This window comes from Salmo trutta, chromosome 7 (assembly GCF_901001165.1).
Source record: "Salmo trutta chromosome 7, fSalTru1.1, whole genome shotgun sequence".
NCBI classification, from domain to species: domain Eukaryota; kingdom Metazoa; phylum Chordata; class Actinopteri; order Salmoniformes; family Salmonidae; genus Salmo; species Salmo trutta.
In genome coordinates, this window is record NC_042963.1 from 34,268,873 (window position 1) to 34,340,961 (window position 72,089).

Here is a 72,089-nt window from a genome sequence, read left to right on the forward strand (position 1 = left end):
GATAGAAATGAGGTAAAACTGATTTAAGTTTCCCTGCGTTAAAGTCCCCGGCCACTAGGAGTTCCGCCTCTGGATGAACGTTTTCCTGTTTGCTCATGGAGGAATACAGCTCATTGAGTGCAGTTTTGGTGCCAGCATCGTTCTGTGGTGGTATGTAGACAGCTACAAAAAATACAGATGAAAACACTCTAGTAAGATACTGTGGTCTACAGCTTATCATGAGATACTCTACCTCAGGTGAGCAAGACCTTGAAACCTTGAGACTTCCTTAGATATCGTGGACCAGCTGTTGTTTATATATATATATATGCATAGGCATATTAGCTACTCGTCGCCTGATCCTCACAAGGCACCCTGATCTTTTTCTGCGAAATCTCAGTTTCCTTTTCCAGCGAATCATTGGGATCTGGGCCTGGTCGGGTGTCTGTAGTATATCCCTCCCATCCGACTCATTGAAGAAAAACTCTTTGTCTAATCTGAGGTGAGTAATCGCAGTTCTGATGTCCAAAAACTATTTTTGGTCATAAGAGACGGTAGCCACAACATTATGTACAAAACAGGTTATGAACAACGCGAAAAAAACAAACAAAATAACATGGTCGGTTAAGAGCCGATAAATAAAGGATGTGGATAAATCTGATAAACGGTCGCACATTCATAGCACTGTCTATGAATTTGAGAGTGCTTACATTTCTCCAGCCCCATCCCTCAGCTTTTTACAGAAACATTTTCCTTAGTATACATTTTGATTGAACACATTCGTTCATAAAGGCTAGTCTACTAGCCTATATGCTTATATGACCATTAAACACAGTTTAGTTTAACTTGAATGGTTAAAGAGCAGGTGTTCCAAACTGGATACGTCTCTGTGGCTAAGTGTTATTGGCAGAGAAATAATTGTATCATAAGTACAGTAGGAAAATAGTCTTTATAGGTCAATGTGTCTATATCACATGTAGGCTTGTCTGTTGTTTAGGTCCAAGCCAATAATGAATCATATTGACAGAGTGATTGCACAACATGTAATGGGGTAGCCTAGGCAGATCAGACCTGGCTTCAAATACTATTTCAGGTATTTCAATTACTTTTCAATACATTTCAAAACAAGTATTCAGATTGCCTTTTTATGAAAAAACAAGTAGTTGAATATTGGAATGTATTTGGGAATACACTTGGAAAGTATTTGAAAATAATCAAAAACATTGATTCAAATACACTCCCATGCATTTAACCCTGCCATTTGAAAATAGTATTTGAAATAAGTATTTACAAGTAACTATTCAAATAATCATATAAAAGTAGGCCTACTTGTTTGGGGCTCTTTATTTGAAAATACTCAAATACACAGAAAAAAAGTATTTAAATAACTAATACTCAAATACACACGTATTTGAACCCGCAGGCCTGAGGCAGGTATATAATTAAATAGTCGTATTTTTTAATTATAAAATAGGCTGCTTTTTGGCCTATTGGTAAACTCGGGGATGCTGTATTCAGAGGACAATACTCCACGTCCACATTATTATTAATGCATATGGCCCGCTTGCACATCTCCCCGCAATGTTCTGTGCACAGCCCGACCCTGTAGCGCGACGCCCTAATGTCAGGTGCGCTCTGCTCAGCATCCCTCCACCAGACGCCAAATCCACCGCGCCACACGAATCATTCGCGATGGGACAGACTCATAATGAAGACGTGAAATATTTATTCACATCCTTTTATTCCTGTTTCAGTCTTTGGGGTCTCTAATTTCAACTTTTGTGGAGTTTAATTTGGCTGTCCTATAGCTACGGCTTCCTGGTTTGGGGGATTGAGCTGAGTTAGTTAGGTTAGGCTGGACAGGCTGTTTCTATTACATAATGTATGGTTTGGACAATGGGTGCGCGTGGATGGATTTCAGCGCGACTTTAGAGTCTGAAATCCAAACCGAAGATCAGATGAAAGGATGAGGTCTCTTTTTCCACCCAGGTCTCTCTGTACGTCTATCTAATTATCAACAGCAGGTCAGTGGGAGAAGAGGGGAGTATAGGAGGTGCTCACCTGTTGGCCTATATATTGAGATGTGAGCCGCAATGTACAGTTCAAGCGGGACTTTTCAGGGACAGAGCGCCATTTCAGGGAATATGGTTATGGAGGGAGACAGCCACACTCGATGGACGGCACAGGTTGTATAAAATAAAATGTCTCTGAGCTGAAATGGCTTGGTTAAAAAGGAAAGCATTAAGCTTTTGCTTGGCTTAATGAAAGGTTTTGTGTTGATTTGACTTGTTGATTATTAGACATAACCTTTTAGACTAACTAGGCTAGGCTTATTTTAAAACTGGAAAAGGCAAACGCGTGCTTGGCACGGGTTACGCTGGAGATATCTCCTCATCCTGGAGCTACCGCCATCCGGGGAACGTCCTTCCATCCTGGGGCAGTGTGTTAGCGCGACCTGCACGCGCACTCAACAATAAGCAATATGTCAAGCCATCAAAAACTTTAGAAATATATGCGAAAGCTTTAAAGCCTAATGCGATTGTTTATGTAGTAGGCTATAAATAACTTTAATGCTCGTATCAGTATAGCCAATAGGCTTAAAAAAACGTAATAGAATCTAAAATGATTAGTGTTGTCACCATCAGCAATCTTAATATGTTCGCCAAATCCTTCAAGTGGCACCCAGCACGGGACTGCTGTGCATCTCCACGCACTAAAGAGGTCTGTTGACACTGACGAACTGCGCAAGACGTTGATTAGCAGCAGGAGGAGAGGGAGGATGGCAGCATGGAGTAATCCCTCTCCACTGGGTTAAGATGCTTACCAACGAGTTACCTTTCCACCTGAAAATCTCCGGCTAGGCAGCCCAAACAGACGGAGCGCCGGGAGAGATGGAGAGATAGAGGGACCGGGACGCCGGCGGCGGAGAGAAGAGAGCATGGGGTGTTTGTCTGTTTTTCAGGTCAGGATGAGGATGCTGTCATTTAGGTGATGTGGCCTTCGTTCAGGTATGTAGCTATTCCTCGAAGAGCGAAGGAGGGAAGGAGTAGAGGGGAGAAAACAGTCCTTGAGTATAAAGATGTATGACCCTTCTACAGTGTATTATTTTTGCGTGCGTAAAGTACGCTTGGATAATTTTATTTCATTTCGCAGTTTGCATTCGCATTAGGGCATGTCATTTTATTAACAGAAGTCCCCGCATCTTAAAAGAGAAAACTATATTTTTTCATTACACATAGAATAAACCTTTTACAATTTACGTGTTGTATGCTGTGATACTTCAAACATTTGATTCGTAATACAATTTGAATTAAAAGTGGTCGCCTAGTCTTTTGAAAATTGTATTTTAATATAATTGTAATTGTAGGCTATGCAATCTATATCAGAAAAGCTAGATCACTTCTCGAAAAATATGAGCGAGGCCTACAATTCAGTTTGATCAAATAAAATGACACAGCATTCTAAGTAGCCTAGGCTATAGTTAATTATTTTAAGTTGGCTTCTCGTGCTTTACAGATCAATTATTTATAGGCCTACAAAAACCATATAATCACTTTTTAGTCCATATTTAGGCTATAAAGCGGCGACTGACTGATTAAACTATATTTGTAAAAAATGATCAAGGTCGTTCGTGGACGACTATAGGCCTACAGTAAACTACCCTCTTGGCGAACCCTCTCGTGCCCTCCTTCCAGGGTTAGTATTTCCAAATCGTTCTTAAAATAACAGGAGGTGGAGGAGAGTAGACTGCGTCATCATCAGACAAATGCGATTACCTCCAGCATCGAGTGCATTCTAAAGAAAGGTGAACTCAGCCGCTCCCCTAGACACGCAGCTAGGCCTGCGGATACTCTTCATAGCCTATACCTGGATTTGGGGGGGGAATTGGGCCTAAAGCCTACTGAATAATAATAAAATGTATCTGATTGTTTAATGTAGAAATAATATTTATTTATATTTATTCGTTAAATGTAGGCATTTGATTAGCCTATACCCGATGTGAAACGGCTCGAGTTAACTGTTAGGCCTACAGTGTTATAAATTAACATGTTATTTTTCTAATCGAAATATGCCTATAATACGAGTGAAACGTCTGTACTCGCCTAATAAAAATTGCTAACCAATTTCAGGGGCATTCTTCTAACCATTGCAAAGAGCTCACTCAACTCGCATAATGTCAGTCTCTTTCTCGCTCTGTCTCTTCTCTCTATCTCTCACTCAAAAAACTTTGCTCTTTAGCACTATTGATTTTTCCCGGAAGCTGGAAGACGAGCTCTGCTCTGGGACCCATTTGGAGCGTCTCAAAAATCACTTAGCACATCATTCCACACAGCCGGGATCAATCCTGGAGCTGGGCAGTGGATCGGCACCGCACGGGGCTGAATGCCTGCGTCTCTCTAGGTGTCCCAGGGATGGATGTTTGTTCTAACCCGGCAGAAGGGACACAAGAGGATAGCAGATGGTCCAAGCGGATTAAAACCCGGCCGGTGCGCGGTGCAGTGCATGAGGAGGGAGAGAGAAAATGGTTGCAAGAGGACATGGATATAAGAAACTGAAACATGGGTCAGCGCCTTAAATAGACCAACATTTTGCTCCATAGTGTCTCATTACTTAACACATTCATACTGTGGCATATTGTGGGCTGATTTGAAGTAGTAGCCCAGTGTATTGAATGCATGGTTTACACTGTGTTGGATGATGTGTTTTAGGTCTATGTTGGAACACATAGATAGAGCAGAATTGTTTTCTGTGTGGTGGGGGATACGTTCTGGTGTTGGAGAGAGTTCTCTAGTCATGCATTTCAAGTTCTGCCTTTCCGCTCCCCCTTGTTCAGTCCCCTTCACAGAGCTGAGAAAATTCTCTCAACCATCCAATCAGATCTGTGAAGGGGAATAAACAAGGACAGAAGGTGGGGAACAAGTTCCTGGATTGAAACACAGCCTTCCATGTGTTCTGTCCTGTCCTGCCCTGCATGGATGTAGTAGGCTACCCATGCAGCACGCCCTGGTGCTGGGCTGATGACTCCTCCTGTTCTGTGTATGGCACTGGTAGAATTCACTGTGACGGCACACTATCAGTGAATTACCATAGGGCCATAAACAGAGTAGAGAAAGAACCACATTACCCAACATGCATTGCTGACACTGTGTCCTACCCTCTTTACATTCTATACACCAACTGCGTAGAATTCAGTGTTGATGAAGGTTTATGACCATGCTTGGGTTTCAATGTCCGTGGACAGACAAACAACTTGCTATTTATCCAACTATTACATGTACATTTTTACATTTTTTTTTTTTACATGACTACATGTAGTCTTCCTCAGGCTGGTGCTGTCAGTTAAGACATGGCCTCCACTCGTCTTCTTTGCCCATTTTGGCACTAGCACATTTTTGCTTCTGTATATATCTGTTTGAGCAATCATGTGTAGTGCCAATATAGGAGGAGACAGACACTCAACTCTTGTCTTGTTGGTTTGTTTTCTGAGTGGACGGAGGTTGTGTAGAACGTGGAGTAGTGATATGTAGGTGATAGATCCTGTCACAGATGTGCATTGTCACTGACTTGACGGAAAACCTGAGGGTGGGACCAATGACTTTGTCTCTTTTAGATTCATAAATACTTAATGATCCCATTTCTTTCTCTTTCCTACGGACAAAGAGACAGACATAAAGAGGTGAGCTCTAGAGAGAAAGAGAGACCGCAGAGGATGATCTATAGATCTGATCAATGGTCTGGGTCCTCTCCAATATCTTGCTTGCTATGGAGGTCTATACTCTGTTCCAGATGCCCTGAATCCTGGAACCTGAGCTGTAGCCTCGGGCCTCATGACTCACATAGAGCCTGATGATGCTCTCAGACTAAATGTATTCAAACCATTCCACAGCAGCCAAGTTCTAGTGCCTCCCTAGGATGATCATTATTCTCCTTGGTGACTCCTGGGCAATACTACTGGCCAATCGAGAGCTTGGGGCTATAAGGTTCTATCTGTAAAAAGATGAGTCTGAGATAAATGCCTTTAAAGTTTCGAACCCTCATTGGTTTGAATGTTGTCAGCAATTTTATCTTGTATTCTTTTGAACTTGACATTAATTGGTGTATTAAGAGTACTATATAGGTAGATAGAATTTAACAGAACAAGGCTATGTCAATAACTACTTTTTGACAAAAATTAGGTTGAACCTTATAGTCCCAAGTTCTCACCATAACAATCCAGAGAATGTTCAGGAGTTGAAACCAAACTGACCAATTGAGGTGCTCCACCGATGTGTTTCTGATTCCCCTGTTCTCCCTCGGTGTTTGGCAATGGTAGAACTCACACTGGTGGGCTAGTTGGATCCGGTGGTTCTAGACTTGCCAACAACTGACTGAGAGCTTCCCAGCCAGCCAGATCCACATGGTAAACACCCCCTTCAGACCACATGTTGATGGAATTAAAAGGCACTAATGAAAACCAGCAGGCAATACAGCCTTTATTTGTTTCTGCCTATCACTTGGTGACCAAATGATGGGCAGAAGAACAAGCATCCCCCTTCCACTTGCTCTGACTCCTCTCTTCAACCCCCTCACTCCCTCCATCTCTCTCTCTTCCTCTTTCCCCCAGGTCCCAGGGCTAAGGCTCTCAGTAGCTGTGTGTCATCCCCCTGGGGGCGTCTGTGCTACAATTAGCTGATTATGACATACACTCCCAGAGTAACCATACACTTCAGAGAGGAGTGTGTAACACACTCAGCCTCAGGGGTTGTAACAGAGATCCATTCCATACTCATCCCCGTTAACCATTATCCTCACTGGAAAGAGAAGTGCATCCTATAGAGATTTGCCCCAATCAGCTAATCAATAAATCAATTTGATTGATTTATATGCTTTCCCTGTCGTAGGGACGGGTTTGGCTGGGGCTGGAGTATAGTGCTGGGTTGGGGCTGGGGCTGGAATATGGGGCTGGGATTGGAGTCAAACCAAATCAAAGTTTATTTGTCACGTGCGCTGAATACAACAGGTGTAGACCTTACAGTGAAATGCTTACTTACAGGCTCTAACCAATAGTGCAAAAAAGGTATTAGGTGAACAATAGGTAGGTAAAGAAATAAAAAAGACAGTAAAAAGACAGCTGAAAATAACAGTAGCGAGGCTATATACAGACACCGGTTAGTCAGGCTGATTGAGGTAGTATGTACATGTAGATATGGTTAAAGTGACTATGCATATATGATGAACAGAGAGTAGCGTAAAAGAGGGGTTGGCGGGTGGTGGGTAGTGGGACACAATGCAGATAGCCCGGTTAGCCATTTGATTACCTGTTCAGGAGTCTTATGGCTTTGGGGTAAAAACTGTTGAAGCCTTTTTGTATAGGGCTGGGATTGGAATATAGGGCTTGGGCTGGAATATGGGTCTGGGATTGGAGTATAGGGCTGGGATTGGAATATGGGGCTGGGGATGGAATATAGGGCTGGGATTGGAATATGGGGCTGGGATTGTAGTATAGGGCTCGGGCTGAGATTGGAGTATAGGGCTGGGGCTGGAATATGGGGCTGGGATTGTAGTATAGGGCTGGGGCTGGAATATGGGGCTGGGATTGGAATATAGGTCTAGGGATGGAATATAGGGCTGGGATTGGAGTATAGGGCTGGGATTGGAATATAGGGCTGGGGATGGGATTGGAGTATAAGGCTGGGGATGGGATTGGAGTATAGGGCTGGGGCTGGAATATGGGACTGGGATTGGAATATAGGGCTGGGGCTGGGGCTGGAATATGGGGCTGGAATTGGAGTATAGGGCTGGGGCTAGAATATGGGGTTGGGGCTAGAATATGGGGCTGGGATTGGAGTATAGGGCTGGGATTGGAATATAGGGCTAAGGATGGAATATAGGGCTGGAGATTGGAGTATAGGGCTGGGAATGGGATTGGAATATAGGGCTGGGGCTGGAATATGGGGCTGGGATTGTAGTATAGGGCTGGGGCTGGAATATGGTGCTGGGATTAGAATATAGGTCTGGGGATGAAATATGGGGCTGGGATTGGAGTATAGGGCTGGGATTGGAAAATGGGGCTGGGAATAGAATATGGGGCTGGGATTGGAGTATAGAGCTGGGATTGGAATATAGGGCTGGGGCTGCTATATGGGGCTGGGGAAGGCAGGTAGCCTAGTGGTTAAAGCGTTGGGCCAGTAACTGAAAGGTTGCTAGCTCGAATCCCCGTGCTGACAAGGTAAAAATCTGTTGTTCTGCTCCTGAACAAGACAGTTAACCCACTGTTCCTAACCACTAGCTGTCATTGTATATAATAATTTGTTCTTAACTGACTTGCCTAGTTAAATAAAGGTTAAATTAAAACAAATATATGGGGCTGGGTTGGGTAGTGTGTGAGTGGATTTAGCACTGTAACACTGATGTGCAGTAGATTAGAGCCTATGTTGTCCCTGCAACAGCAGAAGGGCCTGCTGTAAATCCTGGGCTTTAGAGTTAGCCACAGCCACCGCAGTGTATGATAAAACCAGCTCCCTCTCTCTGGCACCATCGGTGGGGGGTGAGAGGAGGGAAGTAGGTCTTGATGATGTCCATTTTTGAAGTATTGTGCACACTAATCAGCTTTAAAACATTGCAGTTCATCGGGTTCAACATGAAATTGGGAGGTTTTTCGTTCACACACACGCACAGTTCCTCTAGGGTGTTGCACAGCTCAGAGCCAGCACCTGAGGGCATTACGTTGTTATAGAAATAGTCTAAACAGAGAAGACTACTGTAGGTCCAATTTAGCACAGGGTTAAACTGATGTCTATGGACAGTGGGCAGTGTGCTGCTGACAGCTGGTGGTGGTGATTAGACCATGTAGTCATGATGGAGGGGATCAAAGCTGTTTAGAGAGAGGGGGAGACACACACACTCTGACCTATATGGTGTCCCAAAGCAGACCCCTGGAGGGAGACCAGAGGAGGTTTATAGGGAGGTAGGAAGTGTGCATGTGTGTTGTGCTAAAACCCGCCCTGCCCGCCACTCATGGGTTATATGGAAGCAGGGCAAGAGGAGGATAAATGGGCTTGGGAGTGGGAGAGGGTGAAAGGGGGGAGAAAGAGGGTGGATTATGGGTTGGAGTGTAAATGGATCCCATTATCAGCCACTCAGTGATGGTAGTACATAGAAGTGCAGGGGAAATGACTGTACAGCTGATCACACTGTATTCATGTCTTAATGCTGAATGAATGTCGTTCTATGCTGCATGTAGGCCTATGGTAAGTGGAGGTTTTAGGTGCTCTAGTGATGCCTTCTAAATTGTCTCAAAGTGGATTAATAAAGATGTATTCAATTAAATTGTATTGTTGTATATTACAATATACTGTATAGTACCAACTGAACATAGAGCCTACAGAGTGACAGGTGGTTGGCAGGTGAGAAAGAAGGTAAGGTGGGGTCTGAAAGATGAAGTGTGGGGGGTGACAGATAAAAATAACAGGTTACACATTGTAACACACACACACACACACACACACACACACACACACACACACACACACACACACACACACACACACACACACCACCACCACCTGCACAATCACCACCTCTTCATCCTGGATGCGATCAATTTAGCCTGATTTAAATAACCACAATGCACTGGGGTTTCGGAGGAAGGGTTCCACCCGGAGGTCTTTATCCTAGACCTGTCTCAGTGAGTGTGTGCGCACACACACACACACGCAGGATTACTGTAATCCAGGGACATAGGGTATTTTTAGGTCTGTGCGGCCAGAGATCTACACTCATGATAGGCATGGAACACCGATCTAGGAAAACATGCACCAATGTTGTAAAAGTCAGTTAGTTGGGCCTTGGATTGCTTTTGTGGTTGAACTGAATAAACGTGTGTGCACTGTTGCTTTTCATACAGAATACAGTGTCCAGGTAACACTGTATAACACTCTGAAGCTTCTAAAGCACTGCTCTCAAATGGAAGTCACACAGCTTACTCACTGCCTCTACTTTCAACATTAGCCCATACACACTTTAACCTGTTCTAAAGGAACATTCTATGATGGAGAGGAGAGAGTGGAGGGAGGAGAGACAGGGGAAGGGGCAGACCTGATTAGTGAGCAGACAAACTCTCAGATCTGATGGGGGGGGGGAAGAGTGGGGGGGGGGGGTACTGAGTGTGGATGTGCCGACTGCTCTTCAAAAAGCCCCCCCCACCACACGCACGCACACACACCAACTTGTTGAGTGCCATGGTAACAGTAATTGTTGCAGCATCTCCTGGGAAGGCCCCGCGCCAGAACGAATCAGTTGGAAGGGCCTTTGATTTCCATGACGGGCCTGTTTTGGATTTTCAGGGAGGTGCCAACAGTCTTCTTTATTAAGATGTAAAAATACAATTTATACAACGGGTGGGGTTGGAATTTTAATTCCCATTGTTATAGAGCATTCCAAAAACATAATAAAAGGCACAACATAGGCCTACATACTCCTGGCCATGTTTCACGTGCTGATTTGGCCTGTTGGTGATCTGTAGGTTTCCTCATTAACTCCCTCATTAATGGTACATTGATCTCTAACTTAAGCACTATGGACAGCTCCGTATATGTGTATTATGCATGGTTTAACTAAATAAAATGGCGAAATACAGTAAGATTTCAATGAAATGTAAATTATTTTACTAACAACACTCCTCTTAGCTGTTCATATCGACATATCCTTTATAATAGGCTAATGCAAATATTTGATTGCATGTGCAAACCAAGGCAAGAATCATTCCGACAGTAATTTAATAGATTGGGAAGCATCACAAAAGATTTGCCTCTATATAACTACCTAGTTCACAGAGGAATTTCCGTATGCTGCATGTAAAAAACAGCTACATTTTTACCACATCTTGCCGGCATAAGTCTTTTATACCTCCCATGCGCTAATGCCGGCACCATAATTGACGAGTGGGAGTGTGGGACGTGGGTGGGCCTCTTTTTTAATAAATCCATTTAATATACACCATCACAAAGAAACCCATTATTAATTCGTCCTAAGAAACATTATAATACTAATAAAATGAACTCTGTGGGCTAGCCACATTGTCGTGATCGCCAGCAACCGTAGCAGTGGTTTCGACGAGTGGAATTTCAGCGGCACTTGCTGCAGGAGATGATGCATTATTTTTAAACCAATTCCTAATATCTATTTTGAAGGTAACCAGGCCTACCGATCACTGAGGCACACTGTTGTGTTTAACTAACGCTCCACCCACTACTAATTCGAAATGGCGGTAAAAAAGAGACGTGACTTCATGATACACATGATAGGTGTACAACCCTGTCAGTCATAATTACTTGAGCCATATTTAAGACTATTATTTTTTTTAGGTAATTTAAAACTTTAAATGGCCTTAATGTCATACATAAATCAGTGTTATAGCAAACAAAAAGTAAAAAAAAAAGTTGAATTCAACTATGTATTTTATTAGGACGGGCCAGGAGGTATGGTAAGGCAGGACAGGCCCTCTCTCTAAGGCCCGCCCATAACATCGGCCCTGTTATCACCTCTCCCATCCAGAAGGGCACTTACAGTAAAGTAATGACTTGATCAGTTTACCTCCTCACCCCACATATTATCTACAGGTCAGGAGGGAAGACCTAAACAAACACACAGGTCCATCTACCACTGTATCCTGTGTGTGTGTGTGTGTCACTAAACTCCAGAAACATCCACAGAACATCACTTCTTTGACTAGCTTCATTGCACCACCTAGTGGGCATAGTTAGAACTACAGTTAGAACTACAGTTAGAACTACAGTTAGAACTACAGTTAGAACTACAGTTAGAACTACAGAGACAGACACACGCTGTATGAGGAGAGCAGAGTTAATGAGACTGACTAGCAGGTGGGTCACAACTTTATCTTTGGAAAAGACGCGAGAAAAAAATATGGTAAAATGTAACATTTTATTAATCTTTAACCTATTTGTTATTACTTATCTGCTTTGTTTACATTCAGAAAGTTTAAACATTATTTAAATATCTTTGGGAAGATTGAAAGTAAGATTTATTTTTATTAGATAATCTGTGCTCCTCTATTACAACTTGATATTATATGTACGATTCTGCTAAATAACATACACCTCCTCCAAACCCCGCCACTTCAGACAACAGATAAAAATCATGGAAAATAGAAAACTCAAACCCGGCAACTGAGTCTGGCCTTGGGATATGAATCTGGTGGGAAATTATCATTTCTGCTTCTGTTCACAATAATACAGTATGTACATAAAAAAAGAGCTTCTCAGCATATCAATTCTCTCAGACCAACGACGGCCCTCCAGTGAGGTCAGATGGCTCAGCAGAGGTCAGAGGTTAAAGGTCAGTCAGACATCATGGTTGTGGTGTTTCCCATCACTGCTGGGCTATAGTTCCCCCACAAACACAAATCTGAGCCAGGTCTCCTGGTCCTCCCTCCCTCTGAGCCACATATGTCTTTGGGATGGTATGGTACATCTTTGGTCTTCACTACCATAGATTAGTATCTGCAATGAACACACTCACTGTCACTTACAGGAACATACTGTAACACCAAATTACTTTACTGTTTATGTTCATTGTTGATTTTAGTGTGTATATGTGTATTATATGCGTGAGAGTATGCAAATGCAGATGTGAGTGTATGTGTGTGAGAGTTTCCCCACCTGTAGTAGTTAGGTTTAAAGGGTCCGGTCTTGCTGAGGCCCAGGTATTTTCCCTGCTCATCAGTCAGCTCTGTGAGGTGGGCATCAAACGTTGGCAGGTGGAGACTGGCCACAAACTCATCTGAAAACACACACACACACACACCCACACCCACACAGTCACAGTACACCCTGTCAAAACCTATGTAACAAAGCAGTAGGCAGGTGAGGTGGTGTGTCTTACCCATCTTTTTGGGCAGAAGGTAGACGTCTCGTTTGTATCGTCCCTCTGGGGCATTATAAAGCTCTATCAGAGCCAGTGCCTGAGTGCATTACATTACGTTATACAAATAGTATACATAGAAACAATTTAAATTACAAAGAGACTGTGGATACAAAGGCCTGTCCCTTTTCATAACGCATACATGTAGCACTCCACAAAACAGCAGTACAGCTTGTGTGTTTGCTGCGACCATGAGTTCCCCTGCTGTGTGAGACAGACAGACCTGTGTGGTGGCGGTGATGGAGAGGACGAAGGTGGGCACCGTGGAGCAGCTCAGATTCAACAGACGACCCTGAGAAAACACACACATACACATACCAGTGATCACACACCTGACACACACTCAGGCAACAAGCATACACACACACAGACACTCACTTCAGCCAGTAAGATTATTCTCTTGCCATCAGGCCAGATGACATGGTCCACCTGTGATCTCACTTTCTCCCAGGTCAACTCTGGGGTCCGCAGACTCACCTTACAGAGGAAAAACACAGTCTATCAACCTCAAACACACACAGACATAAATGCAGACACATACATATGTAGGATGTTAATTTGAGCCAGTTTTCTACAGCAGGAAAAGTATCCTGCAGCAACAGGAAATGTGAATTATTAGATGGATTATAATTCATTGACATTTTTGTAGGGGTTGATACATTTTCCTTAGGGGCAAATGAAGTCTGATATTTACAAAGTTTAGAAGCCTTTTTTTCCTTGAATAATGCTGTGCAGGAAAATCCTCAGCAACAAGAGTGATCAAATTAAGATCCTACATCCACACACACACACACACACACACACACACACACACACACACACACACACACACACACACACACACACACACACACACACACACACACACACACACACACACACACACACACACAGACACACACACACACACCTCACCACGTCTATCTCAGTGTTGGAGTGTCCCATGTTACAGACGATGCAGCCGTTCTTCATCCTGTCCAGGTACTCTCTTGCTACCACATTCTTGTTGCCTGAAGACAAACACTGAGGCTTTCATAGTCTGTCATAAACTGTCATAGCCTGTTATAACCTAACATAGCCTATCATAATGTAGCTAGCCTTCATTGTAAATAAGAATTAGTTCTTATTGACATGCCTGGTAAAATAAAGGTAAGAAAAAAAAACTGTCATCATAGCTGGTTTATTGTAAATTATTATATAGGGGTTAGGATTAGGGTTGGAGATGGCGTTAGGGTTGGAACTAGGGTTAGGGCTAGTTTCTGAACCCTAACCATAACTCTAATCTTGGCATAACTCTAACCCTAGTTTCATGTCCACATTCAGGTTCTACCCTAACACCAACCTCAACCCTAACCCCAACCCTAACCCTAACCATAGCTTCATGTCCACATTCAGTTCTACCCTAACCGGAGCCTCAACCCTAATCCTAACCCCTACAGCCTGATTTATACCCTACGTAGGCATGGAAGAACTACAAGTAGCTATAGAAAACCGCATTGCAATGCAGTCAATTCATAACTCGCAGAATCACCATTTTGCTTAGCATTGTTGCATTGCGTACATAAGGTATAAGGCTAAACCCTGATTCCAGTTTAGTGTCCTTTTATCACATTTTAAGTTCTTCTTTTTATTTTTCACTTTCCTCTTTGAACCAGTAAAGTTCTGGCTCTCCCTTTGACCCGTTCCGGGAAGCTCCGGCTCAATTTAACCACTCCTACTGGAGAGTATATACTTACAGGTATATATTTGACATTAAAAGGACTGTAATGTAATTCTATAGCTAACTCTTCAGAGCTGTAGTGTGTGTGAGAGTAAAGGCTTTCCCAGCCTACCGTCTCTTTACTGGACCATTCACATGACCTCTGTGGGTGATGACATCATGTCTTACCTGTGCAGGTAATGACCAGGTCCACCTGTCTGATGACCTCATTGAGCTTGACCAGTCTGAAGCCATCCATGCTGGGGCAGGGAGAGGAGACATATACACAAATAGTTCAAGACCTGCTTCTGATACCTACATGTCTTACTCCAATTTCCACACACACACACACACACACACACACACACACACACACACACACACACACACACACACACACACACACACACACACACACGTCATACCAGGCCTGCAGGGCACATATGGGGTCCACCTCTGTGACGTACACTACTGAGCCCATGGCCTTCAGAGCGGCAGAGCAACCTTTACCAACCTGGCCAGAGGGAGAGAGGGGAGGGGAAAACATACGTACACACAGATGGAATAAATACATAGAGAGAACACTTTACACCTTGGTGTTTAATAGGTGCTAATAAAATACTGACCTCTCCATAGCCACACACCACCACCTGCTTTCCCCCGAACATCACATCTGTAGAGCGTTTCAACCTGGGGGAGGGATGGGAGGCCAAAGGTTACACACTCAAAAGTTCAAAGGTCACACACACAAACACGCATGTTGATTCTGTGCCTGTGTGTTTTCATATACGTACCCATCCAGTATGGACTCCCTGCAGCAGTAGAGGTTGTCAAACTTCTGTTTAGTAATGGAGTCATTGACGTTTATAGCAGGGATACACAGTCTCCCTGCCTTGGACAGCTGGTACAGCCTTCGGAAGAAGGGGAACACTGCTACCTTAGCACTACACATAGGCTGTGTCCCAAATGTCCCCTTTTACCTATGTAGCGCACTACTTTTCACCAGGGTCCTTAAGGGAATATTGTGTAAATTGGGATACAGACAAAGTATACCAGTCTAATGATGTCACAAGTGCTTCTTTCATTCCATTTATATTGCCACATGCTTTAATGAGCTGTCCTTATTCACACAGGTGACTCACATGAGTCACACAAGTTGTAATGACTAAGGCAAACAATAGGCTTATCATACCTGAAATATCCATTGTTTTAGATAAGAGTGTCTTGTAATCTAAAAGGTATTTCACAACAATCAGAGACACGTATGCTCCAATCCCACCTGTGAACCCCTGTGACACTCTCTTCCACGATCCCCTTGATCATCTTGAACATGTTGGGGTATTTCTTAAAGATCCAGTGGGTCAGGTCTCCCCCGTCATCCAGGATCTGAGAAAAACAGAAACTACCCATGACTTTATCCATCCGGATCATAGCTGTCTAATGTGAGAGCTAGGCCTGTACTGTACCACATTAAGAGAGAGACAGGTAGGCCTATACTGTACTGTACCACATTAAGAGAGATACAGGTAGGCCTATACTGTACTGTACCACATTAAGAGAGAGACAGGTAGGCCTATACTGTACTGTACCACATTAAGAGAGAGACAGGTAGGCCTATACTGTACTGTACCACATTAAGAGAGAGACAGGTAGGCCTATACTGTACTGTACCACATTAAGAGAGAGACAGGTAGGCCTATACTGTACTGTATCACATTAAGAGAGAGACAGGTAGGCCTATACTGTACTGTACCATGTTGGGCTGCCAGGCCTCCAGGCTGACACAGCGGTCAATACACCACCAGAAGTCATCCTCCGACTCCCCCTTCCATGCAAACACAGAGAAGCCTGAGAGAGACAGAGAGAGAATATATGAGAGAGAGAGAGAGAGAGATAGAGATAGAGAGAGAGAGAGAGAATATATGAGAGAGAATATATGAGAGAGAGAGAGAAAGAATATATGAGAGAGAGAGAGAGAGAGATATATGATATTGAGAGAGAGAGAATATATGAGAGAGAGAGAGAATATATGAGAGAGAGAGAGAGAGAGATATATGATATTGAGAGAGAGAGAATATATGAGAGAGAATATATGAGAGAGAGAGAGAGAGAATATATGAGAGAGAGAGAGAGAGAGAGAGAGAGAGAGAGAATATATGAGAGAGAGAGAGAGAGAGAGAGATAGAGATAGAGAGAGAGAGAATATATGAGAGAGAGAGAGAGAGAGATAGATATTGAGAGAGAGAGAATATATGAGAGAGAGAGAGAGATAGAGATAGAGAGAGAGAATATATGAGAGAGAATATATGAGAGAGAGAGAGAGAGAATATATGAGAGAGAGAGAGAGAATATATGATATTGAGAGAGAGAGATAGAGAGAGAGAGAGAGAGAATATATGAGAGAGAATATATGAGAGAGAGAGAGAAAGAATATATGAGAGAGAGAGAGAGAGAGAGAGAGAGAGAGAGAGAGAGAGAGAGAGAGAGCATAATACTGCGTGTCTCTCACCTCCCTCAGCCAGAGCTGCAGCCACAGCGTTCTGGGTGGAGTAGATGTTACAGGCTGCCCAGCGACACTGAGCCCCCAACGCAGAGAGTCTCCATCAAGACCTACAGGTATGCACATGCACACACACACACACACACACACACACACACACACACACACACACACACACACACACACACACACACACACACACACACACACACACACACACACACACACACACACACACACACCAATTCAGTTTGGGTGTGTGTATGTGTGTGATTCAGTGTCTGTGTTTTCTTGCATACTCACAGCGGTCTGAGCAGTGATGTGAGTGCAGCCCACTACTTTAGCTCCAACCAGCGGTTTCTCTCCCCCTGATCTCTTTCTCAGGGCCATCAGAGCAGGCATCTCTACACAGACAGAGAAGGGAGAAGGAGGAATAGGAGGAAGGGGGGAAAGAGAGAGTGAGAGACAGAGAGAAAGAGGGAGAGAACTCGACACAGCTTGAGTCATGTTCCCAACCTCTTTCTTACCTTACTCTTTACCACGCACGCACGCACGCACGCACGCATGCACACACACACACACAGGGGCGGAAATCCCGGGGGGGACACGACCCCCCCCAGCCTGGGAAAAATATGATTTGTCCCCCCCAATATATCACTGAAACATAACTATGTAATTTAAATAATATTAATAATACGCAATGAAAGCAATTGTGCTGATTATAGACACTTAATAGCGCGTTTTTAAGTTTCAAAAGATTGCAACCCCCCCACTCTTTGCCTCACAATGGTTTGATCCACTGCCAGTTCCTTAGCTTGCTAGGTAACAGAGAGGTCGTATCTACTGTCTGAAAGGCACTCAATGCACGTAACTGACGTGAGGTTAATCCAGTCAATCGCGCACACACACTAGCTGAATATGCAGAGCTAGCGCGCAAATATGAACTATTAAGCTAGCTAGTACCTATTCCATTTATGTGGCGTCGTCAAAGATGGAATCAGCATGCAGATGATGTAAGTTAGTGCTTCAAAGTCCCTGTGATAAGGTTAGCGATAAACTGAAATCCAAACTGAACAGAACTACACTCTCTTCTACCATTGTCTTAAATATATTTAATGGTCTCGTTGCAAAAGCTAAATTGTCGCAAGTGAACTTTTATTTATTTATTTTATTTCACCTTTATTTAACCCGGGTAGCAAAGATTATAGCAAACACCACTGAAACTGAATTGGTGCTCGCTAGCTTTGCAAATTCAGCTATTGTTGGAAGCCAGCCAATATGAAACAAACTATTTTAATTACAAAAGGTTGCAGCATATGTTGTGTAAATGGTGAACTCATACAGCTGTCAACTCTTGTCATTTTAATCCGTTTCACATTTGCTAGCTACCTTTTAGATCGAAGCCCAAATAGAATGATTGAAGATGATAGAAGCCCATCTCCTACTGTAAATAACCTACACACTGTGTGTGTGTGTAGCCAGCCAGGTAGAAAAATGGCAGAAAAATAAAAGACGAACATCAGAGTATTTTTCAATACACCAAAACGCATAGTAAGAACCCTAGTAGCCTAATATCTCAAAGACTAGTTGATAAAATGTTCATAAGAAAGAAATTAAATTCTAATGGAAATGTTTCACAATGATGTCATTAGGCAACAGATGGCACACAGACAGCAGAGTTGGGGACAGATATGCAGGGACAGACTGGCAGAGACAGGGAGTCTCAGGTAAGTTTGTTGAGTCTTTGTTTGGCAACATTATGAAAGGTTCTACATTTTTTTGACTTGTAAAATAGGAACATAATTGGAAAATGGCATGGATACCCCCACTCTCAACTTAAACTGGTGACTGAACTAAGATTTGTTAAAGGCAATGGTATTGCTGTTGTGATTAGTTGTGTAGTTTTGGGTACCGGTAGTTAGGAGTACGGCAAACACCTTATTTCTTTGGTTCCTCAATATACATTTACCATATTACAATGTAGGCTATGTGTTACAGCACTACTTTTGGTGTCCCCCTCAGGAATTGCTCTTGAGAAAATTTCATGTAATTGTCCCCTCCAAAGTTGATATCAGATTTTCGCCCCTGCACACACACCCTCCATTCCCTCTCACCTTGTTCAGCAATCTCGATCTCCCTGCGTCCGAAGTTGGCCTGTTTGATGTTCTTGATGCAGAAGTCTTGATGTCCCTTAGAGCTCCTCTGCTGCCTGTCTCTAGGAGACATCTCATCCTCTGAACTGTCTGTGTACGACGCAGCTTAGGGTTTGTGTGTGAGGGGAGGTAAGGGGGTGACAGAGTAATCAACATCAAGCACAATGAAACAGTATGAATGAGATAAATCATCTAGGGCTCACTGAAAGCTCTCATTTTACCAAATAGTCAAAAGTTAACAGCTGTGTGATTTTTCAGGTCTGAGGTTTAACAACATGCTACGTACAGTCTGGATTACTGCTCCCCCCCCAACCCCATCCCTATCACTCGCTCTCTCTCTCTCGCTCCCTCCTCTCTCTCTCCTCTGAAGTGTGTAGGCTGTAGGGCACCCCACCCAGGCAGAGATCAGAAGGGCTGAGAACAGCCCAGGGGACAGATTAGGAGTAAATGAAAAATGGTAATTCCTCTGAAGACTTTATCTCCTAAGGAGAAAGGCCTTGGACTAATCTATATGTAACCAGCCCTCTGTTCCCCAGCCGCTGTGACCACAGCCAGCTACATGGGTCGGCTATACACTGAGAGACAAAACACACCATGCTGAAGAAGGGTTAAAAGCAGTGGGTGCATGTGTGGATACCTGAGCTGTAGCTGTCTGTGGAGGAATGGGAGAGGGAGCGGGACAGGGAGTGACGACCGGTCTTAGTGAGACGTTTGTTAAACTCTTGTTTCTGATCAGCAAACTGGATTTGCTGCAGAGAGAGAAAGAGCGAGAGAGGGAGAGAGTTACTTTTGAGGCAAGAGAAACAAACAAGTTCAGAAGGAAGCCAGAGTTATATCCACCACATTGTCCAAGGCATTATATAAACCTCCTTTTTTTACTCAACTTAAGGAACAAAACACACAAAAGGAGGCACAGATGATTCAGGAGGTTCAAGAGGTTCAAGAGGTTCACATAGTTCTCTCACTCTCTCACCATAGCTCACACACACACACCTTCCCTCTTTCCCTAACACACTCTTCATAACACGCTCACCGTCTCTCACTCACCCACTTTCATTCTCTTTCCCTTATCCACGTCTCTCTCTTTTCATAGCCCCCTCTCACCATCCAGTGTGGTGGTTGGAAGGCCGGGCTGGTGGAGGGATCCCACTTAGCCATGCCTGCTGTCTGCTCCCTCTGACAGTCTATGCTTCTTTTACCCACTCAGCCTAGTTCAGTTAAACCAGGTTCAGTCCAGTCTGCCCCAGTCTCTGCCTCTTATTCCCACTCGGTACAGCCTAGATCATTCCAGTCCAATCTCGTCCAGCCTGGTAGCATAGTCTGGTTAGGTTAGGTCATTCCAGTCCAATCTCGTCCAGCCTGGTAGCATAGTCTGGTTAGGTTAGGTCATTCCAGTCCAATCTCGTCCAGCCTGGTAGCATAGTCTGGTTAGGTTAGGTCATTCCAGTCCAATCTCGTCCAGCCTGGTAGCATAGTCTGGTTAGGTTAGGTCATTCCAGTCCAATCTCGTCCAGCCTGGTAGCATAGTCTGGTTAGGTTAGGTGCTAGGACTGTTCTTTTTAAAGTCGTGCACCACTCTCCTTAAAACTCCCCACCCACCGGGCTCTGTTCTACCTAATACTCCATTCCAAAGTGACACACACACACATCAGCCTGGTCTCATATACTAGACGTAACATAGTACATGTCATTCTGGGATACTCAAATGAGTATGATATGTTATGTTTGGTATGGTTACATAAAACAGATGGTTACTTAAGGAAAAAATGAAAGTAGGGTGGTTGGTCTGGTGTATAATGCAAACGTCTAGCAACGCATCATGGACAACATTTTAACTAATTAGCACTTTTCAACTACTTGCTACTTTGCAGCTACTTAGCATGTTAGCTAACCCTTCCCCTAACCATAACTCAAACCTTAACCCTTTTAGCTAACCTTTTAGCTAACTTCCCCTAACCCTATCCTTAACCCTTTTAGCTAACCCTTCCCTTAACCTTAAACCTTTAACCTAACTCCTAAACTTAACCCTAACTCCTAACCCTAGCCTAGCGAATGTTAGCCAGCTAGCTAACATTAGCCACCTAGCTAGAATTCGTAACATATCATACGTTTTGCAAATTCATAACATATTGTACGTTTTTCAAATTTGTAACATATAACATGAATTGTAATTCGTGACATATCATACAAAATGGATGATGGACATCCACAAGTTAATACATACCATATGAAACATGTCATACTAAATTGAGTGTCTCGGATTTACATACAGAATAATACAAAATGCTCTGAGACCTGGGTTGCACTCACACTCACACACACACACACACACACACACACACACACACACACACACACACACACACACACACACACACACACACACACACACACACACACCCCTTTACAGTCTAATACTCTCAGAATAGTTTTCTGGCTTGACCCCCCTCACACATGCACACCCACACACTCGTGTGAGGCCGTGGGTACACCCCTTGTCTCATGCGGTCCGAGTGGAGCTGAGTTGGCAGCTCTTAATAGGATTAGCTGATAAGGGTCGTAGGTCAGTCAGAAGTCTGTGGAGCTGAATTCCTGACTTCAGATCCCCCACAACGGGCCACATTCCATTTCTACAACGATGCTGACTTCAGATCCCCCACTCAAGGACACATTCCATTTTTACCGTTAGTCCCCTTCCCCTAGCCCAGGGCTATTCAAACCTTGAGGTTTGCAGCACTGCTGGTTTTCATCCTTCCCATCTAATCTAGGTCTGTTTCTGATTTGTTGACACTTTCCATTTCTACCCATAGACCCTTTCCCTTCACCAGAATGTATCATTTGGTGAGGGCTGCACAATACTACTTATTTTTTAAATCAGAAACGTACCCTGCCTGTATCACCCTCAATCACCCTCCAATGGTTAACGGGTTGATCATAAGACTCGTAAAGGCCATATGTGCTGCTCAGGATCAAACTGTCCACTTACTACCTCGTTAAGAGCTGCCTCGTTAAGAGCTGCCTCATTAAGGGTAATTAACCTCACAGTGTTTCTAATGGTTTATAATGAGGGTCAATATGGCTACGTTTACACAGGCAGCCCAATTCTTTTTTTTCGACAAATTGGTCTTTTGACCAATCACATCAGAACTTTTCACATCAGATCTTTTTCAGAGCTGACCTGATTGGTCAAAAGACCAATTCATAAAAAAAATATCAGAATTGGGATGCCTGTGTAAACGCAGGCTAAGAAGCAGTTTCTCATGGCTAAGTTTCTCATGTTAAATTACTGTACTTCCTCAAGAGAGATTCTCACATGAATAGCTCACATTTCTGTCCTGTCCTATTCCTTGCTCATGGTGAGCACTCAGAGAGAGATGCACATAGAGAGTTACAGAATGTCAAACAAGCCCAATGTGTAACTCTAATCAGAGATATTTCAGTTATAAACCATTTGTATGGTATTTACTGTATTGTTGCCTACATGTATTTGTACTGTATTGCTGCCCTGTCTGAGCAGCTGAACTGAGCCATGGGATGGTTCCTCTGGGCTGCCACAGGAGGCCAGTGTTTCTAAAGAGTTCATTTGTCCACAAACAAACTCACACAGGGCACCATCTTCCCATGAACCTTCTCCTATTTCCCTTCAGGAGACTGAAAAGATTTGGCATGGGTCCTCAGATCCTCAAAAGGTTCTACAGCTGCAACATTGAGAGCATCCTGACTGGTTGCATCACTGCCTGGTATGGCAACTGCTCGGCCTCCGACCGCAAGGCACTACAGAGGGTAGTGCGTACGGCCCAGTACATCACTGGAGCTAAGCTGCCTGCCATCCAGGACCTCTACACCAGGCGGTGTCAGAGAAAGGCCCTAAAAATTGTCAATGACCCCAGCCACCCCAGTCATAAACTGTTCTCTCTGCTGCCACATGGCAAGCGGTACCGGAGCGCCAAGTCTAGGTCCAAAAGGCTTCTTAACAGCTTTTACCCCCAAGCCATACAACTCCTGAACAGGTAATCAAATGGCTACCCAGACTATTTGCATTGTGTCACGCCGCAGTGACGCGTGCTGCTACACTCTGTTTATCATCTATGCATAATCACTTTAACTATACCTACATGTACATATTACCTCAATTAGCCCGACTAACCGGTGCCCCCGCACATTGAGTCTGTACTGGTACCCCCCAATGTAGCCTCGCTACTGTTATTTTCCTTTTTTCTTTTTTTTCTCTACTTATCTATTGTTTATCTATTACCTACATTTTACTTAAAGATTACACTGTTGGTTAGGGCTTGTAAGTAAGCATTTCACTGTAAGGTCTACACCTGTTGTATTCAGTGCATGTGACAAATAAACTTTGATTTGATGACAAAACAGCCCTGACCCTGAACCGCCCCTATTCCCTTCCACTAGACCCCTACAGCTGTGGAGGAATCTGCCCTATCTGATCACTTCAGGTGTGAATACAACAGGAAGGTAGAGCCTTGGGGAAGGGGCTGGGGGTTGTTTCTGCTCAGCCTGTGGTGTAAACATAGAAACCTGTGAGACCCCATAGTAACCAATAATAATAACAGCAATAGCATGATAAGAACACAAACCATACAGGATGAGTTAACATTGCTGGGGAAAGTGAGGGGATGGATATCGGAGGTAGAACTCTGTACAAACTGTAGAAAGACTGTAGAACTCACTGATCCTATGTACTAACCAGACACATAAGGCTCTCTTCCTATGTAGATACTGCGGCTTGTTGAAGCAGAATACACTCACTCACTGACTTGTTGACATCGAACAGAAAGGTAAATACTGCCTGCACTTAAATGAGCTGACCTGATTCAAAGGACTACATCAACCCGACGCATTTTTCTAACACTAGTAGCCTTTCCCCTGAGAAACAGTGCAGGGCAATGCTGAGTATACTCAGAACTCAAACTGCTGCTTGATCTTTCACACACAAGGAAGGATACCGAACTGAATGGCCTCAAATCATAAGAGAGCACGAGTTAATGACGACAGTCCCCAGAGAGGGATAATCTGAGCCACTGTGATTAAAGATGAACGGACAGATAAATGTTATTTAATTAAAGGCTCTGATTTAAAGGTGTAGTTCACCGCAAATTATGAAATTACTTATGCGTGCCCTTACCTTGAATGTACTCTATGGGCCAGGAGAAATTCGGATCCACACTCTGGGTGCAACTAATCCACTCTCAAATAACTAAATCACATACAGCAGAGCTATTGGTACCTTCCCCACAGAGAGGAAGAAGTAATTCAACCTGGGGAGGATACAAAGATACCTTGATACAGATTGACTGAACTAGAGATACCAGAGACTAGAACAGAGAGATCCTTGATGAAAACCTGCTCCAGAGCGCCCAGGACTTCAAACTGGGCCGATGGTTCACCTTCCAACAGGACAACGACCTTAAGCACCCAGCAAAGACAATGCAGGAGTGGCTTCGGGACAAGTCTCTGAATGTCCTTGAGTGGCACAGTCAGAGCCCGGACATGAACCTGATCGAACATCTCTGGAGAGACCTGAAAATAGCTGTGCAGCGACGCTCCCCATCCAACCTAACAGAGCTTAAGAGAATCTACGGGGAAGAATGGTAGAAACTCCCCTAATACAGGTTTGCCAAGCTTGTAGCGTCATGCCAAAGAAGACTCGAGGCTGTAATCGCTGCCAAAGGTGCTTCATCAAAGTACTGATTAAAGGGTCTGAATACTTATGTAAATGTGATATTTCAGTTTTTTTTTGTTTTTATACATTTGCAAAAAAATCTAAAAAACAGTTTTTTCATTGTCATTATGGGGTATTGTGTGTAGATTGATGAGGGGGAAAATTATTTAATAAATTTTAGAATAAGGCTGTAACGTAACAAAATGTGGAAAAGGCCAGGTGTCTGAATACGTTCCGAATGCACTGTATATACAAAAGTATGTGGACACCCCTTCAAATTAGTGGATTCGGCTATTTCAGCCACAGCTGTTGCTGACAGGTGTATAACATCAAGCCCACAGCCATGCAATCTCCATAGACAAACATTGACAGTAGAATGGCCTTACTGGAGAGCTCAGTGACTTTCAACGTGGCACCATCATAGCATGTCACCTTTCCAACAAGTCAGTTCATCAAATTTCTGCCCTGCTAGAGCTGCCCAGGTCAACTGTAAGTGCTGTTGTTGTGAAGTGGAAAGTCTTGGAGCAACAACGGCTCAGCCACGAGGTGGTAGGCCACACAAGCTCATAGAACGGAACTAACGAGTGCTGAAGCCCATAGCGCGTAATAATCGTCTGAAAACACTCACTATCGAGTTCCAAACTGCCTCTGGAAGCAACTTCAGCACAATAACTGTTCTTTGGGAGCTTAATGAAAGGGGTTTCCATGGCCGAGCAGCTGCACACAAGCCTAAGATCAACATGCGCAATGCCAAGTGTCGGATGGAGTGGTGTAAAGCTCACCACCATTGGACTCTGGAGCAGTGGAAACGCGTTCTCTGTAGTGATGAATCACACTTCACCATCTGGCAGTCCGACAGACGAATCTGGGATTGGCAAATGCCAGGAGAACGCTACCTGCCACAATGTAAAGTGCCAACTGTAAAGATTGGTGGAGGAGGAATAATGGTCTGGGGCTGTTTTTTATGGTTCTGGCTAGGCCCCTTAGTTCCAGTGAAGGGAAATCTTAATGCTACAGTATACAATGACATTCTAGATGATTCTGTGCTTCCAACTTTGTGGCAACAGTTTGGTGAAAGCCCTTTCCTGTTTCAGCATGACAATGCCCCCGTACCCAAAGCAAGGTCCATACAGAAATGGTTTGTTGAGATCGGTGTGGAAGAACTTGACTGGCCTGCACAGAGCCCTGACCTCAACCCCATCGAACACCTGTGGGATGAATTGGAACGCCGACTGCAAGCCAGTCCTAATCGCCCAACATCAGTGCCCAACCTCACTAATACTCTTGTGGCTGAGGCGAAGCAAGTTCCTGCAGCAATGTTCCAACATCTAGTGGTAAGCCTTCCCAGAAGAGGGGAGGCTGTTATAGCAGCAAAGGGTGGACCAACTCCATATTAATGCCCATGATTTTGGAATGAGATGTTCGACAAGTAGGTGTCCACATACTTGTGCTCGTTTAGTGTGCCTTGATACAGATTGACTGTAATAAAGAGACCAGCGACAGAGTCTAGAACAGAGATACCTTGATAAAGATTGATAGAACTACAGATACTATAGACTACAACAGAGATACCTTGATACAGATGGACTGAACTGCCTTCTGTTCCTTGGTTTTGTTCAAATTGACCAGGCTGTACACCTTCTTCATGCTGTCAGAACAAACGCTTTCCACCACACAAAGACTGTATTTAACCGTGGACTGACCGTGCTCGACTGTGACCTGATCGTGTTTGATGAGAAGGTTCAGGGATAAAGGCTTGCTAAGCTAACACACTGAGAGGCACTATACCCTATGCTCTCAGGCCCAGGTTATTGGTACATACAGTATGTAGGATCTTAATTTGAGCCAGTTTGCTACAGCAGGAAAATAATCCTGCAGCAACAGGAAATGTGAATTATTATGAGGATTATAATTAATGGACATTTGTTTTGTAGGGGTTGATACATTTTTCATTAGGGAAAATCAAGTCCATCTTTTGTTCTGAAAAAGTGGAAATTACAAACTTAAAAAGCCTTTCTAAACTGTGAATACACTGAATACACTACAAGTTTGCATTTCCTGCTGTGCAGGGAAATTCTCAAATTAAGATTCTACATCTGTTAGAGGAGGCAGGTGAGAGGAGAGACAGAAGAGAGAAAAAGGAGTGGGCCAAAGAAAAAAAGAGCCTTTGTGAGCTGAGAAGACGTAAGGAGCGGTTCCAGGATGGAGGGCTGGGAAAGAAAGAGGGAGAGAAGGAGGGGAGGTATGGAGGCAGGGAGAGAGTTCATACAGGATCACTTGAAGCCTGTAATGAACATGAATAATGTTTGGAGTGTTCTCTGATTCCCAAGCATAAACATAAAAAACACAGAAGTGTGTGTGCATGTGAGTTTGTGTGTGTCTCTGAGTGTATCAGAATTCCCAGCTAGCAGATTTAGTTCCTTGGAATTTGTGAGAACGCATGTTTTTGGTTTCATATTGGTTGTTGGAACGAAGCCATATGTTTCCTGACCAGTAAAACTGAACGTTTTTTAAACGTTCTGAGAACAGAAGTGAAAATATAGCCTTTTCTGTGAACCTTTATTTTTAAGTTGCAGGGAAGTTCTGAGAATGTTTTACTCTGATTCCTTGTAACGATATGAGAATAGAAATTATAGGTTATTTGGAGGTTTTTTAATAACCTCCTTAAAACTTTCACAGAATTGTTCAATAATAACACTGCTATCTTATTTTGGGGTAGGACACATGGAAATGATTTTCCTTAGGAATTAATCATGCAAATACATTTATTTTGTATTGTGACATGGCATCAGTGACATTCTAAATTATAGTCTTAGGTTGTCTATCCATGGAAATAGTTCACTGCACCACCAGGATGGAGCTAGCATGTGTAACACGCGGTATATGAACCCAGGTCTCCCACAGGAACAACCAACATCTTAAACCATTAGACCAAGACAAAATTCCCTCTTGGGTGGAGGGCAGACACTGGTTTTGAAGTTCTCAGGTGGGACTACCACATCACGTGACCATGACTGACTCATGTCCTCTACACATGCCTTGTTTTTTTACGCATACAAAGCTGTTCATTTTAGTCTATTCAAACAGACCCCATTTCAAAGGAAATAAGCATTCATTAAGATCCAGTGTGACCAATTAGTGGGTGCGGACAACACACCTGAACACACTTAACAAGCGGGAGGATAGAGATAGTTTTGTTGATGCTGAGAACAGAATGTATATGTTTTTAAATAACATTCTTTGATGATCTCTGAAAGTTACTAAAGCTGTCTTGTGCTTTTTTATGGAAAGTTTTCTTAAGGTTCTCTGAACAATTTGAGAACATGACTTTAAATAGAACCATGAGAAAACCTGTGGGAAACGTTATGCTGAAGTACTGAAATTCCTCAGAAGAATGTTGTTTCTTAACATTTTCTGAACTATTTGAGAACATTCCCAATGTCAAACCAGTTGGAGAATGTTCCTAGAACATTATAATTTGTCAAATTAAATGTATCCATGCTTGAACTTTTCGGAAACGTTCTGTTAAAGTAATGAAATACCATACTATTTTTGTTGTTGTTGACCATTTCCTAAGATTTTCTCAGAATGTTCCAAAGCCAAGCAACTATCCTGCACCATTCCCAGAAGAAAACTATCCTGCACCATTCCCAGAAGAAAACTATCCTGCACCATTCCCAGAAGAAAACTATCCTGCACCATTCACAGAAGATAAAGAAACATAGGACAACCACGCTCTTACCAAGCTCAAAATATGGTTCTCAGAACATTATGTTCTACCTGGGTTGTGTCTGTGTGTGTCTAAAGGAAAGGTGTGGAAAAACAAACATAAGAATGTACAAACACAAAAACCATGGACAATTACACACACACAAACTGTGAGAGCGCACTTGTCCCGGTGACTACTCTTATTCTTGCTAGTAGTGGAAAGGGAGCACTCTTTCTCTCTCTCTCTCTCTCTCTCTGCATGCTGGGAGTGTTTGGTGCATGCTGGGAATTGTATGAGCGAGTGCAAGTGGTGTCTGGAGTTAGTTTTCTTGCACCCTATCACTCGTACCGGGCATCTCCTCCACTGCCTGGGAAACTAGCCCCACCTGAACCCCCTCCTGTACCTCATTGCTCATAATGGAGAGGGATGTGGCAGAGGGGAGTCAGGGGTCTGTGGCCTCAGTTGAGAAGGATCAGGAGAAGGATATGGACATTTCTGATATCCCTGCTGATATGATAGAAGCTGGCAACGACTCAATTTACAATCTAGATGAGGTAAATGGGTTCCTGGACCAGGCTTTTGTGAAATTTGTTAAATTGGCAGATTTTTTGTTGTTGTTGATAAGTTTGTGAGGTCAGCTGTGGTGTTACAGAAGACAGTGGGGTTAGACCAGTTGAGTGTGAAGAAGCATTTCCACTTGAGGGAATTTGTTACTGCTCACGGCAACAAAAGGTAGTGGGAAATGTGGTAAGGTTAAGAGAAACTTAAAACAATGATAATTATCATGCCTCATAGTGTGCTTATTTCTCTTTGTCTGGTTTCTCTGTGGTTTCTCCGTTTTTCCTTTCTCTTTTCTATATGGAGGTACTAAGGGTAGGTTCTCTTTTCTATATGGAGGTACAAAGGGTAGGTTCTCTTTTCTATATGGAGGTACTAAGGGTAGGTTCTCTTTTCTATATGGAGGTACTAAGGGTAGGTTCTCTTTTCTATATGGAGGTACAAAGGGTAGGTTCTCTTTTCTATATGGAGGTACTAAGGGTAGGTTCTCTTTTCTATATGGAGGTACTAAGGGTAGGTTCTCTTTTCTATATGGAGGTACTAAGGGTAGGTTCTCTTTTCTATATGGAGGTACTAAGGGTAGGTTCTCTTTTCTATATGGAGGTACAAAGGGTAGGTTCTCTTTTCTATATGGAGGTACTAAGGGTAGGTTCTCTTTTCTATATGGAGGTACTAAGGGTAGGTTCTCTTTTCTATATGGAGGTACAAAGGGTAGGTTCTCTTTTCTATATGGAGGTACTAAGGGTAGGTTCTCTTTTCTATATGGAGGTACTAAGGGTAGGTTCTCTTTTCTATATGGAGGTACTAAGGGTAGGTTCTCTTTTCTATATGGAGGTACTAAGGGTAGGTTCTCTTTTCTATATGGAGGTACTAAGGGTAGGTTCTCTTTTCTATATGGAGGTACTAAGGGTAGGTTCTCTTTTCTATATGGAGGTACTAAGGGTAGGTTCTCTTTTCTATATGGAGGTACTAAGGGTAGGTTCTCTCAATATTAATGGTGGAAGGGACAGAAATAAGAGGGCTTGGGTATTAGAAGTAATAAAACAGAAAAGGCTTAATGTAGTTTTTCTACAGGAGATACATAGTGATGAGGCTAATGAGGTTGACTGGGGTATGCGGTGGGAGGGGCAACATATACTCAGTTATGGTACAAATTTCATTGCTGGGGTGGCAATTTTGTTTTCCTCAGGTTTAGGGGTGACTGGTATCTACAACAGAGATTTTTCATATGTTTTATGTTTATGCTCCTAATGAGGGTACAGAGCGTATTGCTGTATTTGATCAAATAAAGGAAACCTTAAGACAGTGTGACCAAGAGGGGTGTATGGTTTTAGGGGGGGACTGGAACTGTACGGTGGATTTTACTGTTGATCACACCGCTGAAGAACCTCACCTGCGGTCAGCCACTTGTCTGTCTGGTCTATTAACTGAGTTTGAGCTTTCTGATGTGTGGAGAGTCAGGAATGCAAAAGTTAGGCAGTACACATGGCTAAAAGTTAATGAAGGTCGTGTCAGTGCAGCAAGGTTAGACAGGTGGTATGTATCTGAGCACTACTGTAGTAGGGTTGGAAGGTTAAACAGGTTGTATGTATCTGATCACTACTGTAGTAGGGTTGGAAGGTTAGACAGGTTGTATGTATCTGATCACTACTGTAGTAGGGTTGGAAGGTTAGACAGGTTGTATGTATCTGATCACTACTGTGGTAGGGTTGGAAGGTTAGACAGGTTGTATGTATCTGATCACTACTGTAGTAGGGTTGGAAGGTTAGACAGGTTGTATGTATCTGATCACTACTGTAGTAGGGTTGGAAGGTTAGACAGGTTGTATGTATCTGATCACTACTGTAGTAGGGTTGGAAGGTTAGACAGGTTGTATGTATCTGATCACTACTGTAGTAGGGTTGGAAGGTTAGACAGGTTGTATGTATCTGAGCACTACTGTAGTAGGGTTGGAAGGTTAGACAGGTTGTATGTATCTGAGCACTACTGTAGTAGGGTTGGAAGGTTAGACAGGTTGTATGTATCTGATCACTACTGTGGTAGGGTTGTAGTTAGACAGGTTGTATGTATCTGATCACTACTGTAGTAGGGTTGGAAGGTTAGACAGGTTGTATGTATCTGAGCACTACTGTAGTAGGGTTGGAAGGTTAGACAGGTTGTATGTATCTGATCACTACTGTGGTAGGGTTGTAAGGTTAGACAGGTTGTATGTATCTGAGCACTACTGTAGTAGGGTTGGAAGGTTAGACAGGTTGTATGTATCTGATCACTACTGTAGTAGGGTTGGAAGGTTAGACAGGTTGTATGTATCTGAGCACTACTGTAGTAGGGTTGGAAGGTTAGACAGGTTGTATGTATCTGAGCACTACTGTAGTAGGGTTGGAAGGTTAGACAGGTTGTATGTATCTGATCACTACTGTGGTAGGGTTGTAAGGTTAGACAGGTTGTATGTATCTGATCACTACTGTAGTAGGGTTGGAAGGTTAGACAGGTTGTATGTATCTGATCACTACTGTAGTAGGGTTGGAAGGTTAGACAGGTTGTATGTATCTGAGCACTACTGTAGTAGGGTTGGAAGGTTAGACAGGTTGTATGTATCTGATCACTACTGTAGTAGGGTTGGAAGGTTAGACAGGTTGTATGTATCTGAGCACTACTGTAGTAGGGTTGGAAGGTTAGACAGGTTGTATGTATCTGATCACTACTGTAGTAGGGTTGGAAGGTTAGACAGGTTGTATGTATCTGATCACTACTGTGGTAGGGTTGGAAGGTTAGACAGGTTGTATGTATCTGATCACTACTGTAGTAGGGTTGGAAGGTTAGACAGGTTGTATGTATCTGATCACTACTGTAGTAGGGTTGGAAGGTTAGACAGGTTGTCTGTATCTGATCACTACTGTAGTAGGGTTGGAATGTTAGACAGGTTGTATGTATCTGAGCACTACTGTAGTAGGGTTGGAAGGTTAGACAGGTTGTATGTATCTGAGCACTACTGTGGTAGGGTTGGAAGGTTAGACAGGTTGTATGTATCTGATCACTACTGTAGTAGGGTTGGAAGGTTAGACAGGTTGTATGTATCTGATCACTACTGTAGTAGGGTTGGAAGGTTAGACAGGTTGTATGTATCTGATCACTACTGTAGTAGGGTTGGAAGGTTAGACAGGTTGTATGTATCTGAGCACTACTGTAGTAGGGTTGGAAGGTTAGACAGGTTGTATGTATCTGAGCACTACTGTAGTAGGGTTGGAATGTTAGACAGGTTGTATGTATCTGATCACTATTGTAGTAGGGTTGGAAGGTTAGACAGGTTGTATGTATCTGAGCACTACTGTAGTAGGGTTGGAAGGTTAGACAGGTTGTATGTATCTGATCACTACTGTAGTAGGGTTGGAAGGTTAGACAGGTTGTATGTATCTGATCACTACTGTAGTAGGGTTGGAAGGTTAGACAGGTTGTATGTATCTGATCACTACTGTAGTAGGGTTGGAAGGTTAGACAGGTTGTATGTATCTGAGCACTACTGTAGTAGGGTTGGAAGGTTAGACAGGTTGTATGTATCTGATCACTACTGTAGTAGGGTTGGAAGGTTAGACAGGTTGTATGTATCTGATCACTACTGTAGTAGGGTTGGAAGGTTAGACAGGTTGTATGTATCTGAGCACTACTGTAGTAGGGTTGGAAGGTTAGACAGGTTGTATGTATCTGATCACTACTGTAGTAGGGTTGGAAGGTTAGACAGGTTGTATGTATCTGATCACTACTGTAGTAGGGTTGGAAGGTTAGACAGGTTGTATGTATCTGATCACTACTGTGGTAGGGTTGTAGTTAGACAGGTTGTATGTATCTGATCACTACTGTAGTAGGGTTGGAAGGTTAGACAGGTTGTATGTATCTGATCACTACTGTAGTAGGGTTGGAAGGTTAGACAGGTTGTATGTATCTGATCACTACTGTAGTAGGGTTGGAAGGTTAGACAGGTTGTATGTATCTGATCACTACTGTAGTAGGGTTGGAAGGTTAGACAGGTTGTATGTATCTGATCACTACTGTGGTAGGGTTGTAAGGTTAGACAGGTTGTATGTATCTGATCACTACTGTAGTAGGGTTGGAAGGTTAGACAGGTTGTATGTATCTGAGCACTACTGTAGTAGGGTTGGAAGGTTAGACAGGTTGTATGTATCTGATCACTACTGTAGTAGGGTTGGAAGGTTAGACAGGTTGTATGTATCTGATCACTACTGTAGTAGGGTTGGAAGGTTAGACAGGTTGTATGTATCTGATCACTACTGTAGTAGGGTTGGAAGGTTAGACAGGTTGTATGTATCTGATCACTACTGTGGTAGGGTTGTAGTTAGACAGGTTGTATGTATCTGATCACTACTGTAGTAGGGTTGGAAGGTTAGACAGGTTGTATGTATCTGATCACTACTGTAGTAGGGTTGGAAGGTTAGACAGGTTGTATGTATCTGATCACTACTGTAGTAGGGTTGGAAGGTTAGACAGGTTGTATGTATCTGATCACTACTGTAGTAGGGTTGGAAGGTTAGACAGGTTGTATGTATCTGATCACTACTGTGGTAGGGTTGTAAGGTTAGACAGGTTGTATGTATCTGATCACTACTGTAGTAGGGTTGGAAGGTTAGACAGGTTGTATGTATCTGATCACTACTGTAGTAGGGTTGGAAGGTTAGACAGGTTGTATGTATCTGATCACTACTGTAGTAGGGTTGGAAGGTTAGACAGGTTGTATGTATCTGATCACTACTGTAGTAGGGTTGGAAGGTTAGACAGGTTGTATGTATCTGAGCACTACTGTGGTATGGTTGGAAGGTTAGACAGGTTGTATGTATCTGAGCACTACTGTGGTAGGGTTGTAAGGTGTGACATTACTCCTGTGGGTTTTTTTGATCACCATATTGTTACTGTTGATATTGTCCTGTCCACGAAGGTCATCACCTTATTGGTATTTTCATGTTAAGTTATTACATGATGCCAAGTCTTGTGAAAAGTGTTTGTTGTTTTGGGAAAAATGGAGGGTTATTATATTGAATTTTGAGTCCTTGAGATTGTCTAGTATTGAAGTTAAAGAGACTATCAGGGCCCTGGAACAGGACATAAAATCTATTGAATTGAAGTTGCTCACTCAGAATGGACTAGTCATGAACTTACAGGACAAGAGACATGAACTGAGGTAGTTTTTACATGAAAGAGTGAAGGGTGTCTTGATTAGGTCTCGCTTTGCTACCCTCAAGGATATGGATGCTGCTAGAACTTTTCTTTTAACCACTAGGACAGTTGACATTGCAACGCAAACAGATGGTGCTATCCCCATCCAAAGGGATATTAGGCAGAGATGCCCAATTTCAGGACAGTTATATTGGCTGGCAATTGAACCAATGATTCGTTTTTTAAGAGCAAGGCTTACTGGTTTCTCTGTGCCAGGGGTTATGAAGGGTCCCACGATAGCACTGTCTGCGTATGCCGATGACATGACCGTTTTTATTACAGATGGTGAGGATTTTAAGGTTCTCTCAAACGCTTTAAAGGTGTATGAGGGGGCCTCCTCATCTAGAGTTAATTGAGAAAAGAGTGAATTACTGTGGGCAGGTCAGTTTCAGATAGGGTCTGCTCCACGGTTAGCCGGGGGGGCTTCAGTGGGGCAGAGATGGGATAAAGACTTTTTTTTCTTTCTAGGCTCTGATGTCTTTCAAAAAAAGAACTGGAAGGGTGTGGTGAAGGTGTGTGCCATATTGTCTGGGTGGAAATGAGTGCTACCCCAGCTGTCTTATAGGGGAAGGGTGCTGGCATCCAATAACCTAGCTGCCTCTACCCTATGGCACAGACTAATGATTTTACAGCCACTGGGGGGTCTGATACAAGAGCTTCAGAGGACCCTTGTCATTTTTTTCTGGTCTGGACAACATTTGATTAAAGCTGCAGCCCTGTACCTGCCACAAGGGTTGGCAAGGACTGGTGGACATTTCTTCTAGGATCATGGCATTCCGGCTTCAAGCAGCCCAGAGACTGTTGTACAGAGACGGTTCTAGCTGGGTCGACTCAGCCTACACATTGATGAGGAGAGCGGGTTGTTTGGGCTTAGACAAGCACCTTTTCTTCTTAAAGCTAGAGGGGGGTGATTTGTCTGGCCTGACTCCATTCTATGAGTCTGTTATGCAGGCTTAGAGAGTTTTCGACATGTCCCGTAAGGCCGGCACCCCACCAGGGATGTGGCTTTATGAAGAGCCTCTTTTTTATAACACTGTCATCCAGTCCTGTGCTATGGGTTCAGTCAGCCTACGTTCATGCCTGTTAGGTGTGGGGTGTATCAAGCTGGGTCGTCTGATACGGAGCAGGAGCAGATCGTTGGAAGAGCTGGGAGAAAGAGCAGGGATCCTATCATCTCGGCTACTGAGGAAGGTCGTAGGTGAGGTCTGCGATTCCTTGCCAGTACTTCATCAGCAAAACTCTCTCTCCCAAGAATTCAACCATCTACACAATAATTTCCATGATGCTTTGCTCATACAACTAAGGTAAGTAAGGAGTTGCGAAAGGTTTAACCTTAATGTACATCTCTTCCCCTCTTACATACATTTTTTACGAATTTTACGCACTACAAAAACAATGTCTAGGACTTTCCGTTCTATCTGTGCTTAGTTACTTTCTCCTTTGTTCAATGTCCATGATGTGAAAGCGGTCGCGATCTCTTCACCAGAAGGCATGATATCGCACACAACTGCACCTACACCATATGGACTAGCATCACAAGGTAGTTGGATGGGCAATGACGGTTCAAAGTTCGTCAGTGGCTCAGATTTTAGGAGTTTCCTTGGTTTTCAAAAATGCTTCCTCACTGTCACGGTTGTCGTTGGTTAAGGAGGACCAAAACGCAGCAGGTATGTGTAAGCTCATCTTGAGGTTTATTGACTCCAAAATGAACACCAAAAATAACAAAAAAGAGAACGAACGATCAAAACACAGTCTGGCAAGGCACAAGGCTAAACTCAGAACAATCTCCAAATCCCACAATTAAACAGACAAACACACCCAACTAATATAGGACTTCCAATCAAAGGCAACACCACACAGCTGCCTTCAATTGGAAGTCCACCCCAATTAACCAAACATAGACATACAACTAACTAGATCAACATAGAAATACGTGAAACTCAAACAGTGCCCAAAACCCCCGGAATACTAAATCAAATGCCCTTACAACAAAAACACCACCCTGAACTACATAAAACAAATACCCTCTGCCACATCCTGACCAAACTACAATACCAATTAACCCTTATACTGGCCAGGACGTGACAGTACCCCCCCCCCCCCTTAAAGGTGCTAACCCCGGAAGCACCTTAAGAAAAACAACCCCAAACAACAACAAAACAAAAATTCCCCCCTACTAAAGGGAGGGAAGGGAGGGTGGCTGCCGTCAACAACGGCACTGTGCTACACCCCCCCCTCCCCAACCCACCTATATCTGGAGGTGGCTCCGGTTCTGGCCGTTCCAGGCAGTCGGGCCACTCTGGCAGCTCGGGGCAGTCTGGCAGCTCGGGGCAGTCTGGCCGCCCGGGGCAGTCTGGCCGCTCGGGGCAGTCTGGCCACTCTGGCAGCTCGGGGCAGTCTGGCAGCTCTGGCAGCTCGGGGCAGTCTGGCCACTCTGGCAGCTCGGGCCAGTCTAGCCACTCTGGCAGCTCGGGGCAGTCTGGCCACTCTGGCAGCTCCGGGCAGTCTGGCCACTCTGGCAGCTCGGGGCAGTCTGGCCACTCTGGCAGCTCGGGGCAGTCTGGCCACTCTGGCAGCTCGGGCCAGTCTGGCCACTCTGGCAGCTCGGGGCAGTCTGGCCACTCTGGCAGCTCCGGGCAGTCTGGCCACTCTGGCAGCTCCGGGCAGTCTGGCCACTCTGACATCTCCGGGCAGTCTGGCCACTCTGACATCTCCGGGCAGTCTGGCCACTCTGACATCTCCGGGCAGTCTGGCCACTCTGGCAGCTCCTGACTAGTGGGTGGCTCTGGCGACTCTTCACTGACGGGCGGCTCTGGCGATTCCTCACTGACGGGCGGCTCTGGCGACTCTTGACTGACGGACAGTTCTGGCAACTCTTGACTGACGGGCAGTTCTGGCGACTCTTGACTGACGGGCAGTTCTGGCGACTCTTGACTGACGGGCAGTTCTGGCGACTCTTGACTGACGGGCAGTTCTGGCGACTCTTGACTGACGGGCAGTTCTGGCGACTCTTGACTGACGGGCAGTTCTGGCGACTCTTGACTGACGGGCAGTTCTGGCGACTCTTGAATGACGGGCAGTTCTGGCGATTGTTGACTGACGGGCAGCTCTGGTGACTGTTGACTGGCGGGCAGCTCTGGCGACTTTAGACTGGCGAGGCTGGGTTTACGCACTAGATGCCTTATGCGAGGTGCTGGTACTGGGCGTACCAGACTGGGAACACGTACCTCCAGGCTAGTGCGGGGAGCGGGAACAGGACGAGTCGGACTGGGCTGACGTACTTCCGGGTCCGCACGAGAGACAGGAGCTGGAAACCCAGGGCTATGGAGGCGCACAGGCGGTCTTGATCTTACCTCCTGCACAACCCGTCCTGGCTGGATGGTACTAGTAGCCCTGCACGAGCGGGGTGCTTGTACAGGGCGGACTGGGCTGTGCAGGGGCCTGATGGTAGCCGTGCGTAGAGCGGGAGTTGGGTAGCCTGGTCCTCGGAGGCGTACCAGCGACCAGATGCGCTGCGCAGGCATCCTCCTACCAGGCTGGATGCCCGCTCTAGCACGGCACCTGCGAGGGGCTGGAATAACGCGCACCGGACTGTGCGTGCGTATGGGTGAGATAGTGCGCTCCTCAGCGAAACATGGCGCTCTCCACCTCATACGCTCCTCCATATAACCACGGGTAGCTGGCTTCCGGCTCCTCCTAGGCCTAGCCAAACTACCCGTGTGCCCCCCCCAAAAAAATTATTGGGGGTGCCTCTCGTGCTTCTCCCTCAGCGCGTCCAAGGCCTCATACCTCCGCCTCTCTGCCTTGGCTGCCTCAATTTCCTCCCGTGGGCGACGGTACTCCCCAGCCTGGTGCCAAGGTCCAGCCCCATCCAGAACTTCCTCCCAAGTCCATCTCTCCCGCCAGTCCAACTCGAAATCCCCTTTCCTCTGCTGCTTGGTCCTTAGTTGGTGGGAGATTCTGTCACGGTTGTCGTTGGTTAAGGAGGACCAAAACGCAGCAGGTATGTGTAAGCTCATCTTGAGGTTTATTGACTCCAAAATGAACACCAAAAATAACAAAAAAAGAGAACGAACGATCAACACACAGTCTGGCAAGGCACAAGGCTAAACTCAGAACAATCTCCCACAATTAAACAGACAAACACACCCAACTAATATAGGACTTCCAATCAAAGGCAACACCACACAGCTGCCTTCAATTGGAAGTCCACCCCAATTAACCAAACATAGACATACAACTAACTAGATCAACATAGAAATACGTGAAACTCAAACAGTGCCCAAAAACCCCGGAATACTAAATCAAATGCCCTTACAACAAAAACACCACCCTGAACCACATAAAAGAAATACCCTCTGCCACGTCCTGACCAAACTACAATACCAATTAACCCTTATACTGGCCAGGACGTGACACTCACATTGTTCTGTTGATTTCCATGTTTTGTCCTGACAAAGCAACTGATGCAGCGGCTTCAGCTTTGTTGCTAAGCGTCCGTTGAAAATCAGTAACCCCAGGAAAAAAGGTAGTTGGCTCATGTTCTGTGGAGCTGGGGCGTCCAAGATAGCCTTGACCTTGGACGGAGGCATCGATGACGTGTCCAAGGTATTCAACCGATGATTAGAAAAATGCACATTTGTCCTTACGAACTCGCACTCCATAGTCCTTAAGTCTCTGTAAGGTCACATCCAAGTTCAGGAGATGGTCCTCTTCGTCCTTTCCAGTAACGAGGATGTCATTCAGGTAGCATTGTACTCCTTTGACTGGTCATCCACATACATCTGCAAGTAGGCTTGACAGAGGTTGATTTTGCTGAACTTTGACCCCCAGCTAAACCCGGGAAAAGGTCATTGATGCTGTAGAAGATATTGCTCAGGGTTAACTGTGTAATTAAAGTCTCCACATATCCTGATTCCACCATCCTTCATACGATGAGTGTTGCCCATTCACCCATGCTGACGGGCTCCATTACTTTGTTCTTGACTTTTTATTTGTATTTTATTTCACCTTTATTTAACCAGGTAGGCTAGTTGAGAACAAGATCTCATTTGCAACTGCGACCTGGCCAAGATAAAGCATAGCAATTTGACACATACAACAACACAGAGTAACACATGGAATAAACAAAACATACAGTCAATAATACAGTACAAAAAAAGAAAACAAAAAGTCTATACACAGTTAGTGCAAATGAGGTAAGATAAGGGAGTTAAGGCAATAAATAGGCCATGGTGGCGAAGTAATTACAATATAGCAATTAAACACTGGAATGGTGGATGTGCAGAAGATTAATGTGCAAGTATAAATACTGTGGTGCAAAGGAGCAAGATAAATAAATAAATACAGATAGATGGGAAATTTACAGATGGGCTACGTACAGGTGCAGTGATCTGTGAGCTGCTCTGACAGCTGGTGCTTAAAGCTAGTGAGGGAGATATGAGTCTCATGCTTCAGTGATTTTTGCAATTCGTTCCAGTTATTGGCAGCAGAGAACTGGAAGGAAAGGCGACCAAAGGAGGAATTGGCTTTGGGGGTGACCAGTGAGATATACCTGCTGGAGCGTGTGCTATGAGTGGGTGCTGCTATGGTGACCAGTGAGCTGAGATAAGGTGGGGCTTTACCTAGCAGAGACTTGTAGATAACCTGTAGCCAGTGGGTTTGGCGACGAGTATGAAGCGAGGTCCAACCAACGAGAGCGTACAGGTTGCAGTGGTGGGTAGTATATGGGGCTTTGGTGACAAAACGGATGGCACTGTGATAGACTGCATCCAATTTGTTGAGTAGAGTGTTGGAGGCTATTTTATTGATGACATTGCTGAAGTCGAGGATGATCAGTTTTACGAGGGTATGTTTGGCAGCATGAGTGAAGGATGCTTTGTTGCAATATAGGAAGCCGATTATATAGCCAGAAGTATACAGAATGGTGTCGTCTGCGTAGAGGTGGATCAGAGAATCACCAGCAGCAAGAGCGACATCATTGATGTATACAGAGAAGAGAGTTGGCCCGAGAATTGAACCTTGTGGCACACCCATAGAGACTGCCAGAGGTCCGGACAACAGGCCCTCCGATTTGACACACTGAACTCTATCAGAGAAGTAGTTGGTAAACCAGGCGAAGCAATCATTTGAGAAACCAAGGCTGTCGAGTCTGCCAATAAGAATGTGGTGATTGACAGAGTCGAAAGCCTTAAAGACAAAGACAAATACGTCTGACTATATCTATGAGGGTGCCCGTGTTTACGGATTTGGGGTTGTACCTGGTAGGTTCATTGATCATTTGTGTGAGATTGAGGGCATCAAGCTTAGATTGTAGGATGGCCGGGGTGTTAAGAGCATGTCCCAGTTTAGGTCACCTAGCAGCACGAGCTTAGAAGATAGATGGGGGGCAATCAGTTCACATATGGTGTCGAGGGCACAGCTGGGGGCAGAGGGTGGTCTATAGCAAGCGGCAACAGTGAGAGACTTTTTTCTGGAAAGGTGAATTTTTAGAAGTAGAAGCTCGAATTGTTTGGGTACAGACTTGGATAGTAATACCGAACTCTGCAGGCTATCTTTGCAGTAGATTGCAACACCGCCCCCTTTGGCAGTTCTATCTTGGCGGAAAATGTTAAAGTTAGGGATGGAGATGTCAGGGTTTTTGGTGGTTTTCCTAAGCCAGGATTCAGACACGGCTAAGACATCCGGGTTGGCAGAGTGTGCTAAAGCAGTGAGTAAAACAAACTTAGGGAGTAGGCTTCTAATGTTAACATGCATGAAACCAAGGCTTTTACGGTTACAGAAGTCAACAAATGAGAGCACCTGGGGAGTGGGAGGGGAGCTAGGCAATGCAGGACCTGGATTAACCTCTACATCACCAGAGGAACAGAGGAGAAGTAGGATAAGGGTACGGCTAAAGGCTATACGAACTGGCCGTCTAGCACGTTCGGAACAGAGAGTAAAAGGAGCAGGTTTCTGGGCACGATAGCATAGATTCAAGGCATAGTGTACAACCAAAGGTAAGGTAGGATGTGAGTACATTGGAGGTAAACCTAGGCATTGAGTAATGATGAGAGAGATATAGTCTCTAGAGACGTTTAAACCAGGTGATGTCATCGCATATGTAGGAGGTGGAACAACATGGTTGGCTAAGGCATATTGAGCAGGGCTAGAGGCTCTACAGTGAAATAAGACAGTAATCACTAACCAGGACAGTAATGGACGAGGCATGTTGATATTAGAAAGAGGCATGCGTAGCCAAGTGAACATATGGGTCCAGTGAGTGGTTGGGCTGGCTGGGGACACGGCGATTCAGACAGTTAGCAGGCCGGTTCTAACAAGCTAGCAGATAGTAGGCCGGGGCTAACAAGCTAGCAGTTAGTAGGCCGGGGCCAACAAGCTAGCAGTTAGCAGACAGGGGCTAGCATGCAAGCAGTTAGCAGACCGGGGCAAGCAAGCTAGTAGTTAGCAGACCGGGGCTAGCAAGTTAGCAGAAGGGCCTTTGGGGGACGTCGCGATGGAGGTAAGTCAGTTTTTGCCTCTTCGTGCGGTGACGTCGATAGACCAGTCATGGATTAGTAGGGTTCCAAGTAGCTCTAGGTAGCTAGCAGGCCGTGGTTAGCAGAATAGGCCTTCAGCTGACGTCGCGCCTGAGGGGCCTGTTGGAATCCTCGGGCAGATTATGTCGGTATTCCAGTCGTAGAGGATCGGCGGGGTTCCGTGCCCCGTACCGGCAGTAGAAGGGATCCGGATATTGTAGCCCAGGAGTGGGCTTCGGTGGTAGCCCAGGAGCCCTCGCCGGGCTAGCTTCAGGCTAGTTGGTGCTTGCTCCGGGATGGAAACGCTAGCTAGGAGTAGTCACCCGGGATTGCAGTTAGCTAGTTGCGAAGATCCAGTTGAAAATGTTCAGAGTTTGCGGTATGGAGAATCCGGGGAAATGGATAGAAAAAAAATATGTCCGTTATGCTCTGGTTTGAGTCACGTTGTACGAACTGGCAGGAGCTTTCCGAGCTAAAGGTTAGCTAATGACCACTAGCAGTGGTTTGCTGACTGATAGCTGGTAGGTAGTTAGCTGGCTTCAGTTGAGGGATTCTGAGGTAAATAGAAATACTTTACAAAAAACAGATCCACGCCACATTGGGTGAGGCTGGTTGCAGGAGAGTATTTAGAAGTTGAGGTTTAGGAAAATATTTTAAAAAGATATGCGAAAAAATTATCTAAAAGATTTATACAAGGGACACGACAGGACAAAGACAAATACGTCTGACTGCTACGCCATCTTGGATTAAAAAAAATGTAATAAAAAAAAATAAGTGGCCAAGTCAGCCTCAACTTTTGGACCGATAGCATAAGGTACGCGTCGTGCTTTCAGAAATGTTAGTTTGCTTCACTGTAATGTCTTTCATGCTACCCAGCACTCCATTAAATACATCTCCATGTTTCTTGGCGAGTAGGCCTGTGTCTCCATATGTCATTGTACGCACTGATGGCCAGTTTAGTGTGATTTTTCTCCAGCCACAAACGTCCCAGTAGTGATGGATAGTCTCCTTTCACGACATAGTGGCAGCTTTTCAGTTTGTCCATTTAACTGAACTGTGACATCAGTGATGCCTCTCACAGTGACAGATTCACCTGTGTAAGTCTTTAACACGATGTGTACTGGCTGAAGTAGAAGGTGTTTCAGGTATTTCTGTAGACTGTGTCTTACACAAGAGATTAGTGGTGTGCGGGTCAGCTGTTTGTACACCCGCATCCGCCCGGAATTGCTAATAACCCACCCACAACTGCTTACTAGGCCTATATGTGATAAAGTGAAAATCTGAGGCCTGCACTCGACTTTAATCCGCTAATACAGAAAATGCATTGTAGGCTAAACGGTGACAGTAGAATGATTTGACGGGGGTTCAAGATTTTTTTGGCCTGATTTAGATATTTATCTGCATATAATTTCAGACATTTTGGTAGGCTATTTGTTAGTCAACTAGTCTATAATTAGATACAAGCAGCTTCTCTTCTGTCATTAGTCCTATATGTTGCCCTAGAAGACTAAATAGGCTAAACCCTTGCTCACCAGAATGACATAAATCGATAGAATTAATGCTTTCATCTAGCTGACATTGGTAATGTTTTCCCTGTCATCTCTGCTTCTTTCCTGAAGCAAAGACTTTTACGGACCGGGCGGGAATTTTTTTAAAAGATTTTCTGTGCAAAAATAGGCTTGGCAGAGGTTGATTTTGCTGAAAGCTATGAAAACGAAAGCTGAGAAAACGACCCAACACATTTCTGATAAGACGGTATCAAGATGCTGAAAGAAAGAAATCATATTTCTTCACTCCTGTTCCAGAGTCAAAATTTTGCCTACATTTGATATTTCCCTTTACTGCAAGAAATGCGACTGGCGAATTTGTAGGCCTATAGCGCCTTACAATCACCACACATAACACTGCTATCATCCTCTTTTACCACCAGCAAATCTTTCCCAAACATTACTTTTCTGGCCCTCCCTTCTCTTTATTTTCAACTCTCCCTTTCGCAGCTTTTCTCTTATTGAATTAAACTCTGACATTGTCATTTTTGGCTCCTTGGATAGATGCTAACTTTTACTGGCCATTCCAAAAATCGTTGGCGATTTGCGTGTAGCTATTTGGCACGCTTACAGTTAGGCCCTAAAACTTAGGGTAAAGCCGTCTCTAATGTGCAGAGCAGGGTACTGGGTGGAAGCCGGCTATTGGGGACTTTTTAACAGTCTGATGGCCTGGAGATAAAAGCTGTTTATCAGTCTCTCGGTCCCAGCTTTGATGTACTATCTCCTCCTTCTACATGGTAGCGGGGTGAACAGGCCATGGCTCGGGTGACTGAGGTCATTGACAATCTTCCTGGTCTTCATGTGAGGGCAGGCAGTATGCTCCTGATGATGCTTTGTGCTGACTGCCCCTGATGATGCGTTGGGCTAACCGCACTACTCTCTGGAGAGCCCTACAGTTGCAGAAAGTGCAATTGCCATACCAGGTGGTGATATAGACCGGCAGGATGCTCTCAATGGTGCATCTGTAGAAATTTGTGAAGGCCTTAATGGCCAAGACAAATTTATTCTGTTGCACCTTCTTCACCTCACTGTCTGTATGAAGGGACCATTTCAGGTCGTCAGTGATGTGCATGCCCTGGAACTTGAAGCTTTGACCCTGTACTGCGGCCCTTCAATGTGGATAGGGGTGTGCTCTCTCTGCTGTCTCCTGTAGTCCACGATCATTGTCCTTCATTGTGTTGACAATGAGGGAGAGGCTATTTTCCTGGCATCACTCTGCCACTGCTCTCACCTCCTCCCTGTAGGCTGTCTCGTTATTGTTGGTAATCAGACCTACCACTGTTGTGTTGTCAGCAAACTTGATGATTAAGTTGGAAACGTACGTGGACACGCAGTCATGGGTGAACAGGGAGTACAGGAGGGGGCTGAGCATGCACCCCCTTGTGGGGCCCCCGTGTTGAGGATCAGCGTGGCGATGATGTTGTTGCCTACATTCACCACTTGGGGTTGGCCCGTCAGGAAGTCCAGGACCCAGTTGCACAGGGAGGGTTTCAGACCCAGGGCCCTGAGCTTGGTGATGAGCTTGTTGGTCGGTGTATACTATGTGTATCCTGTACATACGACTAATAGAACTTGAAACCTGAAACTTCCCTCAGCGGAAGCGTGTGCCTCGATTCCCCAGTCGCTGACTTTCAGTTGCAACTCCGTACACTCGTCCTGATGAACTCAACTCTCTTTAGCAGCTATAATGCCTTCAGAAAGTAGTCATACAGTTTGAATTGAAAATATATTTTTCTCACCCATCAACACAACACCCCATAATGACAAAATCAAAACCTGATTTTAGACAAAGCTCTGAATAAGCCGATTTGTGCCAAAACGTAAGCCGATTCTTTACTTGTCCCGTCAATGAATCTACCAGATTTATGCAGAAACAGAGTGATCCTTTTTCTATACTCTCCTGGATAGTCACCAGTTGAAGTATCCTGGGGTAAGGAATGTTTTAGACATTTTTGATGAAAAAGAATGATGAAATACAGAAATATCTCATTTACATAAGTATACCCACCCCTTTTCTATGACACTCCAAATTGAGCTCAGGTGCATCCGATTTCCTTTGATCATCCTTGAGATGTCACTACAACTTGATTGGCGTTCACCTATGGTCAAATCAATTGTTTGGACATGATTTAGAAAAAACACACCTGTCAATATAAGGTCCCACAGTTGACAGTGCATGTCAGAGCAGAAACTATACCATGAAGTCCCAGGAACTGGCTGTAAAAGAATTGTGATGAGGCATATACAGTATCTGGGGAAGGGTATAAAACAATTTATGTTGAGAGTTTCCAAGAGCACAGTGGTCTCCATCATTGGGAAATTGAAAAAATATGGAGCTACCCAGACTCTGATAGAGCTGGCCGTCCGACCAAACTGAGCAACCAAGCAAGAATGACATTGGGAGGTGACCAATAACCCAATGACCACTCTGACAGAACTACAGAGTTCCTTGGCTGAGATGGGAGAACCTGACAGCAGGACAACAGTCTCTACAGCACTTCATCAATCTGGGCTTCATGGGAGAGTGGCCAGATGGAAGCCACTCCTGAGAAAAAGGCACATGACAGCATGCCTGGAGTTTGGAAAAAGGCACGTGAACGACTCTGAGAACATAAGGCAAAAGACTCTGTGGTCTGATGAGACAAAATTAAACTCTTTGGCCTGAATGCAAAGCGCTGTCTGGAGAAAACCAGGCACAGCTAATCACCCATCTAACACCATCCCTTACGTGAAACAGGGCGGTGGAGCATCATGCTATGGAGACTGGGAGACTGGCAAGGATAGAGGAACAATGAATGGAACCATATACATGCAAATCCTTTATGAGAACCTGCTTCAGAGTGCAAACGACCTTAGACTGGGGGTAAAGATTTACGTTCCAACAGGATAACGACCCTAAGCATACAGCCAAAGCAATGCTGGAATGGCTTCAGAACAAGAATATTAAAGTCCTTGAGTGGCCCAGCCAAAGCCCAGACTTGAATCCCATTGAAAATCTGTGGAAAGACTTGTAGATTGCTGTTCACCGCCACTCCCCATCTAATTTAACAGGGTTTGTGAAAATCTAGGAAGAATGGGAGAAAATCACCAAGACACCTCAAATCTGTGATAAAGGTGCTTCTACAAAATATTGAATCAGCGGTGTGAACACTTATGTAAATGAGATATTTCTGTATTTCATTTTCAATACATTTTCTAAAATTTTAAAAACATGACTGTCATTATGGGGTAATGTGTATAGATGGATATTTTTTTACATTTTTTTTAACCTATTTTGAAATCAGGCTGTAACTCAACAACATGTGGAATAAGTCAAGGGTTATGAATACTTTCTGAAGGCACTGAATTCAATGACCTTTGCCAAGGTCAGATTACTTTCAGTCAATAGTCTCTTTTGTGTAACTTCACTGCGTAGCCTACATACCAGTCTGTCTCTAATGGTGTCATTTAGAACATCATTAAACTCACAGTGCTCTGTCAGCAAACATTGTCACTGATTTTCCCTCTTCCTGATTTATTCTGTGGAACCTTAACCTTTCAGCAATAACTAGTGGTTTTGGTGAAAAGTGCCCTTTCATTATTTCTACGATGTCCCCATGTGTCTTATTACCTGCCCTGTCTATAGCAGGCTGCGTAATAAATTAAATGCCTTCGACCCCATTTCACAAAACAAATTTGGCACAATTTTGTCCTCATCAATGTTATTTGCAAGAACAAAATACTCAAACCGTTCTTTATATAAGTTCCAGTGTTCAATGCTTACATCCAACTGTACAATGTTCCCAACAATTTCAGCCATTTTTTGTTTCTCAATAGGCTCCTGATTGTCACTCATTTTAATATTGTCCTCAACCACGGCAACGTTCTGTTCTGCCACAGCAACAATTTCCTCAGTCACGTGATATGCATTCACTTCACTCACTGACGTTTCCTCCTCAAGTTTGCTTGTTAAGCAGTTTTTAATTCCAAAGTTCATCTTCAAAGTTGAATAAATGTCCTTTCCTTTACCCACTGTATATTCCTCCCTTTTTAAGCACGTTGTTTTCCCGCTCCAACGCTCATCTCAAATGATTTTCTGCCGTCTCTGACGATGCTAACTCTCTCTCTTAGCTAGCTTGATTATGCATGAACTTGCATCTGCTAGCGATACACGGTGCTACCACTAGCCTAGAATGTACCACATAAAATAATAGTTTTAAACATGTTAAAACCGACTTCTTCTGGACAGAATAGTCACTGTCGGTTCAGACTTACTCGTCGCCAATCTTTTGTTATGTCTTGTGGGTTTCATAGCCACGTCTTTATAACAATTCAATAATGATGAGACAGGAAAGAGGAATTCAGTTCAACCATTTATATGAACCTGATCATTTCAAACTCCCATGATGTTTTGTGCATACAACTAAAGTAAGCCAGGCAGTACGAAAGGTATAACCTGGTATATATACAACACTGGCCACTGGCAGGGCCATGATGAACAGAATAAGGGTATGCAGATCACAGGAGGTTGGTGGAACCTTAATTGGGGAGGACGGGCTTGTGGTAATGGCTGGAGCGGAATCAGTGGAATGGTATCAAATACATCAAACAGTAGAACTGTGTTCGAATACCAATACTAACATTCTGTATATTACATACTTAATGAGAATATACTACATACTATATACTATTAGCTCATTTTAGTATACTGTAAACAAACTGTAGTTGAGCGTACCAGAGCTTCGCCCGTCTACCAGAAGTTGATGCTGTTGCTATGAAACCTCTTGCTAGCTTTTTAGCATAACAAATGACTAGCTTGTAAGGGTGCGTGCTGGTGGCAGGGAAGTCAGGCGCAGGAGATCGAACTTGGTATAAAACGGAGCAGTTTAAAACCTGTTGGGGATAGGGGGCAGTATTTGCACGGCCGGATAAAAAACGTACCCGATTTAATCTGGTTACTACTCCTGCCCAGTAACTAGAATATGCATATAATTAGTAGATTTGGATAGAAAACACTCTAAAGTTTCTAAAACTGTTTGAATGGTGTCTGTGAGTATAACATAACTCATATGGCAGTCAAAACCCTGAGACAAATCCTAACAGGAAGTGGAAATCTGATGTGTGGAATCACTTCAAAGCCTTTGCCATTGAAACACACAGGGACTTATTAATAATTTAGCACTTCCTAAGGCTTCCACTAGATGTCAACAGTCTTTACAAAGTGGTTTGAGTCTTCTATGGTAGAAACTGACCCAAAGAGAGGCTTGGGAAGTTGGTCACAGGGGGAGGGCCATTACTACTATGATGCGGGCGCCCATGGGAACCCTTTTGTTCCGAAACGTTTAGTAAAACAATGCAATCGTCCGCCTTGAATATTATTGAAGTTCTGGTTGAAAAAGGCCATAAAGATTTATGTTATACAACGTTTGACATGTTTGAACAAACTTAAATATATATTTTTTGCACATTCGTGACGACAAGTCCCGCGCGCTTCCGTACATTATGAGTAGCCTTCGGAACGCGCTAACAAGAAGGAACTATTGGGACATAAATTATTAACTTTTTCGAGGGTTAAATACACAGAGGGTTAAATACACAACATGTAATGAATGGGATTGGAACCAGGTGTGATACAATACAAGACAAAACCAAAGGAAAATGAAAAGAGGATCAGCGATGGCTAGAAGGTCGGCGACTTCGACCACCAAACGCCGCCCGAACAAGGAGAGGGAACAACTTCGGCGGAAGTCGTGACATAGCTAGACATTTTATGACTTTGGGTGTGTTCTTAATCTGGAGTACCAGAAGGCCGCTAGGCATTCGTAATTTCAGAGCATTGTCAGATTTTTAGCAGATTATCCGTTTGTAAATTCAGAGCGTTTCGCTCTCGGAGCATTCAGAGCACACACTGGACGTTCTGGCCTCACAACGGCAGTCAAGCACCCAAGCTAACAGGCTAACGTTGCCTAGCTACTTCCAGACACAAATAAGAGAACACCTCACTCTGACCATTTTACTCGCCCTAGCAGAGATGGTTAGGTAGTTTTCATGTTATCCAGAGTGTTGGTGACTGTAACTGTGCTGCTGGCGACAATTTAATTACTTTATTATGCTGATGATTACTGACACCGGCCATATTAAATGGGTGTTGAGCGTTCGTAAATTCATCAGTTATTCTGCGCTCTGGTACACTCAGACGAGAGTGCTCTGAAATCGGAGTAGATAGCCATAGCGAATTTACGAAAGCACCAGAATGTCCATTGAGAATGCACAACAACTAAACCACTTAGATAAACTAAGAATTACGGGGTTAATCAGGTCAATAAACATTGGATAGTTAGCTAGATAGCATATAGAGTGGCAAGAAAAAGTATGTGAACCCTTTAGAAATACCTGGATTTCTGCTTAGATTGTTCATAAAATTTGATCTGATCTTCATCTAGGTCACAACAATAGACAAACACAGTCTGCTTAAACAAATAAAACACAAACAATTAGACATTTTCATGTTTTAATTGAACACACCGTGTAAACATTCACAGTGTAGGGTGGGAAAAGTATGTGAACCCTTGGATTTAATAACTGGTTGACCCTCCTTTGGAAGCAATAACTTCAAATGAACGTTTTCTGTAGTTGCGGATCAGACCTGCACAACAGTCAGGAGGAGTTTTGGACCATTCCTCTTTACAAAACTGTTTCAGTTCAGCAATATTCTTGGGATGTCTGGTGTGAACTGTTCTCTTGAGGTCATGCCACAGCATCTCAATCAGGTTGAGGTTAGGACTCTGACTGGGCCACTCCAGAAGGCGTATTTTCTTACATTTACATTACATTTCAGTCATTTAGCAGACGCTCTTATCCAGAGCGACTTACAGTAGTGAATGCATACATTTCATACATTTTATTTATTTATTTATTTTTCTCCATACTCTTCTGTTGAAGGCATTCTGTTTTTGATTTACTTCTGTGTTTTGGGTCTTTGTCCTGTTGCATCACCCAACTTCTGTTGAGTTTCAATTGGCGGACAGATAGACTTACATTCTCCGGCAAAATGTTTTGATAAACTTGGGAATTCATTTTTCTGTCGATGATAGCAAGATGTCCAGGCCCTGAGGCAGCAAAGCAGCCCCAAACCATGATGCTCCCTCCACCATACTTTACAGTTGGCATGAGGTTTTGATGTTGGTGTGATGTGCCTTTTTTTCTCCACACATAGTGTTGTGTTCTCCTTCCAAACAACTTAACTGTAGTTTCATCTGTCCACCGAATATTTTGCCAGTAGCGCTGTGGAACATCCAGGTGCACTTTTGCAAACTTCAGATGTGCAGCAATGTTTTTTTTGGACAGCAGTGGCTTCTTCCGTGGTGTCCTCCCATAAACACTATTCTTGTTTAGTGTTTTACGTATCGTAAACTCATCAACAGAGATGTTAGCATGTTCCAAACATTTCTGTAAGTCTTTAGCTGACACTCTAGGATTCTTCTTAACCTCATTGAGCATTCCGCACTGTGCTCTTGCAGTCATCTTTGCAGAACGGGCACTCCTAGGGAAAGTAACAACAGTGCTGAACTTTCTCCATTTATAGACAATTTGTCTTACCGTGGACTGATGAACATCAAGGCTTTTAGAGATACTTTTGTACCCCTTTCCAGCTTTAAACAAGTCAACAATTATTAATCTTAGGTCTTCTGAGATCTCTTTTGTTTGAGGCATGGTTCACATCAGGCAATGCTTCTTGTGAATAGCAAACTCAAATTTGGTGAGTTTTTTATAGGGCAAGGCAGCTCTAACCAACATCTCCAATCTTGTCTCATTGATTGGTCTCCAGGTTAGCTGACGCCTGACTCCAATTAGCTTTTGGAGAAGTTATTAGCCTAGGGGTTCACATACTTTTTCCCACCTACACTGTGAATGTTTAAATTATGTATTCAATATAGGCAAGAAAAATACAATAATTTGTGGGTCATTAGTTTAAGCACACTATGTTTCTCTATTGTTGTGATATGATGAAGATCAGATCAAATTTGATGACCAATTTATGCAGAAATCCAGGTAATTCCAAAGGGTTCACTTACTTTTTCTTGCCACTGTATTTAATATACTGGCAAGTTTGATGTATTAGTAGCCAATTAACGTTAGGTAGCTAGCTAACATACTGGTATATACTGCTGTAATATGCTTTGTAGTTCGTAAGGATAGCGTAGCTAGCAAATTGTCAGCCAACATAACGTGTAAGGTAACTTGAAAAGTCATTACTTTGTTACATTGCTCAACATTTTCTTAACATTTGTCATAATTAGTTAAAGCAATGAATTTGTATCTGCTCTTATTGGACTTAGGCTGCACATTTTCTGCCATTTTCCTCAAATCTGAAAACGATATGAAGCCACGCCCACTTTCTGAAGAATTGAATTATGGGCCCTAAAAGTACGGAAATAGTGTCCACTGCTCGTATACTTCGTATTTTGACTAATGCAGTACGACATCTGGGAACTTTTGCCATACTAACTATATCCATAGTTTGACCAATAAGCATACTATTTACTCAATTTACATCACAAATAGTATAGTTAGTAAGGTTTGTATGAGTACTTGAACACAGCTATGGTTTGATGCCATTCCATTTGCTCCATTCCAGCCATTATTATGAGCCGTCCCCCCCTCAGCAGCCTCCACTAATGCAGATGCACGCCTGCTACCAGTTTGGGACTAAACCAGCAGAGAGAGTGCTCAGGACAGGTTGAGAAACTCATGTCAGTGTGGAGAACAGCAGCACACTTTATTTTGGTAGAGCTTTGTAGATGGAGAAACTGTAACTGACCTGAACACGCACACAAATAAAGCCTATATAAATAAGGTTTGGGTGACGATAGCTGCACACTCTGACCTTCAAAGGCTTCAGAGTGAACCTGTTTTTCTGAAGGCCCAGACTCTCAGTATAGCTTACCTAATGGAGTGTGGGTGTGGTGTGTTTACCTCATGAAGTGGGTCACTCTGGCACCCTGAATGTCACCAAACTGACCTAGTACCGGTTCACAACCTTTAAACAACCTTTCTATGCCAGTTTATGAATATTCTCTGTGCAACATCACTTTGCCTCTCATTGAAGGCTTTTAATGAATATTGCCTTAAAAATGTATGTCCCCCGTAGATTGACTTGCCTAGTTAAATAAAGGTTGCCTAGTTAAATAAATAAATAAAATAAATTAAATCAAATATTTGCTACACTGAAAAATGTAAACACAACATGCAGTGTTGGTCCCATGGTTCATGAGCTGAAATAAAAGATCCCAGAAATGTTCCATACGCACAAAGAGCTTATTTCTCTCAAGTTTTGTCCACAAATTTGTTTATATCCCTGTTAGTGAGCATTTCTTCATTGCCAAGATAATCCATCCACCTGACAGGTGTGGCACATCAATAAACTGATTACCCATAAGAGTCTAAGCCCTGTCTAAGCCTGGGGGTTCTACTAAACTTTATGGAATTGTTTTAAGAAGGTCATACCAATGATCATTTTGCTATTTGATTTGGAATTTGAAGACCCCTTGAAGTATAAAAAAAATATATACAAAATTATTTGATGAAAAAGTATTTTTGGCCTTACTGCTATTAGCCCATTTAAATGCATTGAATAACAGTTTCACTACATGGAACAGATAGTCCCCCCCAAAAATGTAAAGGAAGTTTGTCCTGAAGTGTCTGTCCTATATCTAAGCGATATAAGAAAGCTCAGGAAACATTTGTTATTTTTTGTACGTGTATTTACCCCTTATTTTTGGCACTAAACAGTCTCTATATACAATGCCTTCGGAAAGTATTCAGACCCCTTGACTTTTTCCACATTTTGTTACGGTACAGCCTTATTTAAAAAATGATTAAGTAAATAACAATTCTAAGCAATCTCCACACAATACCCCATAGTGACAAAGCGAAAACGTGTTAAAAATGTATTAAAAATTAAAAACAGAAATACCTTATTTACATAATTATTCAGACTCTTTGGTATGAGACTCTAAATTGAGCTCAGATGCATCCTGTTTCCTTTGATCATCCTTGAGATGTTTCTACAATTTGATTGGAGTCCACTTGTTGTACATTCAATTGATTGGACATGATTTGGAAAGGTACACACCTTTCTATGTAAGGTCCCACAGTTGACAGTGTATGTCAGAGCAAAAACCAAGCCATGAGATCAAAGGAAGTGTCCGTAGAACTCCGAGACAGGATAGTGTTAGTAAGGCACAGATCTGGGGAATGGTACCAAAACATTGCTGCAGCATTGAAGGTCCCCAAGAACGCTCCCCATCCAACCTGACAGAGCTTGTGAGGATCTGCAAAGAAGAATTGGAGAAACTCCCCAAATACAGGTGTGCCAAGCTTGTAGCGTCATACCCAAGAAGACTCGAGGCTGTAATCGCTGCCAAAGGTGCTTCAACAAAGTACTGAGTAAAGTGTCTGAATACTTATGTAAATATAACATTTCATTTTTTTCTATTTAATACATTTGTAAAAAATTCTAAAAATCTCTGTTTGCTTAAGTCATTATGGGGTATTGTGTGTAGACTGACGAGGGGGAAAAAAACAATTTAATCCATTTTAGGATAAGGCTGTAACGTAACAAAATATGGAAAAAGTGAAGGGGTCAGAATACAGTATATACTTCCATAGATTTTTTCCATTTGTACGGTGGGACCTTCAGACGAGTAATATGAGGCCTGTGGGCGTTCGAGAGCAAAACCGACATGTACGTGTTCGTGAGTGTCTACCCTTTACATTGAGCGGTCATATTAGTGTGTAGCCAAACTGTTCTGACGCTACAGACAATTTTGAGAGAAGACCAATTCTCGGAATGTCTCATGTTCTGACAAACACCACTCTAGTTCTGTTACCTTTCACCACAGATGCCTAAGTGCGACACAGGCGGATGCAGTGGATTAAGATGTATCCAACGCAAAAAATACATATCTCTAGCTAAAATTAACAGATTTTTATGCAGATTTTATTATTATGCTAATCAGATTTCCCCAGGGGAGTGGACATCGACCTTAGTGGGTTAAACAGCATGATCATACAAGGGTGTCCCATGTGCTGGGGACACCCTTGCAGTTTTGTCACAGAACACAATGCAGTTTTGTCACAGAACACAATGCCACAGATGTTTCAAGTTTTGTGGGATAGTATGCTGACTGCAGGAATGTCCACCTGAGCAGTTGCCAGAGAATTTAATGTTCATTTCTCTACCATAAGCCGCCTCAAACATAGGCAGCACATCCAACCGGCCTCACAACTGCAGTCCATGTGTATGCCATCTTGTGGGCGAGCGGTTTGCTGATGTCAACGTTGTGAACAGAGTGCCCCATGGTTGTGGTGAGCTTATGGTATGGGAAGGCATAAGTTATTGACAACAAACACAATTGTATTTTTTTATTGATGGCCATTTGAATGCACAGACACCGTGATGAGATCCTGAGACCCATTGTCGTGCCATTCATCCACTGCCATCACCTCATGTTTCAGCATGGTAAAGCACAGCCCCATGTCGCAAGGATCTGTACACAATTTCTGGAAGCTGAAAATGTCCCAGTTCTTCCATGACCTGCAAACTCACTAGTTATGTCACTCATTGAGCATGTTTGGGATGCTCTGGATCAAAGTGTTTGACAGCGTGTTCCAGTTCCCACCAATATCCAGAAACTTCACACAGCCATTGAAGAGGAGCTGGACAATATTCCACAGGCCACAAACAACAGCCTGATCAACTCCATCCGAAGGAGATGTGTCGCGCTGCATCAGGCAAATGGTGATCAAACCAGATATTGACTAGTTTTCTGATCCACGCCCCTACTTTTTTTTAAAGTATCTGTGACCAACTGATGCATATTTGTATTCCCAGTCATGCGATATCCATAGATTAGGGCCTAATTTATTTATTTATATTGACTGATTTCCTTATATGAACTGTAACTCAGTAAAATCTTTGAAATTATTTGCATGTTGCATTTATATTTTTGTTCAGTATATATTGAACAAATCCATCTTGCATCGATTAAGGTTCAAAATGTTATGGGCCCCCTAAACTGGTTCTGTGCCCCACCTTGGCCACCCCATTCATAATGTTCTTGACACCAACCTGGTCACTGAGCATTTCATATTATTCTGTACATAAATCCGAGATTCTCCATTTAGTATGATATGTTATGTTCGGTAAGGTTACATAAGACAGATGGTTACTTAAGGCAAAAACTAAATTAGGTCTGGTCAGGTTAGATGGATGGGTTTATGACACAAAGGTTGTGAGTTTGAATCTCATCACAGACAACTTTAGCTAATTAGCACCTTTTCAACTACTTGCTACTTTTTAGTTACTTTGCAACTACTTAGTATGTTAGCTAACCCTTCCCTAACCCTTTAATCTAACTCCTAAATTTAACCCTAACCTTAACCCTAACCCCAAACTCTAACCCCTAGCCTAGCTTCCAATATAGAGCTAGCTAACATTAGTGGCATAGCTAGAATTCATAATATATAGTTTAGAAAATGTGTAACATATTGTATGTTTTGCTAATTTGTAACATATTTGTACGTTTTGCAAATTCGTAAAATATAATACAAATTGTAACTCGTAACACATCATACGAAATGATGGTGATGAAAATCCACAAAATAATACATACCAATACGAAACGTATAATATCATACTGGAGTATCTCGGATTTTTGTACAGAAAAATATTAAATTCGCTGAGACCAGGTTGCAAGCTATTTTTCACAAGGTGGATTGGTTCCTTTTTGGTCATAACTTTAGAAAGTCCAGGTATACAGCCTTGTATTCTAGTCCCAGCAATAGCCTAACTAACCCCCTACATATTAAATGCGTTTCTCATTTACATTTATCGTTCTATGTACTTCGGTCACAGTACCATCAAGATTTACAGACGCTCTGTTCGGATCTGCGTGCCTCATTGCAGAAACATGCAGTCACGACATTTTTTTGTTGATCAACATTGTATGCTGTGGTGGTGTCTAACGTTGGCGCATGTCTTGGCGCAGACGAATTTGCTTTTGATAATGCTTTTAATTGTCGCAATTGAGATCTGAGCAGATACTGCCTTCATCTTTCAAACCTTGACGTGTAGCCTATCACACGTTGATTCACTGTCACAGTAAAGATGGTAGGATACTATCCAACTAAAGTTGCATTGATTGAGCAACTCAAACTGTTGATTGCGCGTTCTAGCACATGTAGTAGCCTACTGAAGTTAAAACTCAACCCCCCACAGTAAAAGCTGGATAAGACACGAGTATAGGTAATTGATTTATCCTCACCCTCTCCATATTTAGCGCTTCGATCACTGTCTCTCCCGCCCCAACGGACACCTCGGCCCCGTTTTCGTTGGACGGTTGAGACTGCTCGCTCCATCTGGTCTCGGCTGCATGCAACATCTTCCACAGGTTGGAGTTGCATGTCGACGATGAGAAGGTAGTAGCACCACCCTCATCTTCTGTATGCAGTTCGGGAAACATGATCGGTAAGGTTAGGTCTTTATCTGGAGAAGGAGCGTCAGTCTGTTCAGATTTCTCGGCCATAACTGGACTGGTGTTGTGGTGACTGAACTAAATAACCTCTTCTTTTGAAAGTATGAAAAAAACACAGGTAAGGGCGGGTCTGAGCAGAGGTATGGTCTGTCCAGTAGGCTAAGTACCCACATACCTTCCACATTCCAAAATGAAGACAGATAGATTTTACTGTCTATGTTTGTGACCCTGATGACACATTTCACTCTGCCAGTATGTGTTCATTTTCAACACATAACACACAAAGCAAAAGGCACAGTGACATGTGTTTACAGTAAACCCTGTAGTCATGATAGCCATACAGAGAGGCAGATCACATCCACATTAAGGATTTAGGCCCACAGCCCAAAAATGTATTTTGTAACTTCCATTGAATTTCCATTGAAACTTCCATTGAACAACCCCTCACTGGACTGCCATCTTTTAAACACAAAGAAGGTTGCAACAAAGACAATGATGAAGATAGTCAGTAGTCTTTACTGTCAGGGTGAGTGTTCAGGAAGTCCTTGCTCTGCCCTTCATGGGGCAACTCAGGCGCTCCGGGGGTTGTTTCCGAGGGAACCGGTAGCAGAGGGTGTGTCTGCGGAGCATGAGGAGAGGCGGCAGGGGCAGGCTTTGGGTGGTGGAGGTGTGTGTCATTCCTAAAGTCTGAGGGTTCTCTGTCTGCGGCCCATATCGTCCACGCCTTCAACACACAAACACACATATAGACACACACAAACACATATGTGACTCGTTTCAGGAAACTAGGCGTATGTCGCGCGTCACTACTTCACAGGAGAACATAAACTTTAACATTTTTATCAAAATGCGTTTTTTGGCAGAAATGCCTTCTTGAACATGTGAACTTTCATGTGCCTTGATAACAAACTTGTATGCCATCTGTAAATGGGCTATTGTTATTTTACTGCTGCTCTTTAATTACCTGTTACTTTTATTTCTTATTCTTATCCGTATTTTCTAAAACTGCATTGTTAGTTAGGGGCTCGTAAGTAAGCATTTCACTGTATTCGTCCCATGTGACTAATACAATTTGATTAGATTTGATTTGAAATACAAATACAATTGTTCAATTACGAGCCTAGTTGGTTTAGCCACAGAAAAAGGGGGGGGGGGGGGAACCTTCCCGCTAGCCATGATTGGCTGAGATAATGAGTGGGCTGGACATGCCGAGAGATGAGTTCGGATTGGTCTGCCATGTAGCAGCTTCTGTCTATTTGAGCTGGTCAGTATGTGTAGGTAATCCTGTCTAACGCAGGTGTTTATATATATATATATATATATATATATACTGCTCAAAAAAATAAAGGGAACACTAAAATAACACATCCTAGATCTGAATGAATGAAATAATCTTATTAAATACTTTTATCTTTACATAGTTGAATGTGCTGACAACAAAATCACACAAAATTAATCAATGGAAATCCAATTTATCAACCCATGGAGGTCTGGATTTGGAGTCACACTCAAAATTAAAGTGGAAAACCACACTACAGGCTGATCCAACTTTGATGTAATGTCCTTAAAACAAGTCAAAATGAGGCTCAGTAGTGTGGGTGGCCTCCACGTGCCTGTATGACCTCCCTACAATGCCTGGGCATGCTCCTGATGAGGTGGCAGATGGTCTCCTGAAGGATCTCCTCCCAGACCTGGACTAAAGCATCCGCCAACTCCTGGACAGTCTGTGGTGCAACGTGGCGTTGGTGGATGGAGCGAGACATGATGTCCCAGATGTGCTCAATTGGATTCAGGTCTGGGGAACGGGCGGGCCAGTCCATAGCATCAATGCCTTCCTCTTGCAGGAACTGCTGACACACTCCAGCCACATGAGGTCTAGCATTGTCTTGCATTAGGAGGAACCCAGGGCCAACCGCACAAGCATATGGTCTCACAAGGGGTCTGAGGATCTCATCTCGGTACCTAATGGCAGTCAGGCTACCTCTGGCGAGCACATGGAGGGCTGTGCGGCCCCCCAAAGAAATGCCACCCCACACCATGACTGACCCACCGCCAAACCGGTCATGCTGGAGGATGTTGCAGGCAGCAGAATGTTCTCCACGGTGTCTCCAGACTCTGTCACGTCTGTCACATGTGCTCAGTGTGAACCTGCTTTCAACTGTGAAGAGCACAGGGCGCCAGTGGCGAATTTGCCAATCTTGGTGTTCTCTGGCAAATGCCAAACGTCCTGCACGGTGTTGGGCTGTAAGCACAACCCCTACCTGTGGACGTCGGGCTCTCATACCACCCTCATGGAGTCTGTTTCTGACCGTTTGAGCAGACACATGCACATTTGTGGCCTGCTGGAGGTCATTTTGCAGGGCTCTGGCAGTGCTCCTCCTTGCACAAAGGCGGAGGTAGCGGTCCTGCTGCTGGGTTGTTGCCCTCCTACGGCCTCCTCCACGTCTCCTGATGTACTGGCCTGTCTCCTGGTAGCGCCTCCATGCTCTGGACACTACGCTGACAGACACAGCAAACCTTCTTGCCACAGCTCACATTGATGTGCCATCCTGGATGAGCTGCACTACCTGAGCCACTTGTGTGGGTTGTAGACTCCGTCTCATGCTACCACTAGAATGAAAGCACTGCCAGCATTCAAAAGTGACCAAAACATCAGCCAAGAAGCATAGGAACTGAGAAGTGGTCTGTGGTTACCGCCTGCAGAACCACTCCTTTATTGGGGGTGTCTTGCTAATTGCCTATAATTTCCACCTGTTGTCTATTCCATTTGCACAACAGCATGTGAAATTTATTGTCAATCAGTGTTGCTTCCTAAGTGGACAGTTTGATTTAACAGAAGTGTGATTGACTTGGAGTTACATTGTGTTGTTTAAGTGTTCCCTTTATTTTTTTGAGCAGTATATATATATATATATATATATATATATATATATTGTGTAGTTGAACTGCATAAGTGTTGCTCTCCACTTTCTGGAGGACCAAGTTTTGAAATCAGTAGAATTAGAATATGATAGCTAAAGAGATGGAGAAAAAACCTGCCTCCGGATTACATCTTCAAACTAAGTAAGGGCAACCGTGGCATCCGTGACAGGAGAAGCATCCATTCCATCTATACGAGTAAGATAGACTAGCTAGCTACATTTTCAGTTATTACACATTTCTAATTTTGACAGAAAGTTGTTTTTGTTTCAAGTTAAAGTGTACTATTAGCTAGCTAGCTAACGTTAGCTGGCTGGCTTGCTAGCTAATGTTACGTGTGTGATCTGTGTAGTAATATTAATTGTATCTCAGAGCCCTTTGCTTTGCTAGTTATAGCTTAATGTTAGCTAGCTAACGTTGAACCTGATTTGTTAGCTACCTGCAGATTCATGCAGGGTTGTAACTTCATGAGTTGGGATTATGGTTCATTGTTTAGCTAGCTAGCTACATCTCTTAACAAAAGACTACACTATGCAAGTATCCATTTCAATAGGGCAAGTAAAATGGTCAGTGAGCTGTTTTCTCATTTATGTCTGGAAGTAGCTAGCAAGCTAGCCAACATTAGCCAGTTAGCTTGGGTGCTTGACTGCTGTTGTTAGGACAGAACGCTCGGATAAACCCTTAAAGAGATGGGTGGGGCTAAATCTTAAGAGGTTGTGAACATTGCTGAATGGGTGTAGACAAAGAAAAGCTCTCCAGTAGGTACCAAAACATTCAAAGGCCATTTTCTCAAAGTGAGGATACAAGTTTATCAACTTTCTAGAATTACTTTCCTATTGTTCCTCAACCATAGTGTATGATATACCATTTTCTAGCTCTGAGTCTCTTCTTTTATCCATTGTAAAAAACACAATTTCTAATTTTGCTACATAAGACCCGAATCGATTCGGTCAGGCACATATATGGAAAGGAATTTGTCACTATTCTACAATTATTCACTGTTTTAAGGCTCAACATGTCTGAACCACGCATATACAACAGCATATACTGTACATCTCTACAAAGATGACCTTTTAAAGCCACTAGGGGGCAGTATGTTGCCCTGGCTGTCCAGTGGTGGAGCCCTCAGGTGACTGAGCCAGAGCAGCCTCTCTCTCTCCCCCCACTCAGGGTCCACATCCTGGGGTGAGTCTGCTCGGCTCCCCCTGGCCCCGCTCCAGTTCCTGTGGATGTACACCTATATTTGTCCTGCACTCTTTTAATGTGAAAGCTCGTCATTGAGATTTCCAATGTATTTATAACAACTGGCAAATAAACTTGAAGGAACCATCCAAAAACAACCCCTAACCCTGAATACTACAAGAAGTGCCTATGGGGTAGGGGCTAGGGGCTGTTTCTGGATGGGGCTGAACTTGCCTGGGTCTCCCCCTCCACTGGAAGAAGAAGCGTGACAAGGTATGGGGCCCATCCTGGAAGGAGGGGGTAGAGAGAGGCGAGGCAGGCTGGCCTCTCTCTGGGGCTTACGCTGCTCCCTCTCAGCCCTATCCCTCCACCTCTTCTTCTGCTCTTCGCTGTTCTCCACTCACGCCCAGTGCAAGAACTCCAGTCGAGGTTGGGTAGGTGGGAGGGGCAAGTAGAATATTTCCCTGGGAGTGGCCAATGAGTTGGTGACCTGGGCTTTGTGGGCGGTGCCTCTCGGAGGGCCCTGCAGGACCAGCCAATGCTGCAGGCGAGGCTTGAAGCCTGGGTACCTCATCTCCATGCTGCTGCACAGTAACACCCCTCTCACACTAGCCTGACCTCTCCTGCTCTGTAGCTACAGCAACATCTGTTCAATTACCTGTAGCTGCTGGCTGATGAAGTCACTTTGATTCTATAGCAACATGGTCATTGTTGTCTGTCACTGAAAAAATATAGAGTAAATGGAATAATGTAATTCTAATTATAGAAAACAACCAGCAAATAAAAGTAACCCGAATGTAACGTTTCTGAAGTGTGCTTGCTGTCAACAGTCTGAGGGTTTAAAGTTGAAAGTTTCAGATTAAAAGGTTAAAGAGAAAAATCTTAAAAATCTACCATTGCAATGTTATGGACATTAAAACCTTACTGGATTTAACGCTGTGTCAAATAGCGCCAACAGACATAACCTACAAGGCCAAAGAGAACTCAATGTAACTTGATGCGTTTGATTTTCTCCTCTGAACTCAACAATCCGTTACAAAACTCACACATGCAAATGCACACACAAAAGCTTCCAACTCATCTACCAATGCAGGCTGCCTAGCAACCTGTTGCTATAAGATACTGCTGGGACTGTCGCCATGGCGGCAGATTCTCACTCTCTCTGCAGCGTTACAACACACACACACCGCACCATTTAGCTGTGCTGTGGGGAGCGTTTCATAAGTCCTTGAGCCTTCCCCGGTCCAGCGAACACCTGTTGTGTACAGAATTCAAATGAGAGAGAGAGAGACACACAGAGAGACAGAAAGAGAGACAGAGAGAGAGACACACACAGAGAGAGAGACAGACACACAGAAAGAGAGACAGAGAGACACAGAGGCAGAGAAAGCGAGAGAGAGAAACAGAGAGAGAGAGCTAGAGAGAGAGAAACACAGAGAGACAGAGAGAGAGACACAGAGAGAGAGCTAGAGAGACAGAGAGAGAGAGAGAGAGAGAGAGCTAGAGAGACATATGACTCTAATCATTCCCTGGATGTGACACTGCAACATGCTTCACCTCAGCCTTAACTGAGGGTTATCATAACAGTGCATATGATTCACAACCATGACTCAGTGAGTAGACCACACACATACACAGAGAGGGGAAAGGGAAAGGGGGATACCTAGTCAGTTGTACAACTGAATGCCTTCAACTGAAATGTGTCTTCCTCATTTAACCCAACAAGGTAAATGCGTTAGATGATTAGAGTGATTAGAGTCATATGTCAGAGTTAAGCATTAAAGCAAACACATACACACACGTCTGACTTTCTAGGGTTTCATTTCAGTATAAGCAAACTGTGCGGGGGGCTGCCTTAATCAACATCCACGTCTTCGACACCCGGGGAACAGTGGGTTAACTGCCTTGCTCAGGGGCACAACATATTTTTTACCTTGTCAGTTTGGGGATTCGATCCAGCAACCTTTCGGTTACTGGCCCAACACTCTAACCACTAGAGGGAAGGATAAGAGAATAAAAAAAGATGGAGGAGAGCAGATGTGAAGAGAGGAGAGACATGAAGAAAGGAAAGACGCAGGAGAAAAATACGAGAGAACAGGAAGCAGTGCTTGTTTTCTCTCTCAAATGTTTTCTCTCCCAATGTTGCTATGACGACCTCTCCTCTGGATTCCTTTTCATTGTGCTACCTCTCATCCCTCATTCTCACTGCCTTTCAGCCTGCAGGGCGTGTGCATGGGTGTGTGTCTCTGTGACATGCTTTTCTGAAACTTAGTTGCTCAGCTCCCATAACCCCCTCACTTTGCCTAACAGGAATGGTTACACTTCTCCTCAGAGTGCTTCCATCCTTCCGTCCATCCAATCTTCTCTCTCTTTCTCTTTCTCTGCTGTCCATATTGTGCGTTATGTGATTAGGTAAGACTAGGTAAACTTAAACGTTTAACACTAAACATGACATTCAATCCTGACTTGGATTAGGGTTAGATGGGTTAGGATTTAGGTTAGAGGTTTATAAAAATATATATATTTATATATCTTTATTTGTATTTATAGATTTGCAGCTCTATCATACAATAAACACTTACACACCTACCGTACATAGTTCAACAAGGCTTTGCTGCTCAAACTCAGAGCAGCAAAGCTTTGTTGAACAATGTACGGTAGGTGACTTGTTAGGGTTTGTTGGGAGAGAATGGAAACTTTTGTGCAATCCTTTTGTCTTTTCTCCTCGATTGTCAGCAGTGGCACAGGAATGGCTGAGGGCATAAACACAGTGACACAAACACACAGTCATTTTCTTTTACACACATGCAGAAGGGAGAGGGAGGAGATATAGGAAGAGAGGGAGATGTGGAACGGTTGGAGAGAAAGGGGAGATGGAATCCGCCGCTTTAAACACACACACACACACACACACACACACACACACAAACACACACACACACTCACAGGCACACGCGCGCACACACACACACACACACACACACACATACACACACACACTCACAAACACACGCGCACACACACAGGCACACACACACACACACAGGCACACGCACACACACACACAGGCACACGCACACACCCGCACAGTGCATTAAAGTTTATACAATAGCTACCAGCATTCTTCCTCTGCACGGAAGAGATGCTGAAGTCTCTGAAAGCTTTTTTGGTTTTAATAGTTCATTCTCTATGTAGCCAGCACTATGCTCCACTAGACAGCTTTTAAAAAGCAAACCAGTGAGCCAAATGGAAACTCACTGAGCCTGCAATTCAGAGGTATTAAATCATTATTATTTTATTTGGATTGAGTAGGAGAGTAGAGACGGACAGAAACTCAGATTAAATCATCTTTGTCTTTCCTGCTCAAGCCCACTGGCTACTGAGAGAAAGAGACAGAGAGACAGAGAGAGAGAGAGAGAGAGAGAGAGAGAGAGAGAGAGAGAGAGAGAGAGAGAGAGAGACAGAGAGACAGAGAGACAGAGAGACAGAGAGACAGAGAGACAGAGAGAGAGAGAGAGAGAGAGAGAGAGAGAGAGAGAGAGAGAGAGAGAGAGAGACAGAGAGACAGAGAGACAGACAGAGAGAGAGAGAGAGAGGCACGTACATACTGACTGAGATACAGTGGGGTTCGGGAGAGTGCAGATTCATCCTGTAGAGATCTCCCCACAGCCTCAGAGAGAGAAAAGGAGGAATATTTTAAAAAGAGAGAAATACAGAATGGGAAATACATGTGTTTTAAGGGGAGAGTGAGGAAGGATGATTTATTGTGGAGCAAGCCATTGACACAGTGAGAAAAAGACAAGCTGACTGAACATTCCAGGAGAAAAACAACACTGACAAGATCGTGGGATAGGAAAAGAGGGACAGAAGGAGAGAGGACGGATCGAGAGATGCATGCAGTCAACCGTACTCATTCGATGGTAAGGATTATTTTTCATTCGATGGTAAGGATTATTTTTCATTCGATGGTAAGGATTATTTTTTGTGAGATGCAAATGTGTGTGTTTGTGTTCGCTAGGACATATGTCTGGGTTAGACACAGATACACTGGCACTGAGGTAAACACATGGACACACACACACACACACACACACACACAGAATCAGAGAAGTAGAAGGAGAATAGTGCCATCTGTGATGTGCCACAGTGGTGTCATCTCATTTGTGCTAACTGCTAAGACTCTGTCGTGTTTTTGTGTGTATGTGTGTGGGTGCCAGCGTGTTTGTGTTTCTGTGTATTGAAGCGATCGAGGCACCAGGCTGATGCATATCTGTTTTTATTGATCAGCATCGAGCACCCTCTCTCTAACTCTCCCTCTCTTTCCCTCTCCTTTATCCCTGTCATTCCATTTTCTTTGCTCTCACTCTCTCCCATACCTCCATCTCCCTCTGTCTGTCAGTACAGATAGCTTAGTTCCACTGCAGATTACTCCTTCATCCCTCCTACTGCAGTCTCAGCTACAGCCAGACAACCTCCTCTAGTCTTCTCCTTTCCTCCTCTCCCACCTTTCCTCCTCTACCTCGTTTCCTCCTCTCCCACCAGCAGGTAGGCTATTGGTTAGAGTGTTGGATCAGTAATCAAAAGGTTGTTGAATTGAATCCCCGAGCTGACAAGGTAAAAACCTGTTGTTCTGCCCCTGAACAAGGCAGTTAACCCACTGTTCCCTGGGCGCTGAAGATGTGGATGTTGATTAAGGCAGCCCCCCGCACCTCTCTGATTCAGAGGGGTTGGGTTAAATGCAGAAGACACATTTCATTTGAATACATTCAGTTGGACAACTGACTAGGTATCCTCATCTCCTCCATCTCCTTTTGATATATTCCTTTTCCTCTCATTTCCTTGACACATGGTCTAGTAGTCTCTCTACCCTTTTCTTTCCATTGTGTGTGTTTGTATATGTGTTTTATTTCAGACTTCCTCTGTTATCTTAACTGGTAAACACTCCCACCAGGTGGTGACTGGTCGTCATCAGTACAAACTTCACAAGCATAAATATTTTCATTCATTCAAAACGTAAAGTAAATAAGAAAAGAGGGACAAAAATCAAATCAAATGTAATCCATTGCATATGAAAAGAGACTGGAAATCAAATCAAATGGAATGGTTGAGAGTTGAAAGAACAGGAGGTACTCTCTCAACCTGTCCTCTGGCTTTCTAAATGTGTTACAAAACCTGTCCTTAACACATTATCTTCCCCGTCTCTCTCCACCACTCTCGCTCACTCCTTCTCTCTCTCTGCCAGGTCATCTCCTTAGTGTGTACAGAGCCATGCCCAGTACACCTGTCGCCACAATGTGACAGCGACCGTCTGACCACGGAGACCATCACCTAGACAATCCACAACACTTCAGATTCCTATGGCACTGTAACCTGGCAACAGCAGATACCTACAGCGCTGTAACTTGGCAACAACACTGAGTCACCTCAATCGAATTGCCACCACTGAATCGACTCCTCTGAATCAACTCCTCTCTGCTGTGAGGATGCTGAGGGTGTCAATGGTCCTACTGCAGAGGCAGCTGATCCTGTGTGTGTGGGTGTGTGTGTCCAGTGCACTAGTGGTCCATTCCCTGCCATGGAGCGTCTCCTGCCCGGCAGGGTGTGTGTGTCAGATCAAGCCCTGGTTTTCCCCCCAGTCAATGTCCCGCGAGGTTCCAACTGTGGACTGTAACAACCTGTTCCTGACCCAGCCCCCCTCCCCTCTACCCCTAGACACACACACCCTCTGTCTGCAGAGTAACCTGCTGTCTGCCTTGGAGACATCACTGTTACAGACACTCCCCAACCTCACAGAGCTGGATCTGTCTCAGAACCGCTTCAGCAGTGTTAGGACACTAACCTCAACCCAGCCCCAGACTCCCTCCCTGCGCTCCCTACTCTCCTTGCACATGGAGGAGAACCAGCTCCGGTCCCTGCCCCCTGCCGCCTTCTCTTCCCTGCCTGCCCTACAGGAGCTCTTCCTCAGCCACAACCAGCTGGCCTCCCTGGCTCCTAGAGCCTTCTCTGGTTTGGGCTCCCTGCTGCGTCTGCACCTCAACAACAACCACCTGACATCAATTGAGCCCCTCTGGTTCACCACCCTGCCCTGCCTCCAGGTGCTGATGCTGGGGGGAAACCCAGTGGAGGTCCTCCCTGAACGGGGCTTCCAGGCGCTGGGGTCTCTACGCAGCCTGGTGCTGGGGGGCATGGGGCTGAAAGGGTTGCCTGAGAGGGCCCTGGAGGGGCTGGACAGTCTGGAGAGCCTGTCCTTCTACGACAACCTCCTCACCACTGTCCCCACACAGGCTCTGAGGAGGCTCCCAGGCCTGAAGTTCCTTGACCTGAATAAGAACCGTCTGAGTCTGGTTCAGACAGGGGACTTCAGGGACCTGGTCCACCTGACAGAGCTGGGTCTGAACAACATGGAGGAGCTGGTGGCCATCGAGAGGGCAGCCATGGAGAACCTGCCTGAGCTCACCAAGCTGGAGATCACCAACAACCCCCGGCTGTCCTACATCCACCCCCAGGCCTTCTTTCGGCTAAGCAGGCTCGAGAGCCTGATGCTGAACTCCAACGCTCTGACTGCTCTGCACCAACACACTGTCCTGTCTCTGCCCAGACTGAGGGAGGTCAGCCTGCACTCCAACCCCCTCCGCTGTGACTGCCTGTTTCGCTGGGTGGCTGAGGAGCACCCTCACACAGATACACAGATGTCGCAGGCTGTGAGGTTTATCCAGCCCCAGGCCACATTGTGTTCTGAGCCTCCAGAGCTGAGGGCTCGCAGGGTGAGGGAGGTGTCAATCACAGAGATGTCAGCCTCCTGCCTCCCCCTCATCCCCCCTGGCATCCTCCCCCCCTACGTGAGGGTGAGAGAAGGGGAGAAGCTGGCCCTGCACTGTCGCGCCCTGGCAGAGCCTCAGCCCACAATCTACTGGGTCACTCCTTCTGGACAGAGACTGGGATCATCCAACAACACCCACAGCCCCAAGCCTGCATCCAGACCCTTCTCCAAGCCTGCATCCAGACCCTTCTCCAAGCCTGCATCCAGACCCTACTCCAAGCCTGGATCCAGACCGTACTCCAAGCCTGGATCCAGACCCTACTCCAAGCCTGGATCTAGCCTCAACTCCAAGCCTGGATCCAGCCTCAACTCCAAGCCTGCATCCAGCCAGACATCCAACTACTCCTCTTACCATTCCCACTTACCCAGCCCAGCATCTGGTAATGCCTCTGTCCTCTTTTCCAGCCTCACCCCTTCCTCTCCTCCCCTCCTCTCCTCCTCTGCCTACCGGCTCCTGCCAGAGGGAACATTGGAGATCGTCATGGTGACATCCCGGGAGGGGGGTCTGTACACCTGTGTGGCTGAGAACACACTGGGGGCCGACACTCACAGTGTGACTGTAGTGGTGCAGGGGCCAGGGAGGGGGTTGAGGCAACAGATGTTGGAGGGTAGAGGATAGGGGTTAAAGAAGAGGGTTTTGAGGGAAGGGAGGTCACATGAGGGCAAGGGTCAAGACAGCAAGCATGAGGAGCAGCACACATATGAATAAAGCCTAGCTATATAAATAATGAATGATATTATACACATAATAACACACACACATACTTGCAGTACATCGTTTCCAAAGATAACGTCGCTTCCAGGGATGATTTATAGGATAGATATGGCTACCACTCTTGGCGGGGGTGCGGTTGTAGGTGGTTGTGAAGCCCGATCCTGGAGGCACGTCCTGCTGCAGTTGGGACATGTTAGGGCTGAATCTGGAGCAGCTTGTGGGAGTGGTTGGGAGCATTGGGGCCTGTAAATAGGACATATGACACAGTGGCAGTACATACAACAGTGGTGTACAGTCAGATATGTATATATTTTATATATACAGTACATTTGGAAAGTATTAAGACCCCTTTACTTTTTCCACATTTTGTTATGTTACAGCCTTTTTCTAAAATTGATTAAATTGTTTTTTTCTCTAATCAGTCTACACACAATACTCCATAATGACAAAACAAAATCAGGTTTTTAGAAAGTTTTAAAAATGTATTATAAAAAAAAAAAATAACATAAGTCATAAGTATTCAGACCCTTTACTCAGTACTTTGTTGAAGCACCTACAGCCTCGAGTCTGTAATCGCTACAAGCTTGGCACACCTGTATTTGGGGAGTTTCTCCCATCTCTGCAGAGGAACTCTGGAGCTCTGTCAGAGTGACCATCGGGTCCCCGATTGCTCAATTTGGCCAGGCGGCCAGCTCTAGGAAGAGTCTTGGTGGTTCCAAACTTCTTCCATTTAAGAATGGAGGCCACTGTGTTCTTGGGGACCGTCAATGCTGCAGAAATATTTTGGTACCCTTCCCCAGATCTGTGCCTTGACACAATCCTGTCTCAGAGTTCTACGGACAATTCCTTCAACCTCATGGCTTGGTTTTTGCTCTAACGTGCTTTGTCAACTGTGGGACCTTATATAGAATATATTATCAAAAGTGTCTAAAAACCTGTTTTTGTTTTGTCATTATGGGGTATTGTGTACAGACTGATACGGACATTTTCCACAAAAGGTGGAAAAAGGGAAGGGGTCTGAATACTTTCCAAATGCACTGTATGCATAGGCCTACACATTGACATTGTTTGAGTTTGTATAAAGAGGACACTCAAACTGTGGTACTTACCATAGAGAAAAGAAATGGACTATTACAGGAGAGAAGTCTTACCCTCTTCACTTACACAAGGGGACAGGCATTTTCCAAACAGTGTCATTTTATCGTAGCCTATCCCTGCTTTCTTTGAGGTTTTGTAAAACTAAGTGGTTAATGTGACCAGCCCTTTCTCACTCCGCCTATTCCATCAGCTTCCTGTCACCTTGCGTTATTCTTCTATCCTACTGCCTTTACATAACATGACCTTGTTTTCCTACCCAGTGTACCACTTCTCTTTCAAATAGGATTGAGATGTATTCAATTCTATTTTGAGCTATTATTAAAAAGAAGTTGGACTGATTTATGTTGATGGTTTGTTTTCCTGTCCATATTCACTAATTCCCTTATTGCTGGAGGCAAATGAGGAGGCAGATGAGAGCAATAAATTATGCACTCTCCAAAATGGTAACAGTTGACTACATTGAATTCACAACTCAATATTTCTATCCATCTTTCTATGACAACTTAAATTCATATTTAAATCTAGAACTTTTATCTTTCTACTGGCCATGGACTGTACCAGGAATACGATCTCAGATCATTATACCCTACATAATTAGAATGTTATGCAGAAGAGCCAGTATTTTTGTTGAAAAAGCACACAAAATAAAACAAAGACTCAGAAGATTATTACTTCTCATTGAACACAAACACAACTTAACAGAAATGATGCAAGGAACTGAGCAGTTAGCATCTCAACTGGTGTTAAACTCAGTTTGGCTTCTTTATCTCTTTCTTCCTCACACAGAGGGCCTTTTGCACCTTTTACCAAGAAACAGAACTTAGCTAACAGAAAATGTCTCTTACTCAAGGCATTGATTAATTATTTTCAGAATATATTTTGTTTTAGGCCAGGAAAATGTAGTTTAAAAGATTGAACTTTTGAACTTGGAGCTAAATGTGCCAGAGCTTTTTACATTATTACAATTACAGTATAATTAAGTTTATACCATGGCGTTGTTGAATACTCGTTTCTGATTGACTTGAATGGCATTTTAAAACGTGCATTATTTCCCTATAATCAAACGTTATATTTGCACAGTAGAATTCAATGGCTGTAGTTCATTCTAACATGTTCCAGTACAGGGGGGGGGGGGGGGGGGGGGAAACAATTATGAAATGTAAGTCGCTCTGGATAAGAGCGTCTGCTAAATGACTAAAATGTAAAAAAATGTAAAATGTTCTATGTTTAGCTGCTTTTGAAAGCAAAAGTCGAATTGAAAACATTACTGGCATTGCTGAATTTGATTTTCATAATAGCAAGCTAGTACAAATGGTTTGGTTAGCTAAACTAGCAAGTCTGTTTGTTTGTTTACCAAGGCAACTACTGTCACTATCTAGTAAACTTACTAGCTGCTTCAGTGAATGTGGAACAGGTGTATACCGGCAAATAAACACATTTCTACTGGTAAATGTGCTAAGTTATAGCCACGGAATAAAAGGGATAATCAATTCGGGGCTCTATGCATTCTCTGGAAAAAAATGCAATGCAGTGGAAGGTTAGCTCCACTCCGCTAGGGAGTTATGGAACACATCTTCCACGTCGTTCATTATTTTCCACAGAACAAATAGCCCCTAGTTGATTATCCCTTAAACATTCTAGTGTGGCAGAAAATAACAAGTGAAGTAAACTAGATGCTCCATCTCATACACTACATGACCAAAAGTATGTGGGCACCTGTTCGTCGAACATTTCATTTCAAAATCATGGGCATTAATATGGAGTTGGCGCCCCCTTTGCTGCTATGACAGCCTCTACTCTTCTGGGAAGGCTTACCACTAAATGTTTGAACATTGCTGCAGGGATTTGCTTCCATTCAGCCACAAGAGCATTAGTGAGGTCGGGCACTGATGTTGGGCGATTAGGCCTGGCTCGCAGTCGGCATTCCAATTCATCCCACAGGTGTTCTATGAGGTTGAGGTCAGGGCTCTGTGCAGGCCAGTCAAGTTCTTCTACACCGATCCTGACAAACCATTTCTGTATGGACCTCGCTTTGTGCACGGTGGCATTGTCATGCTGAAACAGGAAAGGGCCTTCCCCTAACTGTTGCCACAAAGTTGGAAGCACAGAATTGTCTAGAATGTATGCTGTAGCGTTAAGATTTCCCTTCACTGGAACTAAGGATCCTAGCCTGAACCATGAAAAACAGCCCAAGACCATTATTCCTCATCCACCAAGCTTTACAATTGGCACTATGCATTCGGGCAGGTAGTGTTCTCCTAGCATCCACCAAACCCAGATTTGTCCATCGGACTGCCAGATGGTGAAGCATGATTCATTACTCCAGAGAACGCGTTTCCACTG

At 44.0% G+C, this 72,089-nt stretch overlaps 1 protein-coding gene and 1 pseudogene across 1 annotated transcript; one reads left to right on the forward strand and one right to left on the reverse strand.

The window, feature by feature from the left end:
- Window positions 1–11,991: 11,991 nt before the first annotated feature.
- Window positions 11,992–57,128, reverse strand: LOC115197295 (putative adenosylhomocysteinase 3; annotated as a pseudogene).
- A 7,586-nt stretch (window positions 57,129–64,714) lies between these two features.
- Window positions 64,715–68,993, forward strand: LOC115197297 (leucine-rich repeat neuronal protein 2-like). Its single transcript, XM_029758679.1, has 2 exons — window positions 64,715–65,033; window positions 66,356–68,993. The coding sequence occupies exon 2, from the start codon at window positions 66,597–66,599 to the stop codon at window positions 68,550–68,552; it is 1,956 nt and encodes a 651-aa protein (XP_029614539.1). The 5' UTR covers window positions 64,715–65,033; window positions 66,356–66,596; the 3' UTR covers window positions 68,553–68,993.
- The last annotated feature ends 3,096 nt before the right edge of the window (window positions 68,994–72,089 follow it).

What these genes read in the sequence shown, in the direction of transcription:
- LOC115197297 (XM_029758679.1), top strand. Translation starts at nt 66,597, where the DNA reads ATGCTGAGGGTGTCAATGGTCCTACTGCAGAGGCAGCTGATCCTGTGT.